Raw genomic sequence first — 72,089 nt, forward strand, 5'->3', positions numbered from 1 at the left:
TCCGCTTGTTCTTGTTCCAAGATATCACTTGTTCTTCAACTTGATGAATGTGATGATCCGTGACACTCATCATCATTCTCACCTATGAACGTGTGACTGACAACCACCTCCGTTCTACCTTAGATTGGGTGGATATCTCTTGGATTCTTTAACCGGAATCTTCGTGGTATAAGCTAGAACTGATGGCGGCATTCAAGAGAATCCGGAAGGTCTAAACCTTGTCTGTGGTATTCTGAGTAGGATTCAATGATTGAATGACTGTGACGAGCTTCAAACTCCTGAGGGCGGGGCGTTAGTGACAGACGCAAAAGAATCACTGGATTCTATTCCGGCCTGATTGAGAACTGACAGATGGATAGCCGTGCCGTGACAGGGTGCGTTGAACATTTCCACTGAGAGGATGGGAGGTAGCCACTAACAACGGTGAAACCCTTGCATACAGCTTGCCATGGAAAGGAGTAAGAAGGATTGGATGAAGACAGTAGGAAAGCAGAGAGACAGAAGGGACAAAGCATCTCCATTCGCTTATCTGAAGCTTTCACCAATGATATACATAAGTATCTCTATCTTTATCTTTATGTTTTATTCATCATCTATACCCATTTGAGTCTGCCTGACTAAGATTTACAAGGTGACCATAGCTTGCTTCATACCAACAATCTCCGTGGGATCGACCCTTACTCGCGTAAGGTTTATTACTTGGACGACCCAGTGCACTTGCTGGTTAGTTGTGCGAAGTTGTAGTGATCACAATTTCGTGCACCAGGGAGGAATTTGATTTTGATTAAGCTTTTAGAACTGTGGTGAAGCCATAAACTATTAGAACTGTTCTATCTTTATCAATCTCCAGAGGATGAAAAATTAGACAGTTTGGCTTTGATAATGCATTTCTCAATTAAGAATTGCATCAAAAAGTCTATATGTCACAACCACAAGAATTTCTTCACAATGATTCTAATTTGGTTTGCTCTCTCAAAAAGGCAATTTATGGTCTTAATCAATCCTCAAGGTGTAAACCCCGCAAAATTAATAAATAATTAGTCAATAAATTAATTATTATTCAAAGGAATTAAGAAAATTAATTTTAATAATTTAGAAAAATAGAAATATTAAAAATATGAATTTTGACACTAATTTTAAAGATTTTGTCCCAAAACTGGACCAATGGGCCGAATCGATTGGACCGGGCCTAAATCGGCCCAAAGCCCAACCCATAAAACACATATACGAAGCTGATGAGCGGATAATTTATATGCTTTTTGGCATTGTTTTTAGGTAGTTTTTAGTAAGTTCAAGCTACTTTTAGGGATGTTTTCATTAGTTTTTATGTTAAATTCACATTTCTGGACTTTACTATGAGTTTGTGTGTTTTTCTGTAATTTTAGGTAAATTCTGGCTGAAATTGAGGGACTTGAGCAAAACTCTGAAAAAGGCTGACAAAAGGACTGCTGATGCTGTTAGAATCTGACCTCCCTGCACTCAAAATGGATTTTCTGGAGCTACAGAACTCCAAATGGCACGCTCTCAACGGCGTTGGAAAGTAGACATCCAGAGCTTTCTAGCAATATATAATAGTCCATACTTTATTCGGGAATTGACGACGTAAAGTGGCGCTCAACGCCAAGTACATGCTGCTGTCTGGAGTCAAACGCCAGAAACACGTCACAACCCGGAGTTGAACGCCAGAAACACGCTATAACTCAGCGTTCAACTCCAAGAAAAGCCTCAGCTCGTGGATAGATCAAGCTCAGCCCAAGCATACACCAAGTGGGCCCCGGAAGTGGATTTATGCATCAATTACTTACTCATGTAAACCCTAGTAGCTAGTCTAGTATAAATAGGATAATTTACTATTGTATTAGACATCTTTTGATCACTTTAGATCAGAGACATATCTTGGGATGATTAGTTCTCAGATCATGGGGGCTGGCCATTCGGCCATGCCTGAACCTTTCACTTATGTATTTTCAACGGTAGAGTTTCTACACACCATAGATTAAGGGTGTGGAGCTCTGCTGTACCTCAAGTTTCAATACAATTACTATTATTTTCTATTTAATTCTCTTTTATTCCTATTCTAAGATATTCGTTGCACTTCAACTTGATGAATGTGATGATCCGTGACACTCATCATCATTCTCACCTATGAACGCGCGTGACTGACAACCACTTCCGTTCTACCTTAGGCCGGGCGCATATCTCTTAGATTCCCCAACAGAATCTTCGTGGTATAAGCTAGATAGATGGCGGCATTCATGGGAATCCGGAAAGTCTAACCTTGTCTGTGGTATTCCGAGTAGGATTCTGGGAATCCGGAAAGTCTAACCTTGTCTATGGTATTTCGAGTAGGATTCCGGGATTGAATGACTGTGACGAGCTTTAAACTCCTGAAGGCTGGGCGTTAGTGACAGACGCAAAAGAATCAAGGGATTCTATTCCAACCTGATTGAGAACCGACAGATGATTAGCCGTGCTGTGACAGAGCATAGGACCATTTTCACTGAGAGGATGGGATGTAGCCATTGACAACGGTGATGCCCTACATACAGCTTGCCATGGAAAGGAGTAAGAAGAAATTGGATGAATGTAATAAGAAAGTAGAGATTCAAGAGGAGCACAGCATCTCCATATGCCTATCTGAAATTCCCACTATTGATTCACATAAGTATTTCTATCCTATTTTATTTTCTATTTATTATTAATTTTCAAACTCATCATAAACCAATTTAATCCGCCTAACTGAGATTTACAAGGTGACCATAGCTTGCTTCATACAACAATCTCCGTGGGATCGACCCTTACTCACGTAAGGTATTACTTGGACGACCCAGTGCACTTGCTGGTTAGTTGAACGGAGTTGTGAGATTCTCTAACAGTGCCTGTAACTCTTTTGGTCCAACAACAACACTAAGCTATTGGTGCCATTACCAGGGATTATTAAGATCCCAATTCATCATACCATGATCTCTTTGGGGTATTCTTGATAGAGCCAATATTTAAATTTCATACAAGTACAAAGAGACCAACTTTGAGGATCACAATTTCGTCCACCAAGTTTTTGGCGCCGTTGCCGGGGATTGTTCGAGTTTGGACAACTAACGGTTCATCTTGTTGCTCAGATTAGGTAATTTTCTTTTCAAAAATTTTTCAAAAAATCTTTTTCAAAATTTTTCTTTGCTTTTTCGTTTTTCCAAACTTTATTTTCGAAAAAATTAATAAAAAATCCAAAAAAAATCATAAAATCATAAAAATAAAAAATATTTTGTGTTTCTTGTTTGAGTCTTGAGTCAATTTTTAAGTTTGGTGTCAATTGCATGTTTTTAAAATTTTTTCTTGCATTTTTCGAAAATTCATGCATTCATGGTGTTCTTCATGATCTTCAAGTTGTTCTTGACAAGTCCTCTTGTTTGATCTTGATGTTTTCTTGTTTTGTGTTGTTTGTTATTTTTCATGTGCATTTTTCGTTTGTTAGAGTCCATGCATTAAAGATTTCTAAGTTTGGTGTCTTGCATGTTTTCTTTGCATAAAAAATTTTTCAAAAATATGTTCTTGATGTTCATTATTATCTTCAAAGTGTTCTTGGTGTTCATCTTGACATTCATAGTGTTCTTGCTTGTATCATGTGTTTTGATCCAAAATTTTTATGTTTGGGTCATGTTTGTGTTTTTCTCTCTCATAATTAAAAATTTAAAAATCAAAAAATATCATTTCCTTATTTTCCTCCAAAATTTCGAAACTTTGGGTTGACTTGGTCAAAAAATTTTAAAATTAGTTGTTTCTTACAAGTCAAGTCAAATTTTCAATTTTAAAAATCTTATCTTTTCAAAACCTTTTTCAAAAATTATATCCTTTTCATTTTTTTTCTATTTTTCAAAAATTTCAAAAATCTTTTTCAAAATATTTTCAAAATGTTTTTCTTATCTTTATATCATATTTTCGAAAATTCACTAACAATTAATGTGATTGATTCAAAAATTTGAAGTTTGTTACTTTCTTGTTAAGAAAGGTTCAATTTTTAAGTTCTAGAATCTTATCTTTTAGTTTCTTGTTAGTAATTAATTTTAATTTAAAAATTAAATCTTTTTCAAACATATCTTATCATATCTTTTATATCTTATCTTTTTCAAAAATTTGATTTCAAAATATCTTATCTAACTTCTTATCTCCTTATCTTTTCAAATTTGATTTTAATATCTTTTTCAACTAATTAACTTTTTGTTTGTTTCTTATCTTTTTCAAAACCACCTAACTACTTTTCCCTCTCTAATTTTCGAAAATATCTCATCCCTTTTTCAAAAATTCTTTTTAATTAATTAATTATTTTAAATTTTAATTTTAATTCTATCTTATCTTTAATTTTCGAAAATCACTAACTCCTTTTCAAACTTATTTTCGAATTTCTCCCTCTCTCATCTCTTTTTATTTATTTCATTATTTACTAACACTTCTCTTCATCTCTTATCACCTCCCCTATCCTCACTCTTTATACAGACTATTCATTCTTCTTCACTCTTCCCCCCTTTCTTCTTTTACTAACATAAAGGAGTCTCTATACTGTGACATTGAGGATTCCTCTTCTTTTCTTGTTTTCTTCTCTTTCATATGAGCAGGAACAAGGACAAGAGCACTCTTGTTGAAGCTGATTCTGAACCTGAAAGGACTTTGAAGAGGAAACTAAGAGAAGTTAAACTACAACAATCCAGAAGTAACCTTTCAGAAATTTTCGAACAAGAGAAGGAGGTGGCAGCCGAACCCAATAATGATAATGCAAGGAGGATGCTTGGTGATTTTACCAAACCCACGTCCAAATTTGATGGAAGAAGCATCTCCATTCCTGCCATTGGAGCCAATAACTTTGAGCTTAAGCCTCAACTAGTTGCTTTAATGCAACAGAACTACAAGTTTTATGGACTTCCATCTGAAGATCCTTACCAGTTTTTAACTGAGTTCTTGCAGATCTGTGAGACTGTTAAGACGAATGGAGTAGATCCTGAAGTCTACAGGCTCATGCTTTTCCCTTTTGCTGTAAGAGACAGAACTAGAATATGGTTGGACTCACAACCTAAGGATAGCCTGGACTCTTGGGAGAAGCTGGTCACGGCCTTCTTGGATAAATTCTTTCCTCCTCAAAAGCTGAGCAAGCTGAGAGTGGATGTTCAAACCTTCAAGCAAAAAGATGGTGAATCCCTCTATGAAGCTTGGGAAAGATACAAGCAGCTGACCAAAAGGTGTCCATCTGACATGTTTTCAGAATGGACCATATTAGATATATTCTATTATGGTCTATCTGAATTTTTGAAAATGTCATTGGACCATTCTGCAGGTGGATCCATTCACCTAAAGAAAACGCCTGCAGAAGCTCAAAAACTAATTGACATGGTTGCAAATAACCAATTCATGTACACTTCTGAGAGGAATTCCGTGAACAATGGGACACCTCAGAGGAAGGGAGTTCTTGAAATTGATGCTCTGAATGCCATATTGGCTCAGAACAAAGTGTTGACTCAGCAAGTCAACATGATCTCTCAAAGTCTGAATGGATGGCAAAATGCATCCAACAGTACTAAAGAGGCAGCTTCTGAAAAAGCTTATGATCCTGAAAACCCTGCAATAGCAGAGGTAAATTACATGGGTGAACCTTATGGAAACACCTATAATTCATCATGGAGAAATCATCCCAATTTCTCATGGAAGGATCAACAAAAGCCTCAACAAGGCTTTAACAATGGTGGACGCAATAGGCTGAACAATAGCAAGCCTTTTCCATCATCTTCTCAGCAACAGACAGAGAATTCTGAACAAAACACTTCTAATTTAGCCAATCTAGTTTCTGATCTGTCAAAGGCCACTTTCAGTTTCATGAGTGAAACAAGATCCTCCATCAGAAATTTGGAGACACAAGTGGGCCAGCTGAGTAAGAAAGTCATTGAAACTCCTCCCAGTATTCTCCCAAGCAATACAGAAGAGAATCCAAAAGGAGAGTGCAAGGCCATTGATGTAATCAATGTGGCCGAATGCACAAGGGAGGAGGAGGACGAAAATCCTAGTGAGGAAGACCTCCTGGGACGTCTCTCAAGCAAGAAGGAGTTTCCTATTAAGGATCCAAAGGAATCTGAGGCTCATATAGAGACCATAGAGATTCCATTAAATCTCCTTCTGCCATTCATGAGCTCTGAAGACTATTCTTCCTCTGAAGAGGATGAAGATGTGACTGGAGAGCAAGTTGCTCAATATTTAGGAGCTATCATGAAGCTGAATGCCAAGTTGTTTGGTAATGAGACTTGGGAAAGTGAACCTCCCTTGCTCATTAGTGAACTAGATACATGGATTCAGCAAATTTTACCTCAAAAGAGACAAGATCCTGGCAAGTTCTTAATACCCTGTACCATAGGCACCATGACCTTTGAAAAAGCTCTATGTGATCTGGGGTCAGGGATAAATCTTATGCCACTCTCTGTAATGGAGAAGCTGGAGATCATTGAGGTACAACCTGCCTTGTTCTCATTACAATTGGCAGACAAGTCATTTAGACAAGCTTATGGAGTAGTAGAGGACGTGTTAGTAAAGGTTGAAGGCCTTTACATCCCTGCTGATTTCATAATCTTAGACACTAGGAAGGAAGAGGATGAGTGTATCATCCTTGGAAGACCTTTCTTAGCCACAGCAGGAGCTGTGATAGATGTCAACAGAGGTGAATTAGTCCTTCAATTGAATGGGGACTACCTTGTGTTTAAGGCACATGGCCATCCCTCTGTGACAAAAGAGAGTGAGCACAAAGAGCTTCTCTCAGTTCAAAGTCAAGAAGAGCTCCCACAGTCAAACTCTAAGTTTGGTGTTGGGAGGCCACAACCAAACACTAAGTTTGGTGTTAAGACCCCATATCCAAACTCTAAGTTTGGTGTTGGGACTATACAATATTGACCTGATCACCTTGTGGCTCCATGAGAGCCCACTGTCAAGCTATTGACATTAAAGAAGCGCTTGTTGGGAGGCAACCCAATTTTATTTATCTAATTTTTATTTTATTTTATTTTATTATTATTTTGTGTTTTATTAGGTACATGATCATGTGGAGTCACGAAAAAAATATAAAAATTAAAAACAGAATCAAAAACAGCAGAAGAAAAATCACACCCTGGAGGGAGGACACACTGGCGTTCAACGCCAGTAAGGAGCATCTGGCTGGCGTTCAACGCCAGAACAGAGCATGAATCTGGCGCTGAACGCCAAAAACAAGCAACATCCTGGCGTTTGAACGCCAGGAATGTGCCTTGAGGAAAGCTGGCGCTGAACGCCAGTAACAAGCATGGAACTGGCGTTCAACGCCAGAAACATGCTACACATAGGCGTTGAACGCCCAGAGTGTGCATCATCTCGGCGTTTAAATGCCAGAATGGTGTGCAAAGGCATTTTACATGCCTAATTGGTGCAGGGATGTAAATCCTTGACACCTCAGGATCTGTGGACCTCACAGGATCCCCACCTACCTCGCCTTCTCTCTCTCTCCATTCATGGTCATCCCTTCTGTTTTCCATTCACCACTCACATCCATCCACTCTTTCCCATACACCCCACCTACCTTCAAAATTCAACATCTCTTTCCCACCCAATCCCACCCATATAGCCGAATACACACATCCCTCCATCTCCTCCATATCTTCTTCTTATTCTTCCTCTTTTCTTTCTTCTCTTGCTCGAGGGCGAGCAATTTTCTAAGTTTGGTGTGGTAAAAGCATAGCTTTTTGTTTTTCCATAACCATTGATGGCACCTAAGGCCAGAGAAACCTCAAAAAAAAAGGAGAGAGAAAAGGAAAGACAAAAGCTTCCACCTCTGAGTCATGGGAGATGGAAAGACTCATCTAAAGGGTTTATAGCTCAGTGGTAGAATATTTGACTGCAAATCAAGAGATCCCTAAGATACCTCAGGGGATAAATTGCCCTCCACACAATTATTGGGAGCAACTAAGGATAGGAGCACCAAAATTACTAGGGATCATCCAACAGAAGCAAGGAAGAGACATAAAGGAGCTCAAAGAGCACCATTGGTTCTTCAAGAAGGCGCCACCCTCACTAAGGTGGACTCATTCCTTGTTCTTATTTTTCTGTTTTTTGTTTTTATTTATGTTATATGTTCATCTATGTTTTGTGTCTCTACTTCATGATCATTAGTGTTTAGTAACTATGTCTTAAAGCTATGAATAAATTCTATAAATCCTTCACCTTTCTTAAATGAAAAATGTTTTTAAATCAAAAGAACAAGAAGTACATGAATTTCGAATTTATCCTTGAATTTAGTTTAATTATATTGATGTGGTGACAATACTTTTTGTTTTCTGAATGAATGCTTGAACAGTGCATATTTTTTATCTTGTTGTTTATGAATGTTAAAACTGTTGGCTCTTGAAAGAATGATGAACAAAGAGAAATGTTATTGATGATCTGAAAAATCATAAAATTGATTCTTGAAGCAAGAAAAAGCAGTGAAAAAGCAAAAGCTTGCGGAAAAAAAAAAGTGGCAAAAAAAATATAGAAAGAAAAAGAAAAAAAGCAAGCAAAAAAAGCCAATAGCCCTTAAAAACAAAAGGCAAGGGTAAAAAGGATCCAAGGCTTTGAGCATCAATGGATAGGAGGGCCCAAGGAAATAAAATCCAAGCCTAAGCGGCTAAATCAAGCTGTCCCTAACCATGTGCTTGTGGCATGCAGGTCCAAGTGAAAAGCTTGAGACTGAGTGGTTAAAGTCGTGATCCAAAGCAAAAAGAGTGTGCTTAAGAGCTCTAGACACCTCTAACTGGGGACTTTAGCAAAGCTAAGTCACAATCTGAAAAGGGTCACCCAGTTATGTGTCTGGCATTTATGTATCCGGTGGTAATACTGGAAAACAAAGTGCTTAGGGCCACGGCCAAGACTCATAAGTAGCTGTGTTCAAGAATCAACATGCTTAACTAGGAAAGTCAATAACACTATCCAAAATTCTAAGTTCCTAGATAAGCCAATCATTCTAAACTTCAAAGGAAAAAGTGAGATGCCAAAACTGTTCAGAAGCAAAAAGCTACAAGTCCCGCTCATCTAATTATAATTAATATTCATTGATATTTTGGAATTTATAGTATATTCTCTTCTTTTTATCCTAATTGATTTTCAGTTGCTTGGGGACAAGCAACAATTTAAGTTTGGTGTTGTGATGAGCGGATAATTTATACGCTTTTTGGCATTGTTTTTAGGTAGTTTTTAGTAAGTTCAAGCTACTTTTAGGGATGTTTTCATTAGTTTTTATGTTAAATTCACATTTCTGGACTTTACTATGAGTTTGTGCATTTTTCTATAATTTCAGGTAAATTCTAGCTGAAATTGAGGGACTTGAGCAAAACTCTGAAAAAGGCTGACAAAAGGACTGCTGATGCTGTTGGAATCTGACCTCCCTGCACTCAAAATGGATTTTCTGGAGCTAAAAAACTCCAAATGGTGCTCTCTCAACGGCGTTGGAAATTAGACATCCAGAGCTTTCCAGCAATATATAATAGTCCATACTTTATTTGGGAATTGACGACGTAAAGTGGCGCTCAACGCCAAGTACATGCTGCTGTCTGGAGTCAAACGCCAGAAACACATCACAACCCGGAGTTGAATGCCAGAAACACGCTATAACTCGGCGTTCAACTCCAAGAAAAGCCTCAGCTCGTGGATAGATCAAGCTCAGCCCAAGCATACACCAAGTGGGCCCCGGAAGTGGATTTATGCATCAATTACTTACTCATGTAAACCCTAGTAGCTAGTCTAGTATAAATAGGATAATTTACTATTGTATTAGACATCTTTTGATCACTTTAGATCAGAGACATATCTTGGGATGATTAGTTCTCAGATCATGGGGGCTGGCCATTCGGCCATGCCTGAACCTTTCACTTATGTATTTTCAACGGTGGAGTTTCTACACACCATAGATTAAGGGTGTAGAGCTCTGCTGTACCTCAAGTTTCAATACAATTACTATTATTTTCTATTCAATTCTCTTTTATTCCTATTTTAAGATATTCGTTGCACTTCAACTTGATGAATGTGATGATCCGTAACACTCATCATCATTCTCACCTATGAACGCGCGTGACTGACAACCACTTCCGTTCTACCTTAGGCCGGGCGCATATCTCTTAGATTCCCCAACAGAATCTTCGTGGTATAAGCTAGATAGATGGCAGCATTCATGGGAATCCGGAAAGTCTAACCTTGTCTGTGGTATTCCGAGTAGGATTCCGGGAATCCGAAAAGTCTAACCTTGTCTGTGGTATTCCGAGTAGGATTTTGGGATTGAATGACTGTGACGAGCTTCAAACTCCTGAAGGCTGGGTGTTAGTGACAGACGCAAAAGAATCAAGGGATTCTATTCCAACCTGATTGAGAACCGACAGATGATTAGCCGTGCTGTGATAGAGCATAGGACCATTTTCACTGAGAGGATGGGATGTAGCCATTGACAACGGTGATGCCCTACATACAGCTTGCCATGGAAAGGAGTAAGAAGAAATTGGATGAATGTAATAAGAAAGTAGATATTCAAGAGGAGCACAGCATCTCCAAACGCCTATCTGAAATTCCCACTATTGATTCACATAAGTATTTCAATCCTATTTTATTTTCTGTTTATTATTAATTTTCAAACTCATCATAAACCAATTTAATCCGTCTAACTGAGATTTACAAGGTGACCATAGCTTGCTTCATACCAACAATCTCTGTGGGATCGACCCTTACTCACGTAAGGTATTACTTGGACGACCCAGTGCACTTGCTGGTTAGTTGAACGGAGTTGTGAGATTCTCTAACAGTGCCTGTAACTCTTTTGGTCCAACAACAACACTAAGCTGTTGGTGCCATTACCAGGGATTATTAAGATCCCAATTCATCATACCATGATCTCTTTGCGGTATTCTTAATAGAGCCAATATTTAAATTTCATATAAGTACAAAGAGACCAACTTTGAGGATCACAATTTCGTCCACCAGAAGCCTTCTCCTTCATTTTATCCAGGAGATGTGCTTAAGAGCACGAGAAGAAAGGAGAGTTACGTTAAAACGTAAATCTAACGTCTCCGAAAAATTTAATCATCCGTAATTTTCGATCCGGAGCTCCGATTGACGAGCTGTCAGCGACCACATGTTCGTTTTGAAATTCTCTTCAATTTTATCCGAACAAAGTGGTAAGAAATTTTCATTTCTTACCCAGTTCTCCCTCTCCTCAATTTTAAAATTTTTGGGTTTGGGTATTGAGGAATTGAATAATTTTGATGGTTTAGGTGAACTCTAGCAGTAGATAATCATTGAATTTTGTCCAATTGATTCGTGGGTAAGGTAAGAAACTATTAAACCTTGCAAAATTTTGAATTAGTAAACTCTATAATAATTAAAGTGATATTATGTAAAATAGATCGTGTTCTGGTTGATTTAAAGTTCAATTGGGCGATTTGGAATGAAATTCGAGTTATTAGGTTTAAGGAATTGCCGTTTGGAGGCTTGGAGCTTGTGAAAAAGAGAGGTTTTTTAGGTATTCTGAGCTTAGAGAGAAATTGGCTAAGGTATGATTTTGGTTACTCGTAGTTAATGTTTAATGTCACGTGAAAACTTAGGCTAGAAGACCTTAAGATAGGAATGAACTGAATGAATTATTGATGGATTGTGAAAATGATATATGATGTGTGATTTGATTTTGTGAACGATTTTGTTATTGGATTTGGTTGATTTTTAGGAAAGATTTAATATTAGAAATTAGTTTGATTTTGAAATAATTCGATATTGGAAATGATTTGAATGACTGAGAGATATTTGATTTGGTGGTTGGGACCCTTGAAGGGTGGCAGAAGTTTGAGTTTTAGAGGAGATTCTGCTGAAATTTTATAAAAAATAGAATGTTCATTTGAAGTGATTATTTATAAAGAATTACCTTTAAGTATTATATGTTTTAATTTTGATTTATTTAGAAAAGAATAAATTATGTTTTGAGTTTAAATTATTGATGAACAGAGTGGAAGGTGTGATAATGAGGAATGATGATGGTAATGATGATGAATTTAAGTCTCAATGAGATATGAACTGATATGAATTGATGAATGATGATGACATTGAGATTGATGAATTAAAATTCTATTTGGCTTGAATAATTGAGACATTGTTGACCTTCTGTACGTAAGTTGTGACCAGGCACTTTAACTCCCCGGGTTCCCCCATGGGCATGAATATATATATATTTATATGAATTTGAGCTTGGAGTTTTGTCTCTCCCCATGAATGAGCTTGAAATTTTTCCTATGGATATTATTGAGCTTGGGGAAGCGTATACAGAGGGACTGTCCAATGGTTAGTTACCAGGACATGTCGGGTACAACTGACAGATGAGCTCATTAGCCATAGAACAGGCATGCATCATATGCATCTGTATATTTTGCTTGAGTGTGCATTATTTTGGTTTGCCTAACTGTTTAATTCTGCTTATCTGTTACTTGTTCTACTTACTGTAATTGCTCTTTTATCTGTGTTTTCTTTGCCTAAATTGTATGTGTATATTTTTTGAGAGACCCCTCTTGGCGAAGGTGTGGGGGGGCGTTCCACTGGTGATTCGAAGAATTGGAAGTGACATAAAGTGAAGTGTTAAGTTAAGGTTAGATTTAGAACTTGAATATCTTAGATAACTTACATAATTTCTGGTTTAGTTGAATCTTTAGGCTGAAATCTGAGTGTCGGAGTTCTAGGATTGCCTTTGGATTTCTCGGGACCTTTTATATTAACTATGCGGGCACCTTTACCATACTGAGAACCTCCGGTTCTCATTTCATATATATTTTGTTATTTTTCAGATGCAGGTCGAGAGGTACCTCGTTGAGTATCTGGAGACCCTCCTTACAAACAAAGAACTATCTTTTGGACTGTCATCTTTTGTTTTAGGCCATGTATATATGTTTATAGAATCTCCGCATGTATATTTTGTGTTTTGTCCCTCCTAGAGGTTGACTTGGAGATACAGGTGTTTATTTTGTAGTTTGAGTTTTATTTTGGATTGTATATACATATATAATTATAAACTCTGGCCGGCCTTAGCTTCGCAGGTCGAGTCTAGAGCTTAATATCTGTGTTTTGAAACTCTGATATGTATATATGTTTTTAGATTTCTTTTTATCTTACCTATCCTTTTTATGAATATCCATGCGAGTGTGACACGATTTTTTTGTTTATTATTTTTGTTTAGTTAATTCTTCAAGGCTCCTAGATATGATTTCTTTCAACTATATTTATGTACGTATCTTTTCTTTTAGAGGTCATAATACCTTGCCACCTCTACTTTACGACTTAAGCATAAGGCTCTGTGTGGTAGGATGTTACACAAAGGCTTAGTACCTAACTCTATCTCATACATTGCAAAAATTTGGTTTTTATAGCATTAAATCTGACCTTTCTATTTTCATGCATTATACTTCTTACTCTACTACATTTTTATTAGCTTATGTGGATGATATATTGCTGACTGGAGAAAATCCTATTGAATTACAAAAATTTAATTACAAAAATTACATTCAATTTTTTCATTAAAGGATCTTGGAAAGTTTAACTACTTTCTTGTCTTAGAAGCCAATTACATTGAAGATAATTAGATCTTATTAACTCAGAAGAAATATGTTACAGATTTACTTATTAGAACTAAGATTTTGGAATCTAATCCTATTCCTACTCCCATGGTCTCATCCTCAAAATCAAGTTTCAATGATTCTGTTCTCTATAAGGATCCTAAATCATATAGATTTATTGCTGGAGCATTACAATATTTGACATTAACCAGCTTTGACCTCACATATTCTATTAATAAAGTGTGTCAATACATGCATCAACCAACTATCAATTATTGGAAGGCAATCAAGCGTATTCTAAGATATGTGAAAGTTACCATGGATCAGGGGCCTGTTTTTAATAAGTGTACTAACTTTGGACTCTTGGCTTTTGCAGTGCTGATTAAGGAGCTGACATTGATGATCGAAAATTTATGACAGATTATTGTATCTATCTTGGTACAAATTTGATAGCTTGGAAGTGTAACAAACAAAATGTAATAAGCAGATCTAGCACAGAGGTTGAGTTTAGAGCTCTTGCAGCAGCCTAATCTGAGCTCATATAGTTCCAGAATCTATTGTTTAAATTGAAGACTCCAATCTCAATTTCTCCAATTATATTTTGTGACAATCAAAGGTCTTGTCTCCGTGCTAAAAGTTTCATTCTTCATAGAAAATCTAAACATTTTAAATTGGATTTACACTTTGTTAGAGACCAAATCACTGAGCACAAACTGGTTGTCACTAATATTCCTTCCCAATATCAAATTGTATACATATTTACGAAATATCTACCTATTAACTTGTTTAATAGATCCAAGTTCAAACTTCGAGTAGTGTCCAAGCATCCCTTTCAGTTTGAGGGGTGCTGTAAAGGGTAATAACAGAAATTAGTTAGAAATTTGTTAGTGTATTTAAGTGTTAGACTAGAAATTAAAAGTACAAGTATATATATAAACAAATATTATAATATTTCGTACTCTCACACAGATATTATGATGTTCCTTACTCACATTCATAATTAATAATATTCACTTTTTTTATATCACAATATTCTCTCTATTTTTTGTTAGTTCAAGATTGTTATTCTAAGTTCTTTCTTTGCTTCTCAAAATCTCAAGATCATCACTAATTTTCATTGACCACAAATCTTAACGAAGAAACAATCTAGTTTGTGAATCCAAAATATTGGTGTAGTTGGAATTAAAGTTGTTAGAAGAAGAAACCAAAAAAAAAAGTTTTTTTGAGAAGAAAGGGTGAGAGAGAGGCGAAGAAAATGGAGTGAGAGAGGAGAAAGAAGAAGATGGGTGGTCGTGGCATTGAGAGAGTGGAAAGAAGAATAAGATTAGGTTTTATTTTGTTTAATTAATAAAGACATTTAAATAATTTTATTTGTTTCAGGCAACCTCTTAAATGAGTATAGAGAAATTATGTCATTTGAGATATAATTCATTAGCATTTGTTTCAATCTTTATGTTTATCTTAAACCAAATAAAATATTAAAATATAACTCAGTCATATATACTTTACACTAAATACAATACAAAAATTTAATTCAATTTTTTTCTTTATCTCTCAATCACATTCTCTTCTAAAAGTAGCCTTACATTTTATTTTGGACTACAAAACTCAATAATCTTGTTTCTTTGAAGAGTCATAATCAATGGTGCTAAAACAAGTAAAATTATAATTGGGCTCTGCTACAATTGAAAGCCCACATAGCAAATACCCGAATTGTTGAACAGTTGCACACTATACTATTGTCGCTTCGACATTCACTTATTCCTCTTCATAGTCTTCTCTCTCCTCCTCTCTTCCCGTCTGTCACCGCACGAACAGTACAGTCGCTTTCTCTCTCCGACCCTGCGAGACCGAGCGATCCAATTCCTCCGCACCACCATGTTCTGCCGAGCATCTACCCTCCTCCGCCACCCACTGATGGGCGCTACATCCCGCCGATTCTCGACGGATCTGCCGGCGGCGGCCGTAGAAGATTCGAGCTTCGTGGAGGCATGGAAGAAAGTGAGCCCAAACGTGGATCCACCAAAGACTCCATTGGCTTACATGAAGCCTCGCCCAGCCACTCCTTCTTCCCTTCCTTCCAAGCTCACTGTCAACTTCGTCCTCCCTTACGCTTCCGAACTCTCCGCTAAAGAGGTCAGTTATACGTTCTTTGTTCCTCTTTTCGCCTGCATTTCTTCTTCTGTGCATTGATTTTCTGTTAGGGTTTTTCTTTGTATCTGTTTACGTGTTGCACCAGTTAATATATTATAGAATTATAGAATTCCCCCGGCGCGCCCAGCAAAAACAAGAAGTTTTTAATCTCAATTGTAATCATCTGTATTCCGCTTCTGATTATAGGTCAGGGAAAGATACATAAGGAATTAATGATGAGTGATGCTGTTGTAATTTTCGCAAGTTTTCGCGTAATATGTTTTATTTTTTCAAATGGTCCAACACATGTTGTTAGTGAACTTTTGCTTTAATTGGATTAGGTTCTGCATATTCTTCTATGACTGCTTAATGATCCGCTGAAGTTCTCTTTTGCATGGTCATTTTGTGTAGTGTAGCTTTCCTTATTCTCCTTCTCTTTATATTTTTCATTTTTTATGTCTTAATGAATTTCTTATCCTATTTGAAAAAGTTGATTTACAATCAAATGCTCGATTTTTTTTTTTGGGGGGTCTGGCTTTTCCTTTTATAAGGTTTAATTATTCTTATGTTAAATTTAGTCTGCTTGTTTCAGTTAATTGTGTATTGAAATGGAATGTGGTTGTTTTCTAGTGTATTCAGGGCATTTGTTTCTTTCTGCCTGGGATTTAGTCCGACTCTTTGGAGCCTAATAAGCTTTATTGGTCATTTCCATAACATATGTTGTTTTACTTAACCTTTCAAAACTTAAGGGTAGATTTTGTCGCGTTGCCATTGGACCAGCTATACCATATTGTATGGAATGGAATGTTGGACAGCAAAGGGGAACATGAACATAAGTTCAGCGTCACCAAAATGAGGATGTTTCAATAGATAAGCGGTTGTACGTGTATGGACAGAATAAGAAATGGGGATTGCGAGAGAAAGTTGCACACATTGTTGAAAAGATGGTATACTCTCTTAGTGGTTTGTTGGACATGTGGGGAAAAGGCCAGTAGAACGTTGAAGGGTGGGTCAGGTGAAAAATAGACAAGTGGTTAGAGACGGAGGAACATCTTAAAAGACATTGCATGAAGTGATAAAATGAGATGTCTATAATATATTATATGGTGCAATGTCATTGTTTGATCTATTAGTCGATCTCACCTGGTGGAATAAGGCTTTGTTGTTGTTTGGCAGTTATTAACAAATAACCTACAATTTTGTTGAATCTTCATATAGCTTGAATAGTGTCAAAATGAGCAATGGGCCAGTGTTTATGATTGGAAGCAATATGTGATGTCTATATTCATGTAGCGTACCCCATGAGGTGGGAAAACCCATTAGCCTTGGTTGCTGTCATTCACCTTCGTCTTTCTAGAATTTTCAGGGGCTCCTGCTCATGTGCTTTTCTTGAAACCTCATGTAAGACCTAGGCACTAGGCATATAATATAATAGTTTAAAGGATGCAACTATAGATGCTTTTGCTAAGTACAATGTTGGTATTTGGTAACTGGTATCGAGTATGATGTGTTGCTGTCTTATTGCCCACTTTGATAAAGAAAGGCAGCATCATTGCGTAATCAAGCCAGAGATATTTCAAGGATTTCCTATAGCTTCCTAACTCCTTTTTTATCTCTTTTTATTTTTCTGATAAAATATTTGAAATAGAGGAATCTAGAAAAGGTGTCTTAACAGAATTTTATAGTGCTTAACATCAGAACATGGACAGCTTTCCAATAATAAACTAATAATCATTCAACATTTCAAACAATTAACCATGCCATCTTTGTCCTTTAAATTTTTCACTATCACAAAATGATTGATATTATATTTTACTGCTTTTTCTTCTCATCAACCTCTTCTAGAGATCAAGTCATGAAAGTCCTCCCATGCCAAAATCATGATTTAGTTGCCCAACTTCCATCCTTTGCAAATGTAGTTATTTTGTTCATCTACAATATTATTAATTATATCGTGACTGGTTGCCAACCATCTACATTATTGTTGAAAATCATGCATATCTGACTTTGCTCTCGTGATTTGAACAATTATTAGTAAATCATTTTTTGCTTAGTTATCATAAGTTGTCAAAAGAGTGGCTGGTTTTATAAAAATGTAACTAGTAGAACATTCTATAAAAGCCCTGACTTAAGGCATTTATTAACATCCCTTTCAATCAAGCAGTTATTTGATGTTTTATTCTTGTCACCTCAATTTTGTGGTTGTCCTTGTAAAACTGTAATCCTTTTTAGATAAAGTGACAATCTTTGTTAATGTAGTTATTTTATAGATGTTCAGGAGTCAGTAACTCAGACCAATGCAACTAAACATGCTAGTAGTTATGCATTTTGGCTCAGGTAAATTGAAAATGACCTATCTAAATTAAATTATAGCCGTAACCTAGCATTTTCGTCTGGTTGGTGTTGTTTGCTGTTGCTGTTAAGAAAGCCAGCCATGCTTAAATTAATTTGCTAATATTGGAGAATGAAATACCATTTACTAGTTTCTCTTGACACTGGTAAACTATCTATATTTTTCTTTGATTTCAGGCTATGCAGTGTCAATATTTTAGAAAAACAAAGTATTGTAATAGACAGAAAAATTAGTATTTGTAATTTTAAGTTGCTAGCATTTATTTTCTCTCCAAGTGCATGTATTGAACGACTTTATGCTCTTAAAGGGATGCTAGGGACATATCTTGAAGAGAAACAAGATGAGATAAGAGAACTAGTAAAAATACAAATAGCAAGAGAAATATACTGAATCTTACCCTATCTTACTCACCACGCATTGTCCTCTTGCTTCTATTTATTTGAATTCACTTGGTAATAAACTAATGTTACATCTATTGGACAGAATATCTTCATAAATGTTTGAAAATATATTATAGTCTTACTACCACGTCATGACACGGTAGTGATGTTATTAGAAGTGGGTAACTTCCAACATTTGTTGCAATTTACTTATCTAGATTGACACCTTGGACTCTCTCATTTTTATTCTTGTTCTTTAAGCTCACTAGCCATCAATTCCATCATAGTTGGGGCTGAAGATGTCTATAAAAAACTCAATAAATAAAATCCTTGATTCTTCTTCCTTTGAAAATGTCATATTTAATCTTAACCTGTTAATTAAGAGCGGAATCCATGCGTAGGTTGACATGGTCATAGTACCTGCAACAACCGGGCAAATGGGTGTTCTCCCTGGACACGTTGCAACAATTGCAGAGTTGAAACCTGGTGTCCTATCCGTTCACGAAGGCAATGATGTGACCAAGTACTTTGTCAGCAGTGGCTTTGCCTTCATCCATGCGAATTCTGTTGCTGATATAATAGCTGTTGAAGCTGTACCAGTAGATCGAATTGATGCAAACTTAGTCCAGAAGGGACTTCAAGATTTCACTCAGAAGCTGAATTCGGCCACAACTGATTTGGAGAAAGCTGAAGCTCAGATTGGAGTTGATGTCCATAGTGCTCTCAACTCGGCTCTTACAGGCTGAGTACTGCAGTATTTTTGTTTTATTTATTTTTTTAATTTGTTTATTCCCCACCCACATCTGGCCTGGTGGCAGGTCATTGAGTTATCTATTCGCTAAACAACATTTTGATGTTGTGTTTCACTATGGAAAGTGAATTGATAAAATAAAAGTTTCAAGAGCTGCCATCTAGCCAGAGAAAGTTAACCAAGGCCTTAAAATTAATCCTTTATTATTGTTGGCAGCATGAGTTGACACGACACTGTAAGCAAAATCTTTGCTGTATGGTGAATACTGAATAGTTTTGCATGCTTCATTTTGCTTGTGCAGATGCATAAAATGTCAACGAATGCATCGAATTCCTTTGATTTTATGTTCAGATAATGTAAAGAAGTGAGATAATTTGCACCTGGATGAGATCCAAACTTGTTGGCTGCGAATGTTGGCATATTTCTAAATTATGTGTATTTATCTACCCCTACGGTCCAACCCCAAAAAGAACAAAGCATAGTTTCTTGTATTTGTGAAGAAGAGTTAAATAGAGTACGCCATTACGGTTTACCTCTAGGAACTAGGATGGTTTCATATGCCGACGGCCATAATAAAATAAAATAATCAATCTTGTTATATTGGTCTATTGGATAACAAATTTTTTTAAAAATGCCAAATATACTCGTACAATAATTACTCGAGGGCTTTTTTTGGTATTCATATATGATGGGAAATGAAACAGATAAAAAAGACGAGAACCATGGATCACAATAAATGGAAAATTGGAGTAATTCTAATCATCTGGAAAATAGGAAAATTGGTTGCATTAAGTCATTAAGTAAAGTTGGATAATAATAGCCGATTTTACTGATTTGTTGACAATTTAACAAAACCGATTTTTTCAAATTCTTGTTATGATATTTCATTATTTCTTTGAGTTCAATTATGTAACCAATGTTTTTTCACTTAATGTCAGTTAATTTTTTTTTGAAATGATCTTTTATTCTAAATTTTAAATCTTAAATTTAAAATCTAAATTCTAAGTCATAAATCTATGAAATAAAAGCGTCAAAATTAATTTATGTTAATGTTCAATAATTTTTTAATAGAATGTTCATATTATCTCAAAAATAATAATATCAAAAGCTATTTTGTCATTTTGTTTGTTAAGGATGGCATTGTTGTTCGTATAAATAGACAAAAATCTCATTGTAACTGCATCTGAATCCTACATTTTCTAACAATTGGGCCCTGCCAGAACCAAAAGCCCACAATATCAAATAATGATTAGCCCTTTTTGAACAGAAAGCCCATATTATGACCCAAATAGATGCACGCTATACACCATTGTCGCTTCGACATTCACTTGTTCATCTTCTCTCTCTTCCTCTCTTCCCGTCTGTCACCGCACGAACAGTACAGTCGCTTTCTCTCTCCGACCCTGCGAGACCGAGCGATCCAATTCCTCCGCACCACCATGTTCCGCCGAGCAACTACCCTCCTCCGCCGCCCACTGATGGGCGCTACATCCCGCCGATTCTCGACGGATCTGCCGGCGGCGGCCGTAGAAGATTCGAGCTTCGTGGAGGCATGGAAGAAAGTCAGCCCAAACGTGGATCCACCAAAGACTCCATTGGCTTACATGAAGCCTCGCCCAGCCACTCCTTCTTCCCTTCCTTCCAAGCTCACTGTCAACTTCGTCCTCCCTTACGCTTCCGAACTCTCCGCTAAAGAGGTCACTGATACCTTCTTTCTTCCTCTTTTCACATGCGTTTCCTTTTGTGTGCATTGATTTTCTGTTAGGGTTCCTTTTGTCTTTGTTTATACGACTATTTTGTTTCTCGTGGCACTTTGCAGATGATGCACCAATTAATATGGAATAGGGTTATAGATTATATATTCCCCTCCCTCCAATTCCTCTCATTTCAATTGCAATCATCTGTGTTCCGCTCGAACCGGATTATAGGTCAGGAAAGATACCTAAGGAATTATTGATGACTGATGCTGTTGTAATTTTCCCCAATTTTCACGTAATATTTATCGTTCAAATCGTCCAACCAATGTTGTAAGTGAACTTTTGCTTTAGTTAGATTAGGTTCTGAATATTCTTCTATGACTGCCTAATGATCCGCTAAATTCTTCTTTAGATGGTCATTTTCTGTTCTTCTGTCTTGGTGATTTCTTCTCCTGTTTGAAAGAGTTCATTTACATTTATTGTTCTTGTTTTCAATTAGTTGTGTATTGAAATGGAATGTGGTTTTTTCCTTCACTATATTTTTTTCCTCTGCCTGGCGGATTTAATCTGTATCATAGCTGAATTGGTTATTTCCGGAAGATAAATTGTTTTATCTACGTGTTTGGCAGTCATCAACAAAAAACCTACGATTTTGTTGAATCATCATATACATGGTTCGACGATTTGATTGAGTTAAGGCCATATTGTTTCCCATAAGCTTGAGTAGTTTCAAAATGAGCAATGGACCATTGTTTATGATAGGAAGCAATGACGTGATGTCTTTATATTCATGTAGTGTGCCCCATGAAGTGGGAAAATACTGTAGCCTTGGTTTCTGTCATTCACCTTCTAGGATCTTCATGGATCCCGTTTCGCATGCTTTTCTTGAAACTTTTCATTTAACATCTGACCTAGGCACTAGGCATATAACATGGTTTCAAGGTTGCAAGCAAGTATAGATGTTTTTTGCTATGTACAGCATTGTTATTTGTTAAATTTGGACCTGGTAACTGCCATAGAGCATGATGTGTTGCTGTTTTATTGCCCACTTTGATTTTAAAAACAAAAAGCTGCATCATTGCGCAATCAAGCCAGAGATATTTCTAGCATTCCAAATAGCTTCCCATCTCCCTTTTTATCCCCTTTTTTTCCTGATAAAACGTTAGAAATAGAGGAATGTAGCAAAAACATCAGAAAATGGATAGCTTTCCATTAATAAACTAATAATCATTCCATATTTCAAACGGTTAGCCTGCCATCTTTGATTTTTCCATCATCTCGAAATTGTTGATTTTATAATTTATTGCTTTTTCTTCTTATCAGCTTCTTTTAGGGATTGAGTCGTGAAAGTTGTACCGTGTAGAAATCATGATTCAGTTGCCTAATATCCATTCTTTGCAAATGTAATTGTTTTGTATATCTATAATATTATTAATTATTTCGTGACTGATTTCGAACCATCTAAATTATTGTTGAAAATCTTGCTTATCTGACTCTCCACTCATGATTTGAACAATTATTATTACACTCTTTTTTTTGTTGTTGGATAAATTGTGAAAAGAGTGGCTGATTGGCTATTTTATAAAAAATGTAACTAGTAAAACATTATACAAAACCCCTTCCTTCAAGCAGTTGTTTGATGTTGTATTTTGTTAACTCAATTTTGTGGTTGTCCCTGTTGTAAACTTTTAATCCTCAATTTAGTTATTTTAAAGATGTTCTGGAGTCTGTAACTCAGCCTGATGCAACTAAACATGTGAGTAGTTGATGCATTGTAATGGAAGCTTGACATTTTTGTCTGGTTTGTGTTGTTTGCTGTTGCTGTTAAGACAGCGGGTCTTGCTTAAATTATTTGCTAGTATTTGGAAATGAAATATCGTATACTAGTTTCTTTTGACACTGGTAAACTCTATGTTTTGGTTTGATTAGGTGACTACAAAAGTGTACTTGCAGTAGTGTTGATATTTTGGAAAAATAAAATACTGTCATAAACAGAAGCATTAGTATTGGTAATTTTAAGTTGCTAGCATTTATTTATTTGCTCTCCAAGCGCATGTATTGAAGAACTTTATGCACTTGGAGGGAATGCTAGGCACAGATCTTGAAGAGAAACAAGATGGGATAAGAGAACCATACTTTTCAAAAGACAAATAACAAGAGCAATATACTGTACCTTGGCCTATTTTACTTCCCAGTGCCCACACATTATCTCTTGCTTTTTCTTATTGAATTCACTTGGTATTAAACTAGTCTTCCATCTATTGTACTTAATATTTCTACAAATGTGTGAAAATATATTACGGTCTTACCCCCACATCATGAAATAGTATTGATGGTTATTAGAAGCGGGTAACTTGCAACATTTGTTGCAATATTTGTTGCAATTTAGTTGTCTAGATTGACACCATGGATTCTCTCATTTTTATTGCTAGCCATCAGTTCCATCATTTTTGGGGATGCAGATTTCTAGGGGGAAAGAATAATAATAAATAAAATTCTTGATTCTTCCTCCTTGGAAATGTCGTAATTTTATCTTAACTAGTCAATTAAGAGTGGAATCCATGTGTAGGTTGACATGGTAATAGTACCTGCAACAACTGGGCAAATGGGTGTTCTCCCTGGACACGTTGCAACGATTGCAGAGTTGAAACCTGGTGTCCTATCCGTTCATGAAGGCAATGATGTGACCAAGTACTTTGTCAGCAGTGGCTTTGCCTTCATCCATGCAAATTCGGTTGCTGATATAATAGCTGTTGAAGCTGTACCAGTAGATCGAATTGATGCAAACTTAGTCCAGAAGGGACTTCAAGAGTTCACTCAGAAGCTGAACTCTGCGACAACTGATTTGGAGAAAGCTGAAGCTCAGATTGGAGTTGATGTGCATAGCGCTCTCAACTCAGCTCTTACAGGCTAAGTATTGTAGTTGATGTTACCTTTTATGAGTTTATTTGCACCCTCTAGCATGGCCTCGTGTCATCGATTTGTGTCTTTGTATTCAAAGTGACTGCAGATCATTTTGACCTTGTATTTCTCGGAAGAAAGTGATTTGATAAAATAATTTTTCCAAAAGCTACCATCTAGCTAAGGATTGAGCAAGACCCTTGAAACTTGAAAGAAAGCTTAATAATTGTTGTTGATATAAGGGCAACATGAGCCGGTTCCACAGACCACAGGGTGTGCCTTTGCTGGTTATTTTATAGCTTGATGCGTGTCTGCTGATAGAGATCATATACTAATCAGGTTTTCTTTTTCGGACATTAAAGTACTAATTGATTGTGTTAATTCCTTTATTTTTTTCAATACCCATCGTATAAATGGTCTCTGTAAACATGATACATGATAGAATCCAATGGCATCGTTTGATCCATGTAGCTGATCTCACCTAGTGGGATAAAGTTTTGTTGTTGTTGTATAAGGTGTGTTGATACTGGTTACACTTATAACCATTACTTGTTAGATTACGGAATTAGATATTATCAGCCTGAACTTTTAGGGGTCCAAATTAGGGTCCCTCATATTTAAGGCCGAGGGCCAAGGGTATTATTAGTGGTATGGGTCCAACGTTAATAGCGGTAGGTTTGGAGTGGATGATTTTCTATTGACAATCTGATCTAATTTCCGGGAGCTTCGAATTAGATATTCAGTGCAAAAATATAGATACAATTTATACAACCTTTCAATATGTAATATGAAAAAGAAGATTGGAAAATCATCGCAATATGAGTTCATCATCACATGCTAGTGGATATGGAAATGGAGGAATCAATATGTCTTCTCCCACCCATTTACAAGACCAATGAATGCCACGAATATCATAAGGACTTTGACCAGTAGATACAAGCTCATCGAAAACACCATTTGACAATGGACAGCAAACTACAACCCAGAGGCCGGATTTCATGGAAAACCCCTCCCCAAAGATCGGTGAAATTGAATACAGATGGGTCAGTAAGAAAGATGAAGGTTAGTGCAGGCTATGGAGGAATTTTAAGAACATGGGCAGGAGAATGGATAGGGGGTTTTGTAGCAATGCTGGGAATTTGTGAAGTAACTTGGGCATAGCTGTGGGGAGTTTTACCTGTCACCAAATGGCATGGGACTTGGAAACGAGGAGGCTCATTGTTGAGATGGACTCCATTGAGGCATAATGAAGGAATCAGCAGGGGCCAAATAAAACACAATACATAACCCCAACTTGAGGAATATTAATGAGATGAAGAATAGACCTTGGGAGGTGAAATTCCACCATGTTTTCGGGGAAGGAAACAAATGTGCACCCTGGCTAGTAAAGGAAAGCTTCAACCACCATAATGGGTTTAAATTCTTACACTCCACCCTTAGAACTAGAATCCTTGATTATATGCCCCCCTTTAGATAATTGACTTGCCATTTCTCTTTTTAACCATAGGTCCCCTTCAGATAATTCTTACACTGCCATTTCTCTTTCTTACGATTTCAAAGTTACAGTGCATGCAAAAGAAAAAAGTATAATAAAGAAGCTCAAGCTTTTCAAATTGTTCAAAGCATTCCTCAGTATCAAGATCAATTGGCAGTGAAGTGCATCAAAACAAATTTTGTGCAAAACTCAATGCTTCAACAATTTTTGGTCTCACTTTACGAGTGTGGCCGATATGAGATTCCCTTCCCCACCTTCCCTTCCCTCTTTTCTGTCCCCTCTTCCCTTCTCTGAACTGAACCAACGTGAATTGAATCCCTTTTTCCTTATTCAACATTTTGTTTTTTTTTAAATTAGGAGTATTTTTGGAATAAAAATTTAAAATTTGGTAAAAATAACGATTTTAAAATAAACTGACCTTTGGAACTATTTTGTAGCGAAAAAAAGTCGGTGATGAAATAAATTTTCCACCTCTATATTAGGGTTTAGGGACCAAAATCGTACTTCACCCTTAAAATTACTAAAAAATGCTAGTCCTAAAGTTTCTGCTCCAAAAATCAGCACATAAAGGCTGTAAATAGCCTTACTCCATTCCTAGCTTCCCTCCGTTTAAAAATCAGAGTCCCGCACATTGCTTTCAAGTTTTTTGGTAGATCCTTTTCCATTTTCGGTTATTACGGTCCTTAATCCTTATTATGTTAAATGTAGGTACATATGTAAGATATTTTTATGTTTGAATAAGTTGAAATAAGTTATCTAGTTAGTGAATTTCAGTTAAATTAATATCTTTACCATTGTTAGTAAATACTAGGAGTCCAAATCAAGTTGGGTTGGTCTAGTGGTTAGTTTACTAGTCTGCTTAAGCAAGTGTCGGGGGTTCGAATTGCTTACTAATGATATCGTATATAATTTTTTTTGTGTAAACACAGGTGCAGTCGACTTCACGTGAAGTTGATAACTGATAGTCGTTAGATTATTTGACTGATTTGACTAAATTTTCTACTAACCGCTCTCAACTATCAACTTCACACATGAGTTTTTACCAAAATTTTTATGTCATATATAAAATATTTTGTGTGAAAATTATACATGTAACGTTTTAATAGGCAAATGAATTTGGCATGCGGCACGTTAATGAATTCATGTAACTATGTCCGAGAAATGTAACAAAGTTTCAGCCACTATCTATGTGAAGTATCTTTATACTTCCTATACGTTCTTATTTAACATTACGAAAAATTAAGAGATTAAAAAAAAAAAACAAAAAAGCAAAAGTAATAAAACAAGAAGAATGGCCAAAATTTCTTGTTTGTTCACTCTTTTCTCTGTTACCCAACTCTTTCATTACAAATCAGAATCTCCATCGAGATCGATCGTTCCTCTCTTGTGAAATTTTAATTCTGCAAGAGTTGGAATCTTAACAATATTTAGTTTTGATTAGGCCACAGCAACTGTGCCTGTTCTTAAAGTGTTGTCGGATGTAGAATTCTGGTTAGTGGTCTCAGATTTTCTAACACCCCTTTTTGAAGAAGAAAGCTTCAACGTTTTCTCTTTTGCTTCATCAATCTCTATCTGTTCCTGCCTGCACTCTTTGCTACAGAACGGAGTGTTCCCTCTGCAAAAATTCAAAAATCAAAATCATAAGAAATCTTAACCAAAAAACACTTCAAATATAATTCATTAACAACACCATGTCTAATCAAGAAGAAATAGGAAAAAGAATTCTATTCTAAAAGTACTCAATCAAAGAATTACTGTAAAGATCTAAAATCTTTAGCTTCAAAATTGAGCTAACCTATACATAAAGATGTCTCTGTTTTGGCCAAGAGGTTTTTTGCATAGAAAACAAGCTTGAAGGAAATATGGCTGCTCATAGTGATGTTCACATCCAGCATAATAGAAGATGTTAGATCTTGGAGAAGAAGAAGAAGAAGATGGTGATGATAAGGGAGAAGCCATAGATATGTGGAGAAGACTCAAAAGAAAAGAGTTTGGAAAAAGCAGGGAAGGAAAAGAAAGAAAAAATGGGAATTATATAATGATTGTTTAGAAGAGAGGAGTTGGACTTGATTGTGATATGAGGTGGTGTGGACCACAAAACACACTCACACACACATGTTCTTCATCAATCATTAGGTTTTAATATTAATTTTATTTTTTTAATATAGGAAAGGGTTAACCACCAATTATACCCCCGGATTTTGCAAACGCTGACAATAATGCCCTTCACTTTCATTATCGACAAAAACATCGTTGGATAATTTAAAAATGTGCACGAAATGCCCGTCCGGAAAGTCATGCTTTCTCCGATGATGGAAGTGTGTGATGTGGCAAACGGAGAAGCTTGTGTGGCAAATGCAGAGGCTTGTGTGGCAAACGGAAAGCTTAGCTGGATCCTTTCCCAAATTTCATAATTCAATAACCCTAATCCCCAATTGCAAAATGAGAAGTGATGCATCTGAAGAGCCGTGTAACCATGGATGCAGCAGGTATGAAGCGAAGGTCTGCGTCAATGGTAGAAGGCGGCAACGATAGGTGCGAAGAGTCTGGTATGAAGAAGTACGACGGTATGTGTCGCTGTTCTCTTGCTGTTATTGCTCTGAGATCGAAGACGAATGCTAACCCAGGGAGGTGGTTCTTTCGGTGCCCACTATGGAAGGTAAGCATGACTGGGTTTTGTCCTCCAATGGGTCTTTGTTATTATTCCTGTTTTAATATGTGTTTCGCATGTTATGATTGATCTGTTCTTCATGGGTTTTCAATTTTTGTTATTGACAGAATAAAAACCAGGATTGCAAATATTTTCAATGGATTGATGAGTTGGAAGAGCAAGACATGGTTGAAGAGGAGGAATGTTCTTGGAACAACAAACCCATGCTATCTTCAGGTGGAAAACTCAAACAGAAGAGCACTAGGAAGCTTTCCGAATCAGTGCAGTATGAGGACATTGACCCCATGGTGCTACCTGTTCTTACAAAAGAATTGAAGGAGAAATTGAGGAGGATTGAAATTCTTCTAACCATGTTGTGCATTGGGGTTGCAATTGGTGTCTTCATCGATTTCTTTGCTCTGTTTAAGAACTGAGTTGGAGTAATGTTAAATAGTGGATGAAGAGTAAATGTGAATAATTAGTGTGTATTTTGATAACTGTGAATGTGCCAAATTTGGTTGAAATAGGGAATAACAACTCTTGTATTTTGTTTTCATGGAACCTGATTTGTATTAACAGTGTACCAAATTATTGGACTATAAATTTGATGAGAACCTGTATGTGTTGTTTTTTGCAAAGTGCAGTAAAACCAAATAGAGTACTTGCAGCACAAACTTGGTAATTAACATTTATATGTACTAGTAAATTTGATCACATTGACCATAACAGGTTACATAACATTTATAGCAATCCCCAAAAAGTAAATAAACATTTCTTGTAATTCAAGCATAACCTGTGATCAAGTGACAATCACACTGAAAACAACCTAAACAAGACAACAGAGTTCAATAACTCTGAGAACAAAAGGCACTAAACAGAGTCAAACACAAGGCTAGTTCAATAACTCTGAAAACAACTTAAACAAGTCAGCCAAAAAGCTAATTAACACTCAAAATAAAGGTTTCCTAAATCAGTTTTACAATGTCAACAGACCACATAACAAGACATTCATCATGGCTTCTTCTTTGGTTTTTGAGAAGGCTTTGAAGGTGCAGATGTGGGCATAAACTCCATGAATCTCTTTGTGGTACCCTTGCTTGCTGCATTCATTGTTTGGTGAGAAACCAATGAGGGAGCACTAGAGCTAGAATTTGGCACAGGCACTTGGGCTGAAGTATTGGGCTTCACAGGAATATTGGGCCTTCCAGCCACATTGGGCCTGACTTGTGGTGGTCTACAAGGTACATTGGGCTTCACTGAGCTAGCCCTTGGAGTTGGAGCAGCAGCCACACTAGGCCTGACCTGTGGTGGCCTAATTGGATCATGTGCTTGTGTAGTAGTGCATGGTGGCCTCATGATGGGGATCTTTGCCCTAGCACTAGATGCACCCCTCTTCTGGAGTCTTGGAGCAGCAGCTACAGCACCAGCAGCCTTTGGTGGAGCTGACTTGTTGATAGCAGTGGTTGAACCAGATGCTGCTGCAGGATTTGATTCCAACCCTTGGGCTTGCTACAAAATCAGAACACAAATTCCAGAAGTCTGTGTATGTTGCAGAAAAACCAATTACAAATGTTTAACTATGAAGCTAACCTCACTATCAGTTTGAGATTGGGGTGCCCCTGTGTAACTTGTTGTTCATCGGCTGCCTCAAGAGTCTCTTCATAGTACATTTCTTGCTCTCTGTCTGATAAATCAGCAACATCTTCTTGTTCATTTGCTGCTCCAGATGCAGTTTCGGCTGCTTGACTAGTTTGTCCCCTAAGAAAATTTTTCTTCTCTTCACATTTTTGCCTCCCTTTGTATCAAATTAGGAGTAATTCTAAGCTTGTTAACTAATTCTCCAGCCACCCATTTACAGGTTACTGATCTAGATTTGTTACTCCTTGGACATGTGTGCTCATCAACTAGCGTCTTGATTTGAAAACTTGGTGGGAAATTTCTCCTTGAACAGTACACCTCCCACGGACAGTCTTGATTATAACAAATAACTCTGCATCTTAAAGGCTCCACCTTTAAAAAGAACACTTCCCTCCCCATTTGGATATTAAACTTCTTAACAGCATCCTTGAACTCTTGCATCGTTGCAAACTCCATGCCCAGCTCGAGTCTTACTTGGCCAAAGCGTGCTTCAGGATTGTGTTGTGGAAATACCGGAACCCCGTTTTCATCATCTGATTCAGGTAAACTGTGAAGATCCTCAGACTCATACTGGAACTCATTTTCCCCACCCTTATCAACTCCATCAGCATTACCTTCATGTACAGGCACAATCACTGTTGGGGCCTCATTGTCCCTGGGAGGAATAATTCTCTGACCTGATGGTTGTGGCCTTGAGTGTCTCTTCCTTCTCCCTGATTGTCTTAAATTACCGTCTCCCTCCTCATTATGATTCTCTTCTACAATAACATAAAATAAAATAATTCATTGTTAATAAAATCACAGTTTAGTATTTTTATGAAACCTAAATTGCATAATTTTCTACTGCAGGTAAGTATCATAATTATCTAAATGAAATTACCTTCTACTGCAGGTTCAACATGTGAATTCACTTGTTCATTTGATACATTATGCGCAGATTCCGCTTCTTCTCTAGCTTCTTCAAGTGGTGGTTCCCCTACTACTTTGGTGGTTCTCGATGGTGGTGGCCTTGCATGTTTCTTTCTAATTCTCTTTCTACCATATCTACCGACATGCTCGGTGGTTGAGTCACCAACTGCTGCCTCTTGGCTCTCCCAATTTTGCTCCTCAGTGGTTTCATGTGCAGCAGTGGTCTTAACACTACTGTTAGCTTCATCATGCATCTTAGAATCAACATTACCCTTGTCTTGACCCACTTCTGCATTACAATTATACTGATCTTCCATCACCTCATCTTCTCCCTGTCTTTCTTCATCACGATACACATCCTCATCGTCTACCTCTACAACTTCTACCTCATCATTAGATACCTCGACTTCATCTACATATTCAGGATTTTCTTGAACAGGATGCTCAAAATACAAGTGAACCCTCTTACCATTTTTCACAGCGGCATCACACATACTAACAACATCAGCATCCCTCTTAAGCGGCCTTAAACCATTTGATAAGTCAAAACCAGGCTCCAACCAATGAACGTCCTTAAACCCTGTGTAACCTAAATCGAGAAACAACCCCTCTACCAGAAATAAATTACAAGTATCCACACATACCCTGTCAATGTTGCTAACAGTACCCCCAGAATATTGCATTCCACCCTTCTCATTGCTTTCTAACCTACCCATGTGGTGCATCACAAATGTTATGAGTACTGACATCTGAAATTTCAAACAGAAAAATACACATTTTAATACTAGTACAGCACCAATCAACTACTACAATTTTTCATCCAAAACAGAAAAAAAAAACCTGACTAAACCCTAAACCAATGCAATGCAGCAAGCAACGCATGCATCAAGTGACAAAATTTTAAAGCCCGAAAGTTCAAATTATTACATACTTACTTGTCATTTTTTTCCCATCAAAGACCATATAGCCACAGCAACATGAACGAAAACAAGGTTGCTAATGGCAAAGAGGCAAAGATATTATGCGTACCTTGTCAGATGAACAACCACCAACATGCAACAATGTCCCTCCAAACCAGCGTTGCAGCGTCGATAGACTGCCGATCGTCTTCGACGGTGACTTGAAGAGGAGAATATGGAGAGTCTACTATGACTCCAGTGTCAAACTCTTTTACTCTTTCTCACCCTCTTTCACAGTTAAACTCTTTTAACTTCTTAATAAATTAGTTGAAATTAGGTTATTAATTAGAAATTAGGGTTATTGAATTAGGAAATTTGGGAAAGGATCCAGCTAAGCTTTTCGTTTGCCACACAAGCTTCTCCGTTTGCCACATCACACATTTCCGTCATCGGAGAAAGCCTGACTTGCCGGACGGGCATTTCGTGCACGTTTTTAAATTATCCAACAATGTTTTTGTCGATAATGAAAGTGAAGGGCATTATTGTCAGTGTTTGCAAAATCCGGAGGTATGATTGGTGGTTAACCCTATAGGAAAACTCATTACCAGAAGTAAGTGGACTATAAATTCAAAAATATTATTTAAATTAATTATTATATATTTTATGTTCTAATATATATTTTATATGAGTGACTAAATTTTAGTATACATATTAAGTATAGCTAGTGTAAATTCAGTTTTACCACAAATTGAACTTAAAAAGTAAACAAAAAAATTCTAATATATTATACACCTAATTTAATTTTGACTCCATAATAATAATATATAGTCATAGCTCAATACCACTTCTGAAAACCCGCTTATTTTAAAATATTATTGAGTTTTATAAAATGTTAAGCTATTTCTTTTATTATAATTTGTTTTCTGTTTATTTTAAAAGAGTTAATATTTAATTTGATCTCTAAAATTACACGCGAATTTTAATTTAGTCTCTAAAATTTTAATTATCTTTTTTTAGTTCTCAAATTTTATAAACGTGACTCACATTAGTCCTGTGACAATTTTAGGCACAAAAACGTTAATAAAATATTGACATGGACAACTAAATAGCATGCTGAAACTTGTAAAACAATGTCATTATGGTTTTCACGTTTAAATAGTCTAAAAACAATGCTGAATCACTTGTTTTAGGAAAAAAATTTCAATAAATATCACTTATGAATTTTTTTAGATTATTAGAGTGCCAAAACAAAAACGACGTCGTTTTATAAAGTTTAACGTGATATTTGGCTGTCTACATCAGTATTTTTTTAACGTCTATGCGTCGGAATTAGTCTAAGGACTAACGTGAATTATATTTGCAAAGTTTAAGAAATAAATAGAGATAATTAAAATTTTAGAGACTAAATTAAAATTTATGTGAAAATTAAAAAACTAAATTAAATATTATCTCATTTTAAATTTTAAAAACAAGTAGTGAGAACAGAGATAATGAATTGAAACTACCTTTTAACGCTTATAATTTATGTTTATATTAAAATATAATATTCCTAAAACATTCCATTATTTTAGTGATGAATTATTCTACAAGAAAAATATGGAATTACATTATATGTTGGATCCTAATGCAGTTTAAATAAAGTAGAAAGTGTAATACTTCATATAACCTAATTAGTAAGTTGTCTTTTAAATTTCAACCATTCATATAAAACATAGAATAAAAATTTAAAATTTATTTAACTAATAAAGAGTGCAATATATTTTTTATTTAGTAAAAAATATTTAAAGATAAATTAAATAGATCTACAAGTAAATAGCATATAATTTTATAATTTTTAGACAAACATATCTTCTAAAGTGAGAAAAAATACAAAATGATAAAATAAGAGATTAATTACTATTAAATTTATAATTTTTATCATATATAAACTCTATTATTTTAATTGAATAATGATTAAACTCTTACTCTCTCTTTTTTTTACTTTAATGGCATTCTAATCCTCATTTTAAAAGATTTTAATCTAATTTTTAGTGTTTATGAAATTTTTTTTGTTTAAATATTTACTTTATCAGTTTATCTAGACTCAATATTTCTAATTATTTTCTTAATTATGGCACTCAATTAATTTTGAACATTTATTTTTTATCGAAAAGAATAGTTTCTTAGTAAATTATAATTAACTATAATTAAAGGCGGATTAACCGGGGTCTAAAATAGACATAGTCTCCCAAAACTTTTTAAAAAAATTAATAAATAGTAATAATTAATAATATTAAGTATTTTTTATATATAATGTTAGAAAAAAATATATAAGTTGCAGAATTTTGTAAATTAAAGTAACTAAAACCTGCAATATGTATTGAATATTTGGGCTATTATTTATTGACTCTTGTTAACAAATAGCCTATTATTCTAATACATCTCCCAAACTTTTCTCTTCAAATCATCAGAGGCTCAGAGCATAAACGTCAGCACACTTTTCTCTCTTTTAGTGGTTTTCATTATAGATTTGTGTAGATTTTTTATCTTTTCATTCCAATTTTCTTTCCATACCAAAACTGATAAGATATATGAAAAAAACTATTAAAGATTTAAAGTGGACAACCAAATATTAACTATTAAATACACAACAAAGACTTAGAGGTATATTTCAATTTTTTTTAAGTTAATAACAATGTCAAGTATTATTTACATTATTTATTTAAAATAATTAATTTATTTTTTTTATAATGAATAGTGCTCAAAAGTTGAAGTGAGAGCAAAACTTAATAGAGAGTTATCTTTGGGTGAGACTTAGAACAAAAAATAATAAGGTAAATCAATAACTTTATTTTTGGTTATTATACATTTGTGTTTCTAAAATTATTTGTTATTACTTAATAGGTTTAATATATACAATTATTTTATTTATTTATTTATTTATTTGCTAGATAGTTCAAGTTAAGTTAAAAATGTCAAAGATAAAAATAATTTACTCATTTTTCAAGAAAAAAGAAAGAATATATGATGAACAAAATTCAGGTTTAGATTCTTTGAGTAATGTTCAAAATATTATTGAACAACCTAAGATACAACCTGTGACACAATTTGTTGAGTAAGATATTCAACCACCTGCTTCTAAAATAATAAGGACTGAAATAGATCAAGTTAATATTGATACATTGATGCGTGATCTCGAAAAGCGTCTGCAAATTTGGAATTATTCTATCAATCAACAAGATGAAATTCGTAGAGCATATATAAAGTTTGGACCATATCAATTATTATGGATGAGTACCTTCTTTCTGGTCTTAAAAGTCATCCTCGTCATTTCAAAACTCATTGGTTTAAGAGTTTTTCTTGGTTAGAATATTCGCTAGAGGTGGATGCTTCATTTTGTCTACTATGTTATTTATTTTCTAGAAAATCAAATCCATTCACATCAAGAGAATTTCGCAATTGAACAAAAAAAAGTGAATAATCGAAAGGATTATGCATTTTTATCTCATGTGAGTAAATCTCTTAATTCTCCTCATAATATTGCTGTTAAATCTTGTAAAGATTTGCTTAAGCAATTATGTTATATTGACAAAGTATTGGCTAAGCAAAGCTCACAATAAATTTTAAGCAATAGATTGCGTCTTAAAACTTTTATTGATACTATCAGATTGTTAACGTTTTAAACTTGTGCTTTTAGGGGACATGACAAGAGTCATGAGTCTCATAATCGAAAATTTTTTTTTGAAATGTTAAATTATTAGCTTCTTACAATAAAGAAGTGGATGCAGTTGTTTTGGAGAATACTCCTCAAAATACAATATACACATCACCTTCTATTAAAAAAAAAAATTCTACATGTTTTTGCTAAAAAGGTGCAAAATAAAATTCGCAATGAGATTGGTAATGCAAAGTTTTGTTTGATTGTTGATGAAGTTAGAGATGAATCTAAAAGAGAACAAATGGCACTTGTTGTTAGATTTGTTGATAAGCATGAATTTGTCAAAGAAAGACTAATAGATGTTGTTCATGTCAGAGATACTACTTCTGTTATTCTTAAACAAGAGTTTTGTTATGCATTATCTCATCACAATCTCAACATTCAAAATGTTCGAGGTCAAGAGTATGACGGGACTAGTAATATGCGTAGAGAGTGAAAAGGGTTACAAGCTTTAATTATTCAAGAATATCCTTATGCATGTTATGTTCATTGCTTTGCTCATCAATTACAGCTAGTTTTTGTTGCTACGGCTAAAGAAGTTGTTGATGTTCATGCTTTTTCCCAAAATTTGAGTAATATTATCAATGTTGTGTGTTCTTCTTGTAAACACAATGATGAATTACGATCTGCTTATGCAACTGAAATTTTTCATTTAGTTGCAACTAATCAAATTGAAATAGGAAGGGGAGCTAATCAAATTGGCACATTAAAAAGATCAGGAGATACCAGGTGGAACTCTCACTTCAATTTAATTTGTAGCCTTTTACGCATGTTTGGAACAACAACTTCAATTATGGAAGATTTGGCTACTAATGGATCTATATATTCTCAAAGTGATGATACTACTTATGCTCTTAAATCTTTATTATCATTTAATTTAGTTTTCATTTTGCATATGATGAAAGAAATCATGGGAATCACTGATAAACTTTGTCAAGTATTGCAACAAAAATCTCAAGACATTTTGAATGCTATGTATCTGGTTTCTAGGACAAAATTATTGATTCAACAGTTAAGAGATGGTAGTTGGGAAGCACTTTTGAAAAAAGTTAGTTCTTTCTGCAATAATCATGCTATTTAGATACCTGATATGGGTGCTTGTTTTAGTGACATAATTCGGTCTCGTTGTAAAAGGATGTTGTCACTGTTAAACACCATTACCGTGTTGATGTTTTTACTAGCGTGATAGATTTTCAACTAAAAGAGCTAAATAGTAGATTTAGTGAGCAAACAACTGAGCTCCTCATATTGAGTACATCTTTGGATCCTAAAGATGCTTTTAAGTTATTCAGTGTTTGCAACACGTGCAATCTTGAAAAGAATTTCAATTTTTTAGATTTTTCTAAACAAGAGATGGTTCAATTGGATTATGAGTTACAACATTATGTATTTGATGTGGTTAAAGTCTCATATTTTTAGAATTTGTCTACTATTGCTAAATTGTGTCAAAAATTGACAGAGATAGTGTTAGAATATAATTAGGATCAATTAGTATTATTTAATATATCTGAATATTTATTATAGAATATTACGTCTTTATTATTACGATTACGTCTTTATTATAGAACGCAAATGGAACTGCCACGAGAGAACGCAGACGCAACTGCCGAAAGAGAGCAAAAAAAACTATATGATTTCTTCATGAGAATAGGTAAGCAGCAGATGACAATGGTGTTTGATCATTCGACTCGAAAAAATACAAGAAAGAGAAAATAGGCTAGTCGGTGAGGTGAAAAAAGTATCAAAGAAATGACAAAAGGTAAAGAAAAATGGCATAGACAAAAAGTGCAAAAACTACGGTGATTTCACCGCAAGGAAAATAACCTATCCTCTTCAAGAAGGATACAGACCATGTTAGAAATAGGAGACTAAATTAAAAAAAGATTTGTGTATTATTGAGTATATTCAAGTTGTCTACTCAAGTTGTCTATAATGATACAATATAAAAGAGTATTTATAAGAATTAAGAAAATCGTAATAATAAAGACGTAATCTCCTATAATAAATATTCAGATATACTAAAATAATACTAATTGATCCTAATTGATCCTAATTATATTCTAACAGATAGAAAAATCAAATATATATCCTTTAATTGATAGATTAATTCGTCTTGTTTTAACTCTTTCTATGACAACAGCAACAACTGAACGGACTTTTTCAATTATGAAGATTATTAAAACAAGGCTTCGAAACAAGATTTAAGATGAATTTTTAGCATATTATATGATTGTATATATTGAAAACGAGATTACTTCAAAATTCACTTCAGAGATGATAATTGATGATTTTAGATCCATAAAACATCGTCGAACAAATTTAAAAATACCAACATCTTAAAATATGTAATTGAATATTAATTTTTATATAATATAATTATTTTTATATATATATATGCTATAAATCATATTTTATTAATCTTTTGTTATATTATATTTTAATTTATTTTATATTTAATTGACCCTCTTCTTATAAAATTTCTGGTTCCGCCACTTACTAGAATTTATATATTTTCCAAACCGGAACAATTTTTTTCTGAAGCATAGTAAACATAAATTTTCTTAGCCACAGATACGTATTTATTTATTTTCTCTTTGAACTAAACTTAATATAACAAAAAAAACTTGGCAGAGAAATAAGGGTCAAAGCACTTAAACTAATAAACCTTAAGTCACTATAAATTGTTACGGTAATGCTAAAAAAATTAATAAATTAATTTTTTTTTATTAAACTCACAATCTTTCAGGTGAATATAAAAAGATTATGCCATTTAAATTATAACTCATTAACAAATTAAAATTATTTTATTTAACTTAATATTCATAAATATATCTATAATATTTATAATTATATATTTATTATATTATTTAATATTATTAAATTATTCTAGTAATAAATAAAAATATTAAATAAAATAATTTTAGATTATGTTTCTTATTTTCTAAACATTTTTGAATTGTTATTTATCTTCTTCAAATTGCTTAAATTTTAACTCTTATTGATGACTCACTAATTATCATAAATTAAGTAAAATGATTTAGTAATTTGAACAAATAATCAATAATTTAGTCATTTGATAGAGAAAAATATATAATACAAATTTAATTTCAATAATCTAATTAGTCTGATCTCCCAAAATAATACAATTATTCTCTTTTGGTAATTATTTTAATTATTAAAACTGTATTTAAAAAAAAGATTGAAATTAAAAGATAGGGATTATGAGACAAAAATAAGAAGACTAAGACTAAATTAAGTTTTTATATTATGTTTGGTATAAAATATATAAAACTGAATTATGTCTTAGTGTTTTATTGAATTTAAGATAAATACAAAAATAAAATAAAAATATTTACTAAAATACATTTAATTATTAAAAAATATTAAAATTTTAGTTTTTATTCTAAAAAATTTTAATCTTTTATATTTTGATTTTTTGGTAAAAAATCTAAAATATTAATTTTAATCTCTAACTACCAAATATTTGAAAATAAACATTATTTAAGACTTTTGTTTAGAAATACAATTTTAAAATATATATGAAATAAATAATTTAATGAGAGCTTGATTGGCAGGGACCACCCAAGTGTGATGTTGTTCTTTGTATACCAAAATAGCCCCACCTGAGGTGATCGATGGACCCCGTATTAAATGCAAATAATGAAATAAATAATAAAGCATTTAAAAAGTGTAAGAGAATCAAAATAGAAAGTGTTGACTCTTTCAATATATTTAATGTACCGTAAATAAAATGAATGGGTTAACTATTAATTTGCATCAAAATTTGATTTTTAAAAATTATTTTTTAAAATATATATTTAATATTTAATTTTTTGTTATATTTTTTAATTTTTTAAAAATTTATTGATCGTTAATATTTTTTAGAATTTATTTTATCATTGAGACAAATTTTTTGGATACTATTTTGATAATTTATTTAAAATAAATTAATATTTAATATAATTTCATATGCATTCTGAAAATTATATGTACACTAATTTAATTTTTTTTAAATTGACCTTTAATATTGGTCGTAAAAAATAAGATTTAGTTAATATATATTTTTAAAATCTAATTTTAAGTTGTCAATGAGTTCAAACTTAAATAGCATAATCTCTCCATACTCATTTAAAAAGTCACGGGTTCGAGTTTCTTTGTTTTTGGTAAAAACAAAAAAAATACAATTTTAAGTTATCAATTAAAAAATTATAAAAAATACAAATAGAATTTTTAATTCATTTCTTGTGTATTTATTAAAATAAAAAATAAAAAAATCTTTGTTAGTAATAATCTTAATATATGTCTAAAAGTACATGATAGCTAAATTCTGAAAAATATATACTAATTATAAGTTATATTGATATTTTGTCAATGAAATAATAATATGCGACATGAATTATTTTATAATACGTTAATATAATATATTTTTGTATTTTTTATAAAATAATTTAAAATATTAATTTTTTGTGGACTATACTATAATTAGCACATCTATTATTTTTAAAGACTATTTTAATTTTTGACCTCAAGCTTTTTTATTCCCTCTTTGAATTTTTTATTTATATTATGTTAACTTTTTTTAAAACATTTAGCTAAATACACGTGTCAAGGTTATTATAAGTAAAATGATTAAAATTTTTTATTTTAATATATCGGAAACAAAATAATTCGTTAATCTTTTTTTTTAAGTATCTCCTTTTTAAGTATCTCCTTTTGATTTGTACAAAAAAAGACAAATAAAAACAAAAAAATGACTCTGTCCTTTTCTCTCTCTCTTTCTGAAGAGAGAATTTTTTTAATTTATTAAAAAAAATATACAAGCCTTTTTCGTAATCTAAAACGATGGACGGATATATATATATATATATATATATATATTGAAAATGTAAACTTTGTATGTTATCTATAAAAAAAAATTATTTATTAATAATCTTAATTAACATGTAAAAAAAACAACATTCTTCGTTGCTATGTGCTCTTAGAACATATATTACTTATATTTTGAAAAAAAAGTTACTTAAAACACTTGTTTACAAATTGTATAAAATAAAAGCCACTCGAAAGTGATGGGGTTGTTGAAACTTGAGTACATTGGGACCAGTTCATCTGTTCATGCACCATGCACTTTTGTAAGAAAGAATATTAATCGCTATAGTCCAAAATATATATTTAATTAAGAGGAATATTATAATTTATATCGATTATTTTTATGTATATTTTTTATTTTTAATATTAAGAATAATTAATAAATAGTGAGAGGAATAAACTTAAAAGGTATATATATATAAAAGATGAGTTAACAGTAGAAAAATAATAAGTCACTTTTAAAATGTTTTATCTTCTATTAAGCCTATGTCCTATGAGTCCATTAGCTTGGTTGACATGTCTACTCTATGATTGGACAGGTAAGCAAAAGTTTGATTGAATATTAAGTTAAATTTTGATACATTCATAATTGAAAATATATATAGTTATTTTTATATATAGTTATGTAATAATATATTATTAAATATTTATATAAAATTATTTTTATATTAAATGTGCATCAAATTAAATCTACGGATAATTATGACTTTATTAAATTTTTAGTTTCTATAAAGTACTTAATTTTTAATTTTAATTCCTATGATTAAAACTTTTTTTTAATAAAAGTAAAAATAATTTATTTTAGTCATTGTCATTAACTAGACCTGTATGTTAAGTATTAACATATAGAAGGATACATGACGATATAATGTATCTTAACTTGTCATATCATTTTAACATATTGCATCATCATTTAACTGACCATATCATCACTTAATGGAATAAATTAACTATGTTACTAAAATAAATAATTTTTAAATTTTACTAGATGGAAATAAAAAATATAGAGCGAGATCATAATAAAAAAAATAGGTATATGGAAGTTGCTAACCCACATGATGATGAGTAGGTTAGTAATTTAAACATTTTAATTTGATCATAAATATCTCGCTTTTTTCCTACATTAAAGTATAATTTTAAATTTATAATTTTATATGACGCACATTAATTACTTTGCGTCTTGCTTGTCTTCCAGTCTATTAAATAATGATATTGCTTTATGACTATAAATATCATTATTTAATTTTTTAAATGAAATATTATGGATAAATAATTTTTTTGTTTCTTACTGTATTTCTTAACCTGACAGATCAAAAATTAATCTATGGCAGATTTGAACTCCATTTAAAGGTTTGAATGCACAAGGCCGATGCTAAATAAAATATTATAGATAAATAAATTTAACATTACTTAACTGTTAATATCTTTGAAGGAAATGGATGCGCTCTAGATGCATGGCCTCCGATGCTTGAATCTTTACGAAAGCGAGGAATATAGTCACGCCGATATATATTATAAGTTATATTAAATTATGCTTTTGCAAATTTATTTAACTAATTTTGTTTTAAGCAGTTTGACCAATGATTTATTAGTTAAACCATCACTCCCATTGCCTATTACTCTACCGAATTGATTGTGGGGTTAATTTTGATAATCACCAAAAAAAAAAAAACAAAAACAAAAAGACAAAGTTCGAAAAAGCGTAAGTTTCAGGTCCCAAAAAAAAAAAAAAGAAAAAGTGTAAGTTTTATTTATTTATTTATCAAGAGGTTGGTATTCAGAGTTCCTATCTCACCTGATGACGTGGAATCCAGTTTGAAAAGGAAAATCTCGTGAAGGATCTTAGATTCCTGACTAGTGACTAGCTTTGTCTCACTGTTTTCAACTGTTACATGCAATTCATGTGTGTTTTCGATGTATACAAGTATGTGTTTTGTAATGTGCTTCTGTAATTGACTATCAATATGGCTATAATTTTTTTTTGAGTAAAATGATAATTAAATTTTTTAAAATTTTGTTCTTGAATTAATTAATTATTAAAAAGTATTAATTAAGTTTTTTTATTATAGTAAAAAGTATTTTTTTTATTAATAGATAATACAAAATGAAATAAAATTATCTATATATTTTATTATTTATAATAGTGCATCTCATATTACTGTTACATGAATATGAAATTGATGTAGTTTTGTACAGTAAAATATTTATTATTTTTTGAATTTTTATATAATATTTATCAATTATTTTGTATTTACCACAAATCTTGCCAAAATTGATGAAGTTTTGCTCAAAAAAATTTATCTACGTGACGATCTTTTATAAATAGACACTTTATAATAGTTAATGGTACATAAACATCACCGTTAAATTTAACATGATGAACTGATAGAAAGACATAACATGTGCTATTGTAGAAGACTAAATCAAAGACTAATTAATCCGAAATCAAAATATTTAATTTATTTGTCACTTTATTCTTATTTTTTTAGCCCATCTCAAGGTGTCTTTGTTCCAAATAGATAGAGTGCAAATAACATAATTATCACTCAAGAAAGCTATTCACATTATGAGATCAAAGAAAGGTTCTATCGGCTATATGGCGGTCAAGATTGATCTTAAGAAGGCATATGATCGTCAGAACTATCAGTTTCTCTATGATACTCTCACTGAAGTTAGTCTTTTAGTTAATTTAATTAGTCTTCTTAATCATTGTTATTCTTCTGCTGAAATGCAAGTCTTCTAGAATGAAATTCGTTCTACTCCCTTTTACCCGTCTAGATATATTCGACAAAGTGATCTTTTATCTCCGTATTTATTTATTCTGTATATTGAGCGTTTATTCCAAATTATATCGACTGTTGTGAATAGTAATCTTTGGGACCCGATCTGTTTAAACCAAAGAGGTCTTAAACTGTCACATCTATGTTTTGTAGATGATATTGTTTTGTTTGGCAAGGCTTCCATGGATCAAGTGGAGATTACGAGGGATATTCTGGATCTCTTTTCCTGTAGCTTTGGCTAGAAAATGAGCTTTGAAAAATCTTGCATTTTTTCAGACAATTCATCTTTTAATAGAAAAGTTGAATTAATTAATGCCTTGGACATAAAACTTACCACAAATTTGGATAAGTATTTAGGAGTTCTTTTGCTTCATGGCCGGACTAAGGAAGAAGATTTTCAATTTATTCTGAATAGAATGGCTGGCTGACTTAGCTCCTGGAAGGCTCGAAATCTTTCTCTTATAGGGAGGGTTACTTTAACTCAATTCACAGTAGCTACCATTTCTTCTTATTTAATGCAAACTATGAAGATTTCGAGGGTTACTATTTATAGAAATTTTATATGAGGAGGACGTTTTGGTGGTAAGAAGCCCCATCTCCTTAGTTAGGAGAAAATTTGTCTACCAAAAACGTAGGAAGGACTGGTTTAAGATTGGCCAGAACTCTAAATAATGCTCACATGATGAAACTAGCTTGAAAGATGATTCACCATTCAGATATTCTATGGGTACATGTTCTATGGAGCAAATATAGATACAATAATAATCAGATTTTGATCATTAATAAGCCTCAATCTTGTTCTAATATATGGAAAGGTATCTGCCAGATTTGGACAACTTTTGAAAAAATCTCATTTAGAGGTTGGGTACTGAAAATCAGGTGAACATATGGACTGACCAAGGGGTACTTGGTGTGCAGAGACTAGCTAATCTTGTCCCCAAATTTTTTATCAAAAATTGAATGAAGGACAAAGTGGTGAAATATGTGCCCGGCTCAAGCTGAAATTTAAATCTCCTTAATAATTTTTTAGATGGAGATTGAGTTTCTATCTTAGCTGCAATTAAATCATCGAAGAATAGTATGAGAGAGGATCAAGTTGTTTGGTTACACTCAGCTAATGGCTCTTTTACAATTAAGTCAGCTTGTTCGGTTTATCTGGAGGCTGTGGATAACTTTGCAAATACGTTTTTCACGAAGGTCTGAAAATTGCAAGCACCACAGTGACTTCGTGCATTTTGTTGGCTGGTAGCAAACAATGCTCTTTTCACAAATGAATTTCATTTTCGAAGAAGAATGACACCTGACGATCTTTACTGTATCTATGGTATCTATCCTGAATTTGTGCTCCATGTCTTCCGAAATTGGAAAGTTGCGCACGAAACGTAGAAGAGTATAGATAATTCATTGAGTATGGATACTTTTTTTTAGTAAGTTGCGTTACCCATAGCTCCTAAAAAATCTATCGGTTCAATTCCACCACCAAGGTGTCCCATAGCCCCTTATCTTTCTTTACACAGTGAATACCCTCTGATTTCGGCAAAACAAGTTCATCTTTCAGGCTGATCTCTCTATGCAGGAAGATTCCATTCGTTAGACTACTCTCCATTTAGCTAAAGACAATCATTTTGCACTATTTGAGCTTTCTTGAACCAGGAGTAGAGTTAGTTTCTTTATTGAGAAACAAATCAAATGAATGTCTCCTGTCTCGCCATTCTTCAAATTAAATACTGATAGTTCAGTCACAAAAGAAGGAATTGCGGCTTGCAGTAGTATAATAAGGGATCATGATGATAAGTTTTTGGCATGCTTCAGTGCTAATTTGGATACTTGCTCTATTACTCAAGCTGAATTATGAAAAATTCTTCTTGGATTAGATTTGGCTATCAATCTTAGAGTTCTTAATCTAAGTATTGAGGTGGATTCAAAGATTGCTGCGAAACTCTATTTGGGGAATATACTGCTGATTTCCATTATGCTAAATCTCTTGTTGCTGTGATTCATTCAAGATGTCACAGTTTTATAGCTTGAAAAATTCATCATGAATTTAGGAAAGCAAATGATTGTGCTGATCGACTGGCAGCACAGGGCCATAATCTATAATTAAGATGTCACTTTTTCTTTAGTTTACCTTATGCTATTTCTTCTTATTTTATGGCAGACACCATTGGTACTTCTTTCTCTAGAGTTGTTTCTATGTAGTTTTCTTGGGCATTAGCCCCGTTTCTTATAAAAAAATACAAAATAGTTATATATATATATATATATATATATATATATATATATATATATATATGAATTTAATTTTGATGCATTGATAGTATAAAGTAGTTTTACTTGTATATTTAATTACATAATGCCACATTAATAAAAATAACTACATTCCATAATGATGCGTGAATAGTCATCTAAAAAAAACGGATGTAATTGCACGATTGTGTAAAACATTTTACACTGTTAATACATCAAAATTAAACTCTACATATATATACAACCAATTTTATTTAATAAAAATGGGTAAAAGATGTTGATAAAACAAATCTATTGCAATATTATATGAAAGTCCCAAACCAAATAAGGTTATGTCTATGTCTTTGTGCATAACCCTATATAAATCGAATTCACTGAATTCGAATTAAGCATTATAGTGGTAAATCGAATCCATATGATTCGATGTATATGGTGTACTAGAACTCTATATAAATTGAATTCAATGAATTCAAATTATGCGTTATGGTACTAAATCGAATCCATGTGATTCAAATTAGTAGGGAACAATGCTAAATCGAAAGAAATTAATTCGATTTATACTTACATAGTAAATCGAATGAACCAAAGTCAAATTATACTCAATGGTGCCTGGTACTAAATCGAACCCAACAAGCTCGATTAGTATGTGGTTATCTATATGTATAAATTGAGCTGAATTAATTTGATTTACTAGGATATTAATGTATATAAATAGGAGCTGAATGTGAATTTCTCATCATAGTGGGACTCACAACGACAAGCGATATAGTTTTCTAGTTTTGGTGCACTACAGAGGGTCGATTAAAAAAATGTGATCTGGAATAAAATTTACTGATAAGGATTTGCTGAGTGTTTTCCTCAAACCTTTTACGAGTTTCAGCGAGTTTCAGAATACTACAATCTAAAAACTGGGGCTACATGGCATAAAATAGATGGAGAAGTTATTCTATAGAATTTCGATTTCTGTGTTGCGTGATGGTGTGGAATTACCATTTGTTTGTCATAGACAATGACGAATATTCGCAAGCTCTGTTTCATTGCCGTCGCCAGTTTTCCAAGGTGAAGACCCCTAGGATATTGGCCAAGTTTATAGATGTGGTCTGTAAGTCAGCAGGTTTGAACCGGAATCCTCAATCTTCAGCAATGCCAGCCACATCCAGTTCGAGACCTCTTGGTGTATCATCATCTGTGCCTATGATTGCACCTGAAGCAGTTTTGGTTGCATCTCCTTAATTCGCATCTGATCTAAACCGCAATCGTGACGGAGAAATAGGTGACAATCGACCCTTTGGTGAGCTTACTATATGGCTGGTACTCTTGTGATGGTCTCGGTTTTCAGGGAGGGTGGAGCACTGGATGGTGTCGATGATGTACTATGGGATAATGATGATGATGATGTGGAGTCCACCACGATTGTTGATGAAAGTGATGATGACATCACGAAGAGTATTCCAGCCAAGGGTGATGGAGTATCTAGTTCAGAAACTCAGCAGTACCCCCCTCACTTTTCAACTTTGAACTTGGATTCCATAACACAGTAGAGCCTACCCGGAGTACCTTCTAGATTTGGGGCCAGAAATCAACAGGATACAGGAGCTCCTGCTGAGTTTCAAGTTAGGCAGCAGTTTTAAGATAAAGAGGAGGCTATGTTAAGCGTGAAGCCTTATAGCATCTGCCTTGGAATTGAGTACAAAGTGTTAGAATCGATCATCGTAAGTACCATGAGAAGTGTAAGAATTTTGGCAACAGTTGCACATGGTTGATTCGTATCAGTCTTTGCCAGTGCAGGAGTATTTGGGAGGTAAAATGGTACAATAGACCTCATACTTGTCTGTCCACCTCGATATCTAGTGATCATAGGATGCTTGATTATCATGTATATCGACTTTCATACTGCCTATGATTATAGCTGATACTGCCGTGTCGATCAAGATATTACAGAATGTGACAAAGGCACATTTCAGTTTTAGAGTGACTTACATGAGGGTTTGGTTGGCTAAGCAGAAAGCCGTTGCACATATTTATGAAGATTGGGATGAGTCATATAATGAGTTACCACGGTGGGTACTAGATGTGTAGATCACAATGCCAGGTAGTGTTGCAGTGCTAAGAACGAGTCCTGTGCAAGTTGGTAGGCAAGTCGATGAGTCATCAGCTTATTTTCATCGGCTATTTTGGACATTTTCACCATATATCGAGGCCTTCTGGCATTATAAGCCGTTGGTTAGTGTTGACAGGACCCACTTGTATGGCAAATACGGGGGGGTACACTGCTCATTGCGATTACTTAGGACGGCAACTCCAATATCATTCTTGTTGCATTCGCACTTGTGGAGGGTGAGAATGCAAAACCGTGATCACTCTTTCTTTCTCGCCTTCGACAGCACGTGATGCCTCAGCCAGGAATTCTAGTCATATCTAATAGGCACAACGAGATTAATACTGCACTGGAGGATGGCGGTTGGCTTCCACCTATTGCATACCAGACATTTTGTATCAACACGTGGTGGCAAATTTCACCCTGACTTTTAAGGGAAATGATGCACAGAATTTTTCAGTGAATGCTGCCTACGCTAAGACTGAGGTCGAGTTTGACTACTGGTTTGACATTCTCCGGTCTGAAGAACTTGTAATATGTGACTGGACTAACAGAATTGAGTATGCACAGTAGACTCAGCATCGAAATGAAGGTCGGAGATTCAGGCATATGACTACCAACATCTCCGAGTGTGTAAACTCGATACTAAAGGGTATCAAGAATCTTTCAGTTTATTTGTTGGTGAAGTCCACCTATGAGAGATTGGTTGAGCTATTTGTCCGCAAGGGAAAAGAGGCAGAGGCACAGTTAGGACCCAAACAGTAGTTTGGTCAGTATCTGATGAAGGCAATAGAGGCTAATATGAATGCCTCAAGGTGTTTTACGGTGACTTTGTATGACAGGGATAATTCTGAGTTCATTGTGGCTGAAAGGATGTCGAATGGTAGCTTCTCACTTGGATCTTACTAAGCGTCCCTAAGGGACCAGACCTGTGATTGCGGATATTTCCAAACACTTTATTATCCATGTTTCCATGCCTCAGCATGTTGTGCATACTCACGTTTGAGTTGGGCCACCTATATCCATGAGGTGTATCAGATGAGAGGTGTTCGATGTCTATTGGATGAGCTTCATGCCTCCAATCCCTGAGGGATTTTGGCCACCGTATGATGGTCCGACAGTCATACCCAATCCAAGTAAGAGACATGCGTCTGAAAAAGTGTTCCAAGACTACTAGGATCCGAACTGCAATGGACGAGGCTGACCCAAACAGACCTAAGAGATGTGACCTATGCAGATAGTCTGGCCACACAAGTAGGAAATGTCCACAAGGAGGAGTCAACATGAGTTCCACTTCTGCTGGTAATGTGTAGGGTTGTGTTTATTTAGTGTAAGGCTTGATCGGGTGTGTCTACCTTTAGTTTTCTTTAATGGTTTGTCCAATGTAATGTGTATTGTGTTTTGCATTCTCACCTAACAGTTAGTTGAATAACATGATTTGGTTTTTGGGTATTTTGCTTATTATTCACTCGTGTTATGATACAACGGCTTAATACATCATGAAATGGTAATATAACATGTGCTTCTAATCAGATGTAACATACATGCGCTTGCTAAATACAGTAGGTGATAAGCAGGATATAACTAACATGTAGATAAATATGCATACATATGCAAAAGCGAACATAAAAACATAATAAGAATCTGACACAGTAGGAGGCTCATTCAAATCCACATCTAGGTGTGCTTGGGGTCCACCTACCTCAGATCTGCGTCATGCTAAATCATCCTCTTGCATGATCACGCTAATCTCCTCACAGAAGCGTGACCCTCCAAACTCAGCGTCAAGGCCTTCACTGCTAAGCAAGTCCAATAGCATCTCACCTGGACTAATGTATGCCTGGCTCTCGTACACTGCCTCATCGCTGCTAGGAACCCCGACAAAATAATCACTAGACCCCAGACCAGCCTGTGCACCCAAACCGTAACAATTTCTACCAATATCTCCTGCACCACCGAAACCGCCCACACCTCCCCCTAAACCTCTGCCCATCCCTCCATCATATCTATCATCAACGCCTCCGCCACCCCCTCTAAACCCACCACTACTCATACCACCCAACGACTCCACCGTCATATCCTCCGCCACCTACTCCACCACCATCACCAACTCCAACATCATCTCCACCATCGTGTCCTTCTCTATCAACTCCATCACGACCACCGTTAACATCATCATCTCTAGGATCATCTCCACCATTATCCTCACCATCACCACTGTCGTGACCATCATCATCATCATCATCTCTGCCTCTTCCTCCACGTGGAGCTCTACCTCGACTACCACCCTTCCAACCCCATCGGCTAGGACCCCTACCTCCTCTATGGCCTCGACCCTTGCCCTCTAATACACCAATCGCATCGTCGAGCCACCTCCACTCATGTTGACTCAAACATGTCCCAACACAACGTCTCTGCTCAACACGATGTCTGTATGGGACATTAGGCACCTGGTCCATATCAGGAACCTGCCTTGGACCTCTCTACATCAACTCGGTTGGTATCGTAATTGCCCTAGGATGACCAAAGAAGAGCTCAAGCCACAAGAATCTTCTGTCATGCTCATGTCACCAATTCAAGTATGCATGTGAAGGTCCTGGGTTTGGAACAACGTCAAAACGTAACACATGTTGTCCCCTGTTGGTCCAATAAATGTGCCAACTCTATAACGTAGTGGGAAATCATCGATCTCCATTTCTGTCATTCTTTGACATCGAAAATCGATATCGAGGGCGACACAGGGTTGGTGTTGTACTCCACTAAGTTACGGTAGCACCCGATCCACCTGATGCCACTCTATGACAGCAAAATAGATCAATGTTGTCACAATTCTCCATAATGTCATATGTCGTGGCTCTAGTATCTTGGGGTGCACCACTTGAACAACATCAGACAAGTTATATGGCATCCACGTGAACTGTGAACAGAAATAGTTATCGTTAGTCATCATAAATAATAAAAATTGCCAAGATAACATGAACGATGAATATATTCAAACCCTAAATACTCATATCTTCAGCTTGCAGTACATCTATCCTAAGCTTCTAATGCGCAACTCGAGGCCCCTTCTCACTCAATATTGGCTGATAACCCGACCATTTGTGACCTAAGACATTTTATCAACAACAGAAATAAACCGAAAACAAACATAGCATAATCCAAAAGCAAGTACCTCGACGCTAACAGCCAATGAAAGACATCAAATCCCTCATATCAAAAACCAGAGAACTGCCAGAAGATCCATGATTGAAAGAGCTGCAATGGACCAGCTAACTTTATCACGTTCTTGTTGGTCACATGGCACATGCACCGGTATAAGTCTATAACCATGACAAAACAGCAGATCCCCAGCTATATCGACCCATGTCCTCTAACCTGGCTACGTAGGGTAGCCAATGAATGTGAAGACATGTGCTAGACCTATCACTAAATAACTAAGTCGATAAGAGCATCATGATATACGCCTGGGTATACCTCCTAATCGTAGCATCGTCTGCGCCTTGAGGAAGCTCACTGAATGTCTCCTGCATCTAAGTGCACTTTACCGTGAATTTGTCGATGCAGTTTGCAAGAGGTAAAACACCTAATAGCTCCTCGAACCATGCCCATGCTGGGCGGCCACCATCGATGTATCTCTCAAAGTTCGTGAGGCATCCGCGGACGTACTGATCATAGATCGGGAGACCTAACTGGTATCCTACATCATGCAGCGTAATCGTGCACTCTCCGAACGGCATGTGAAAGTATGCGTCTTCGGACTCCATCTCTCTACGAATGCAACTCACTAATGGCTCATCCAACCTAAACCAGGTCTTGTTCAGCCTTGTAAGATGGTATAAACTGGTCATCTGCAAGTAGGGCACGATCCTATCATCTAGGGACATGCTGTGTTGCCTTCTCATGCTGGTGATATAGCGTTGGGGTTGCACAATGATAGAAAATTGTTTATAAGAATCATAACAAAACAGTGTTCAATTAAAAAATTGAAACATTGCTAAATAATGCTTGACCTAACTTATAAAAACTTGTTTATAAGAACCACAAAAAAATTATTTATAAGAACCATAACAAAACGGTAAATAATGCATGACATAATTGATAAAAAAAAACCTAAACCCAAACATATAATCTTACACGTTCAAACAAAAGATAAAATGCTAAAACTAAATGGGTCTAACATGGGAGTACTCTAATAAAAATTTAATTTTAACATAAAACATATCGCAATACGAAATCACTATCATGACTAGAACTGTTGAGTTAAAGTGAATCCTAACCCTAAACTACTTCTCGCTAAATATAAAACAAATAAATTAAAAAATATAACAGAGCCTACATTCACTACTCTAATTAATATTCTTAAGTACCATTTCAAATTTTTAAAATCTAACCAACTACTAAATCACTACTTCTAATCGCCGTTTATATTGAAAAAGTTAATTTTCTAATTCCTAATAGCTACTAGAGGAAGCATGTTAACATTACTAACCTGTGTTGAAAAAAATGTTTTCATTTACTAACCTCTTTATGAATGACACCAGCAATATGTGCGACTCCATCCAACCGATATAGATATCGTTTGGATTGTCCTTTATGTGTTCAGATTTAAATATTAGGGAGTTATTGGCAAAGTTTTCATTCAAGTTCATTTTTGGTGGGGTAGAAAAGTGATTTGTAATTTGAACCAATTGAATTTGAATTATATATATAGGCCTGATATTAGTAAATCGAACATATGCTCTTCAATGGTTGTAAATCGAAGCTATTGCATTCGATTTAGTAGGTATGTAAATCAAAATCACTTATTTCTATTTACTATGGGTGCAATTCGAAATCCATGAATTCGATTTATCATGTGCCTGTCAAACTAAGATTTAAACCTTACTAAATCGAAATTATCGACATCGATTTTACCTTAAACCTACTAAATTGAATTATATTGCTTCGAATTATATTGACAAATCCTAAATTGAATATAATAAATTCGATTTACATATAAACTGGCAAAATAGATTTGCATCTAATATTTTATGTTTTGGAATTTTCACATAATATTGATATGTGTTTAATTTCTTACGTGTTTTACCCTAAAAAGATCATACTAATATAACAATATTATTGTTAAAAAGAAAAAAAATGAAAAGATAAATAAATATAGAAAAAGCATTGAAAATTAACACTTTTCAATTAATAAAGTAATTAACAATTGACCATTAGAAAAAATCTAAAACTAAAGGTAAAAATATAAAAAGTTTAAAAGTGCAAAATTAATTTAAAAAAATTAAAAATTAAAATTTAAAATTTAGAATATAAAATTTAAGATAAAGTAATGGAATGATGGCCGATAATGTTAATAAGTAGTTGATATTCATAGGTGAAATAATGGTATTAGAAGAAAGGGAAAGAAAAAAAATAAAAGAATAATTTTAAAAAAATATATAACTTTTTATCGTTATTTTATTAAATTTTTTATTAATTTAATATTTGTTGATTGAATTATTAGTTCAATGGTATTAGATTATTAGTTTGATACTATGAAGTATGAATATTTTGTTGAATTATCATGTTTACATGTTGGAATTTAGGGACGGTTTTAAGTATATTGGTGTGGGGGTAAGCGCCCCCACTACAATTTAAATTTTTTTGAATAGTATATGATAATAATATTATTTGTTTTTATTAGATTATTAAATTTGACTCCACAATAATTTTTTACTTAACTTTTGGTACTTAATCGTTAATTTAAAAATTTTATATTAGATATTCGTTAAAATGATCAATTCTCAAATTTAAACGAAATTTGTGTTCTTTTTTAAAAATCAACTCAAAAGAATATTATTTATCTTCTTTTCAAATTAGCTTTAATTTTTATGTAGCAACTATATTAATTGAAAGAACTTTTTTAACTATGAATATCAATAAGAGTCGGAATCTAATTGTGTTGGGAAGTGAATTTTTAAATAATTGTTTAGTAATATATATGGAAAGAGAGAAAGTTTGATGGTAGTGTTAAGAGAAAAATTAATTTATTTTTTAAAAATATAAAACTTAAAAAAATAGAATTTTAAATTATATATTATTATTTAAATTACTATTTTAGTGTTTTAATTTGTATATTAGATATTTTAAAGGCTAATCATATTTTACAATAACAAAAATATAATCATTACAATAATCATGCTATATGTACATAAAAATAATTATCTGCATAAAATATATATTAAAATATAAAATATACATTAAAAATAACTTAAACTATACATGTATTTATACACAATATATAATAGCTAATAGATAATTTAATATTTAATTTTTTATATACACATATTATTTTTATTATAAAAATTATTATCATGTTATATCAATTTTGTCCCCACTATCAAAATTTGTTGGATCCGTCACCGTATTTTAATAAAAAATAAAAATATTTTTTTAATGTATTTAAACACACTGAAATATTATTACATATTAATATATTTAATTTTTGAGATAAATTTAATGATAATATATATTATTATTTATTAAAAATATTTTATATAATTAAAATAATATTAAAATATTATTATAATTTACTTAAAAAATATTTTATATTTTATATATATATATATTTTTTCATATCTTATAAAAATGATATATTTATATATTTTATATTATATTATGTCCCATGTCTTTATCAGTTCTATAATGATAGGTTCAGTAGCATTTTTAATAAAGAAATGATTGCACTTTACAGTGTTCTTGAAGATCCCAAAAAGTTAAAAATTGCAACGTAGGAGCTGACAGTGCAAAGGACCCACAATGAAGAAGAAGCCGACAAAAACAATCAACATTGGGACCAACCCCACTCATGGTCTTGTTGGCTCTAATATTTAGAGTTCCTTTCACTCTTTCAAGGGTTTATTACACTTTATAATGTAACTTTACGCGGCAATAGGATAGCGATACATGCCAGCCTATGTTAGGTGAAGCCACTTGCATTTAACTCAAAAAACAAGCACTTTTTGTTGGGATTTTTTTTTAAATAAAATAAAAAAAATATTTTTTAAATACTATTTTTAAACTTTATTTCTTTAAATACAATTTTTTTTATTTAGAGCAAGTTTGTTCGTACTCCTTGACGAACTCTATAATTCGTCTTATTTCCAGCCAATTTTTTTAAATATTTTAAACTCCACGTATTTAATCTATTTTAATTGATTATCATCATTTTTAAATAGTATATAGATCTATAAATAGTATATAAAAGTACACAAAAATACACAAACAACAAACATAGTTTGTTCAAAAAAATTTAATTATAAATTAAAAAAATAAATCATATTTAACAATGACAACTATTATCATCATCACTAAAAATATACAAAAATATCGAAATAAACTATATTTAACAAAAAGATTTTTAATTATAAGCCATATTTTATTTTATAATAAATTTAAAACTGTATTAACTCTCTAACCCCATTTAACCCAGGTAAATTCTGTTGCTTCTCTTTGCCACGTTTCAAACATCTTAACTTTCTTTTGTCCCTTTTCTTTCTCCTCTAAATAGTAAATACACAAGTAATCCTTTCTTCATCTATTTTTCTGCTAAATCATGAAACCTCTAATAGAAAAAATCACAATTTGGTCTTATCTGTTATCATCGTTGGACACATTAGCTTTCCTTTAAACAGAAATATATCCTCTCATTTTTTTTAATTATTTAATAAAGTATAATTCTTCACTTTATATTCTTTAAATAAAATTAAAAAAATATGTAAAAGAAGATATTAAAAAATAAAAAATGATATTTAACCAAACAATTAAAAAAAATTAAGATGATCCACTCTCCATTAAACTGATCCATTGCTTTGAGGGCCAAAGGTATCTAATGACAATATAGATAATAGAGACCTTGTATTTCACAATCATGTTATTTTTCTTCTTGTACTGGAACTCAAGTGTGAGTTGCTCTCAAAATACTTTGTAACGACAAAATATTTTGTTTTTTTCTTTAAAGAGGTGAATAATCAATATGTTTTTTTATTTTTTACTGTATATACCAACTTGACAGGTAAAGACTAATTCATTGCGAATCAAAACTTATTCATTTATGTTGAATCTCATGAAATACTGATGCTTGATTATGAAATGAGTTTGATATTAGTATTATTATGATTTGGGAAGGATGTTGTGAAGGTGATTCAGTTGTAATTATGAAGGTATTCTATGAGTTAATGGTGCAACTTAGGGCATTGAAGCTTAGAATGGTTGTATTAGTTGTGAAGAAATACTAGAGAACCATTAGAATTTATTATTTTTGGACATTAGTTATACATTAATATTTAAATATATAGGCTAAAATATGTTATTAAATTACTAACCTTAAAAAAATTGAATTGATAACTACAATTAATAATAAAAAATAATAACTTCTGATGACTCTAAACATTTCTTAATTGTGTATGGCAATTTGAGGGTGTTGATTGAGATTATACCTTTTTTGGGAGTTTGGTATATGAAGTATTGCAAAAAGTTCAGAGAAACTTGGACTCCACTATTAACATTTACCTTTACCTAATGCTTCACTTTATAAGTGTGCCCTTATGTTCAACCTTTTTTGGTCATCAATAATACCTACCACTGCGATTTGATGTACCATAATCATCAAATATGAATAACAATTATTTACGCATAATTTCTCAATGCTAATAAAATTGAGTATAAATGTGATAAAATGATTGAAAAATTGGGGGCGTAAAATGGAAAGTATAACCTTCCTTTCGGCTTTCAGCCCCAAAATTGATTCTCATAGTGAAGCTCTTACATATAACCTTTTACATAGGGTGATGTAATAATGCTCCTCGTTGAGAATGTAATAAAATCAATTGAACCTTTTACAGTTGCATGAAGATCGAAGGAAACATATTAAAAGAAAGAATCTCATAAAATTCTATCCACCCATCTACCAGAAAATAAAATTATATTCAAATCTAGAAACCCCAAAGCACCAGGCTAATAATTTTCCTTCTGTACCTGAAAAAGGCTACAATGAGCATCACTGTCCTCTAAATAAATCTCTCTAGCTTTATTGAAGTTGTAGGTTTTGGTGGACGGAAAGTCTCCAATTGCAAGTTAGAGCCAACACAGATATCACGTAAAATTGCGTCCCCCTTCTCGAATTTTATTACCTCTAAGGTACTTCCAAGAACATCAGCTGCAAGTCCAGTTTCTAAGAGGCTGCCTGGTTCCTCCCCTCCATCACGTAATAACCGCTCAATCTCATTCAAAGAGAAAACAGACTCTATTATAACTTTCGCAAAAAGACGTCCAAGAAACTCTGGTGCTTTGGGAGCATCATTAACAGCATCCTCCAATGTACTGAGAACAGACTCAAACCTAACAAAACAACAAAAGAAAACAAGGTTATTTACGATAAAAGAATTCTCTCTTTTAGTAATCATATTCTTTAATAAATCTCACCCTTGGATAAGCTGTGCTTGACTCAAGATACCATCATGTGATTTCACAAGGTGAACTAGCAATTCGGCCAAAAGGTCTCGTTCTTTGTCTTTTCTCTCAAATGAGTCTGTGACCCAGAGACAAACCATGGAAGGATGGAAGCATGGAGAGTTTAATTCTTTGACACATAGAGCAACTTCCTTCTCATCTCTAGCACTAAATTGCATAATTTTTTGTTAGAATGGTTGATGTCATCAAGCTTGTGGATCTTGCCCAGGATGAACATTGGAAATAGGAAGCAGTAATATAAGAGCAATATCATAACATCCTGCCAACTATATCAATTTATATTCAAATGTATAGGCACATGTGTGTCTAAATAATTTTAAAACAAAAAGAAATACAGCATAACATAATCTATTCATATTTAAAGTTGACTGTAAAAAACTTCAAATTCTAAATACATAATATACCTAGTTTTGTAAGCATTGTGAAAAAAAAAATGATGGTTTCAATAAATAAAAGTCCAGAACTTTGTAATGCCAAATATTAAACTATTGGTCTCAATTGCCAAGGAAAAAAAAGTAAGTGGCCACAGGCAGTAAGAAGATACAAACACCACAAAGTGAAAGCATTACCTGTAGTATTCTTTGATTGCTGCCATGGACATGTCTCGGAGTTGTTCTTCTGACCGAACCTTTTCTGAAGAAGAAACCTGAGAAACTATTGACCCTTGCAATTGATCAGATGGTGAAGTTGCAACAAGGTTGTCAAGTCCCCGATATGAAGTACTCAAATCTTTTTTGTCTAAGCCTATATTATGCTCTAGAGCACTTGATTGATCATAAGCAGCTGGACCTGAAAACCTGTCCGTAAGGTATGGTGCACACTCTGATAAATCCCCATAACCGTTAAGAACACCAGTTGCTTTGGAAGAGTCTACTGAGGTAGGAATTGCATTAGGCATCGATGAACTTACAATTGCAGTTGATCCTCTAATGGACATTCCCCTAGCCAAACTGCCCTGGGGTCCCAAGGTAATAGAATCATCCCCCAAGGCTCTTGGAGACAAGGTCCTAGCCTCAAAAGATTGCCTCTCTTCAGAACAAGCATCCTGAGAACCAAGCCCACGAACTTGACCAGGTAACCCATGCGGTACTCCAATTTGAGCAGTTGTAGATGACACCAGAGATCCTCTTGGACGAAAGTCCACAGGGTTTCTTCTTGATGTTTGGTTGTTGCTTGGACCACGACCTAACCTACCAGCTTGGGCCTGCCTCTCTTGCACTGCATCTCTATGCACTTCCTCAATCTTCTTTGGACCTTCAATTTTTCTCCTTTGTTGCCATTTATTTTCCCTCAAATCAATTGCATCCTTCAACATGAACCTCACCCTAGATGATAAATTCATGTTGTCTGACAATAGTTTCATCCTTTCGAAGTATGCATCCATATGTTTTTTGGCTTTGGGATGATCAATCATGTCCCCAATAGTACTCATTAGCTTACACAAAGCTTCAATATCTTCTTCATCAGGATCCTGATATTGACCAAGTAACTTCTTGATGCACTCATGCATTATCCTCTCTGTCAACATTCTCTTCTTATATAGCTCACCAATTAATCTAATATTACCTAGCATGCGTCTTCTTGCCTTGACTCTTCTATCTTCCCTTTCTTCATCAGATTGCTTAACTTCACCTTCATCAGCCTTATTTGCTTCTTCTTGCTCTCTTTCACCTCTCTCAAATTCCTCTTGACACTTGTTTAATAATAATCTTTTGAAAGTTATCTTTTCATTGTCCTCACTGAAATCAGGCAACTCAGAAGCCAAATGTAAACAGAAGTTGGCATACATTTCACAAAAGGTAGGCTCCATCAAAGCCTTCTCAAAAATTTGTGAGATGACACCAGTAAGGGTGATAGCATTGTCAATATTAACCACTTTTACCTGTTCAAAGAGCCTCTCAAAATTCTGAGGAGTTAATTTGTTCAAGATAGCTTTCAGCTGCCTCTGTTTTGCCTCTTCTATATCCGAAACTTTACCCACTTCATACTTCCTCTCAGCCTTGTGCATCGTCTGTAAAGGAGTTTGAGGAGTACGAGAATGAATTAACCCCTTGTGCTGGAAGCTAACAGAACGCTGCCACCTTTCTCCATTACTGTTTCTTTGCATTCCACTTGGAATTCCCATGGATTGCGTTGGTCCATAAAGGACCCCTGCTCCAGCATATTGAATAGGTGTCTCTCCACGGAAGTTCCTTAAAGCACCAAAATTGTTTCCTGGACCAGATCGAAAACCTACATTACCTCCACCAACATCCAAACCACGTCTTCCAGAATGAAAAGTATTAGAAGATTTACTCCACCTCTCTTCCTCATTTACACCAGTTCCACAATAATCCATCCAAGGCATTCCACTAGGCCTATCTACAATAGTAAAACTCATTAAAGCCTCAGCTATGTCAACTGTGATCTGAAAACCTTCAGGAAGATCAGTGCACTGCTCTGCAAATTTCAAAAGAAAATCTCGAGAGTACCTCTTGGCTACACCTCTGTTAACATCACTAATCAGTTGAAATTTGTCATCAACTTCCAGTTTTGATGTACACATGTCAGCAGCATCCTCCCAATCATCAGGCTCAACTTTACTCTCTTGACATTTCTCACTCACTTTAAGATCTAGGTGAGCAGCATCTGTAGATACCTGCTTCAAACTTTCAGATGAAGAAGCATTGTTTGTGCTTTCTGAACTGAAAACAGTTTCTTTCTTTTCCTTTGGTCCCTTGTATGCGTTATAAAGATCAGAAGTTGACCCAGCAGCATTAGCTTTTCGAAGAATCTCTCTTCTTTTCTTATTACCTTTAGATGTAGCTTTTACTTTATTTGGTTCTGAAATTGGTTTATCGTTGGCACTAGATGTCAAAAAAGACAGAGAGTCATTGCAAAAAGTATCTGAACTATTCTTGACATGATTTGAGGTTGTCTCCAGAATATCAACTGACTGCATATCTAGTGTACAATAATTTCCACAAAGAACACGGTTAGTAACTACACAATCATTTCGACTTAAAATGATATCTCTATAATCCAATGTAAATAAATGTAGAGATGCTTAAATTTCCACTCGGCCTATCAAATTTTGCTACAACACTAGCAGATTCATCATGTCCTTGTATGAATCTTTAAGATTAACACCTCATCACTTACATTTACAGAATTTTGTTCAATTTGTTTTCTAACACCTCATTAGTTACAGCATTTTGTTCAATTTGTTTAGACTTGCCCATCACAATTAAAATTTTCCTGGTAACTACAAAAGTGGTTCATCATTTTTGTTACCAAGTTTCAAACAATTATGCTTTAAACCTTTTTCTTCTGGTGATTCATTATGCTTGTCATCCTTATGATGACTACTAGAAACTCCAATGCTATTGTTCACTTCAACACTAGGGATGGTTGATATTGTGTCATACATTTCTGGAAGATCTTCAGTGGCAATTGCTATAGAATGAATTGTTTTAGTTCTATATGGTTTGGAAACTCCAATATCAGACATACCATTATCAATAGCTTGATAAGCAACATTATCCATTGATGGAGATTGAATAGAAACCTGCGGGGGAAAAAAGTACATAAAATATAATATGCTCAAGTAAATCAAGACTAATGAAGAATACTTAAAATGAATAATAAAGTACTAAACTGCCTGATGACGTGATTGGGCGCTCTTCTCTAGTTTCTTTGGATTTTCCTTCAAAGAATTTGACCTAGTTAGAGTTTCCTTCCTTCTAGACACAAGTGAGGCATGATCTTCAGTCATTACTGATGAAGGTTGTGACAAGGGAGTGGCTGCAAGCTTCTCAATAGATACGAAAACAGATCCAGGTGATTGTTTTTGTTGCACAAAAGAGTTACCAAATAATTTTGATTGCTGTGAAGAAATTTCTGGACTAGTTTCAGATACATTTTGTAATGCAGGGGAGCCCGAATCACATGATGCTACCGAAATATTGGGTTCTCGGTTTTGAACGCCAGAATTACCAGAATTGGACAATGATGTGTCTACAACATCAGATGCATCACATGGTCTAATTGTCACAGGAGCAGCTCCAGTTAATGACATTAAATTAGGAATATCATGAAAATTTTCTAAAATTGGGGGTTCAACACTACCAAGAATAGAAGCACCTGTTTTATTAGCAAACAGAGAGCTATGTTGCATTGAATTCAAGAAACCAACATGTTGCGAACCATGATTCAATGGATAATTGAATCTTTGTGGTTGCAAATTAGCAGTATTTTGGCTACTTGTTAGTGGGAGAGGATTGGGAGGATGGTAATAGAGAGAATTAGTACTATAAGAGTTGGGGGAATAATAATTCATTGGATAAGCTGCAAAAGATTGACCAGGTTGGGATTGGGAAGGGATATTAGGATGTGACCTGGAATTAGATGACCCATCTGAATATGCATTTGCTCTTTTATCAAGTCTCAACTCTTCATGAGTCTCGGGGTGAGTGATCTTCACATGAGTTGTTTTTCGAAGACCAGGTTGATATTTTTGTCCATGTTGTTGGGGATATTGTTGAATCATACTAATACCCACATTGCCTAATTGATGTGACAACTGATGCCCCATTTGAGGAGTAAAAGTCATGTTTTGACCTTGATTCATGATCCCCTGAGGTTGCATTGGACGAGGTTGAAGACTTGGAATAAAAATTGGCTGTTGCACTTGTGTAGTATTTCCAATTGGCAAAGCCATTTGTATAGGCATCTGGAGAGATGTTGTAGGCAACCCCTGAGATTGAATATGTGGATTAGAACTACCAAACTGTAAAGATGCTCGTGACAGGTGATATGGTGTTGAGTTTGAAATCCCAGTTATAGGAATAATAGAAGGATTCTGCATTTGGTTTGCTGAGGTTGCAGTTGGCACGCGAAGATCCTTTTTTGCCTTAGTTTGTATATTAGTTTCCCCATCAATAGACTGCTCAATGACACTTGCATCTTTTCTTGGTGATAGTTGTTGTTTTGGAATAAGAGATGTTGGCACTGAAGCCTGAAAGTGAAGACAATTTGTTGGCACAAAATAAATAATTTTCATTGCTATGAACACATAATTCAAGGCGTGTTATGTCAACATCAACAAGTTACATAATCATAAGTGCACTCCAACCTAAGATTCTATACCAAATCAATTCTTGCTCGGCATCTGAAATAAGATCTAGAATTCAATGAGAAGTTGTGGGTAGTGGTACCAAATGAATATAGTAACATAGAAGTAAAGGAGAAATTAAAAAGAATATATGTTCACACCTGATCCTGCTTCTGCTCATCTATATTAGGACGAGCTGAGCTTATACTAGTAGGGCCCTGAATATCAGAACAAATTACTTAATGGCCATAAAGTTCTAAAAATATATGCAGTATACCAGACACAACGTACACAATTTATATGTGCAAAACTTACTGTCATTCCATTCATAATGCTAGGATTAATAGATCCAAATTGGAAAGGGAATGACTTTGATGCATCTCCTATAAAAAATACATTTGATATTCAGAATACTTCAGTCTCAAGACTGACAATTAATAGCTACTAAGGAAAATATTTTAGCATCAAGAACTTTTACAAACCCAAGATACAAGTCATAAAATGTTGACTTAATTCCACATAATTTCAAGCAAAAAACAGATTAGTCTAGCATACCCTTAGTAGGAGTTTCAGGAGTAATTGGATCAGAAGTTGCAGGGGGCAGTTGAGAACTTGGAACTTTTGGAATAGTTACAGTACTCCCTTGTACAGCAGATGATTCACATGGCTTGGTAGTAGCTGGAGCATCAGATGCTCCTATCATACAACATAAATGAATGAGTTACTTAAACTAATAATTCACCGAACACCAAATAACATATAATTCTAAAATAGTTACTTTAGAAAATCAAACCTAGTCCCTTTAGTTATACTCCTTGTGGATACCTTAACAATTGAGCTACAATTTGTTTTCGGTAATTGTTATATAAGAAATAATCAATAAAGATGGAGATACTTTCCACAGAAAAATTTTCTTAAACAGCAAACTAGAGACTTAAAAAACAAAGAGAATAAACATAATTCTTTTAAAAAGGAAGTAAATAAAATTCTCCTCAAGCTTACCATGCAATTGAGGTTGCACATGGGCACCATTCTGTATGTTTCGAGCAGCAGAACCACTGTTAGACTCTATTACATTCAGTGGGGTGGGGTTTACTCTAGATTGTCCAACTTGTGCATCGCTAGACTTCTTGTTAAACCTAGAACAAGCAACAAGCAACAGACAAAATCGATTAAAACACGCCCACGCACACACCCACACACACACATCTCACACAAAACAAATTACACACTCATCTCACCCAAAACTCAATCTCCACACATCCAATATCCATTGAAAAACATAATCGTAGTAAAATAACAAAATCAGTTACAAACTTGCAAGCCCTAACATACCTCTGGTTAGAGGAGAGTGATGGAGATGAGGGAATCGATGGCGTTGGCTTAATGCCGCCACCGCCGTAGGCAAATGAGGAACCTTGCTGCTGATTGAAACTGGTGGATCGCTCAGATTTTCGGTACACTGCTGTGCTTCTATTGGTCTTTGATTGATTGAAGGACATATATCCAAACCCTTTGATTCCTCAAATACAGTTTTCAAAAATGGGGGGATAATTGGAAAATAAAAAGAGAAAATTTCCCTCTTTCAATTTTTCCTGCAACCAACAAGATCCAAGTTATCATCATAATTGGAGCACGCTAAAATTTATCAAATTGTGCGTATTTGATCTAATTGTTGTTGGAACATTTAGAAAATTATTCAAAAAATACATACCGAGAAAAATTAGATATCTACAATTTCGATTTTTTTTTTTTTATAGCCAAATGTTAGTTTACTCTCAGAATTGCATACACTAAGATGACAATAAAAATTTAATTAAAATGAATACCAAAGAAATAACATGATAAGAATCATATGAAATAGATAAAACTAAAATAAAAGGAGGACATAGTGAAGCACCTGAAGTGGAGGAGTGTGTCAAAATTAGGGGTTTATTGGGTAGTGATGGCAGTGGGAGATAAACACAGATAGATAGAAGGGGATGAGAGAGAGACAAAAAGAGAAGAGGGAGAAGAGGGGGGGGGGGGGGGGGAGAGAGAGAGAGAGAGAGAGAGAGACCAAATACAAAATGTTCAACTATGAACCAAACTCACCCGCAACAAACTCATGAGTGAAAGGGGGGGTCAAAAGAAGGTAGGTTTTTCAGGAGATCACTACTCGAATGGGCCATGATTTTTGTAACACCTATTCATACTCTTCTCTTTATCCCTCGAGATATTCTTGGGAGTTCTAACAGCAAATAAACTTTAATCTATTTATAATAAAACACATAAGATATGAGTCATATGTGTTTCTAAAATAACAACCATGGTTAATAGTTAATTTAATATTTAAATATCAAATTAAGATATGGGAAAATAAATCTAGAAATATTATTGATTTCTCCTTAAGTTTCACATCCTTAGTGTCTCTTCACTGTGTCTGACACTAATCTCAATTCTCACAGCTGGTGCAACCCCATGCCTCAACTCCAAACATTTTTTTCTTGTCATTGCTGTCGCTTAAAGATTCAATTGCAAACTTCTGTTCAAGTCTCTTTTTAATTTTAAGCTTTTGAACAAATTATTTTTGAAGTTTTGATTTGTCTTGTTATTAGTGTTTTTGTTACGGGAAAGAACATTACCAATTTCAATGAAATTAAGGTAAACGATGCTGATTCAGAGCTATTTCTTACCGTAAAAAATATGAGCTCTTGTAGTGTCAAGTTTTGTATTCATAGAATGTGTTTTATGTCTAAAATAATATTTCACATCAAACCTACCAAATAAAAAATACAGTTTAAAGTTAGAAGCAGTGGCAGAATTAGATTCGAGGGAAGAGTCCAATCAAGAAGGAAATAAAATAGTATAAGCTTCCGAAAATATTGCCATAAAATCTCTATTTTTACTTGGTTTAATTCAAATTTACAATGAGTTAGTTAATCATGGTAGCTTTTTCCAAAACATAAGTGATCCAAAAAACATGTGTCTCCTTACAATTGAAAAAGAGAAAAAGTCTTCCTTTGTTCATGAACATCAAGTTTTTCTCTTGTTTCTCTCACTTTTTCTTCCTTTACTTTTGCCTCTATTGTAATCTAATTTTAATGGTTAAATAAATTTGTATCCATGTAAAATGGTAACTTTTTGCTTTATTTATTAAAAGAGTAAAGTATGATTTTTGTCCCCCGTTTGGAGTAAGTCTCAAAGTTGTCCCTAACGTTCAAATCGTCCTATTTAAGTTCCTAATGTTCCAAAATTGACTCAATGTTGTCTTGCCGTTAGGGAACTGTTAACAAATTAATGGCGGGACAAAATTGAGACGATTTTGAAACGTTAGGGATTTAAATAGGACAAAAACGTTGAAGACAAAAACTATACATAGAAATAAATTTTAATTTTATCCTTCAATAATATCAATTTTCTACGTTACATAGTTATTCAATTATTTTTTAATTACATCTAAATAAATTATACTTAATCACATTGCTTTTGTTCTAAATAAATTTATTTTTTTATAATTTCTCTTAAAAATTTTTACTCATCATAAAATGTTTATAGAATGACTAGTACATAAACTTGTGGGGAAAAGTGATATATATCCAATAAAGTAATGTGATTCTAGTCATTCTACAAATATTTCATGATGAGTACAAATCTTTAAGAGTAAAATTATAAAAAAATAAATTTATTTAAAATCAAAATAATGTGCTTAAGTGTAATTTATTTAGATGTGATTAAAAAATAATTGAATAACTATGTACGGTAAAAGATTGATATTAGTGAAGGATAAAATTAAAATTTATTTCTATATATCGTTTTTGTCCCCAATGTTTTCGTCCTATTTAAGTCCCTAACGTTTCAAAATCGTCTCAATTTTATCCCGCCGTTAATTCCGTTAACAGATCCCTAACGGCAGGACAACATTGAGTCAATTTTGAAATGTTAGGGACTTAAATAGGACGATTTAAACGTTAGGGACAACTTTGGGACTTACTCCAAACGTTGGAGACAAAAACGATACTTTACTCAATTGATTAAATATGTGATTATTTCATAAGTTAAGATTGTATATAGTAGTAGTAGTAGTAGAACTATCATGCAATTGCCTTAACATAAACAAAATAATGATATAATCAAAACTAACATTTTGAATTCTTTTATAAAAAACATAAGAAAACAAACTGCAAGACCTAAAAAAAAAATTTTAAAAAATCATATCTTATGTAACAATTTTTTACACTGTTAATTAATAAAAGTGTAAAACAATATCAAATTACTATAAATAAACATTGAGTATAATAGTTAAAGTATAATTTTTATGGGTTGAGTGTAAAATAATTTTATACTATCAATCAATTAAAATTTGGAATACTGAGAAATCATAATGTGGATAATAATGGTAGTGGATAGTTAATTTTGAATGATTTGACACTTTTTTCAAAATTACAATAGGTAGATAGTGTAATGTTACACTATGAGTGTAAAACTAAATCCAAATTTAGAGCTTAGTTTTTGTATACATCATTGTTGTGTAATAAAGTTTTACATGTACGTTAAAAATTTCAATTAAATACTATTATGTAGAAAAGAAAAATGCTTATCATACTCACTATCTAACAAAATCATACCTATGTAGTTGATAACTCTTTGGTTATCCCACCAAATCGTTCAAGTTGTAAAAGATGAGTAAAGCATTGTTCCCATGACAACTAATTTATCAGAACTGGTCACTACTTTCAATATCTATTTAGAAGAAATCAACTATTTTCAAATTGAAGGTATCTCAAATTAATAATAGTAAAGTAAGAAAGAAAATGCTATGTTTAATACAACTAGCAAAAGCACGCTAAAGATTCGGATTAATTCAATTCAATATAATAACCGAGTAATTTTCTAGGAGCTTGATTTGCAATTGATAAGCTAAAGAAACAGATTATAGTTGTTAATCCCTACTTCCTTAGGTGGCTAACTCTCCTCTTCTTATATCAACATATTAATCCTTTAAGTATGTGTCTATAACAAGGACAAACTCCTCTCCTTAGAGCTAGTGCATACATCAAATTCCCAATTCATGCATAAACCCTAAGTCAATTCAGAAGGAGATCGAACTCACGAAGTTGCAATGAAACAAGCGATAAACCTTTAAAGTATCAATCTTATCATCAAATTCTCAAAAAGCTGAGACATAAATTATCCATATTGAACCAAGCCCCTATCTATAGTGAGAAAATCTAGTTACTCACAACATCTATCTTTCTCTTGTTCTTTTTTATTTTATTTTGCATCACCGTCTAGGCGGTGGATTTATGTCGCAACAAACAGTGACCTTTCGGCTGGAAAATATTGAGTAACCTAAGCAATGAGTGATTGAGTAGCTAGCTCTAAGTGCATTATGATGGCATATTGCAATAATGTTTTTCCTGACTAGTGCTTGAGTGATAACTTTTGATTGCTTGAACATGAAGACTCTACATACTAAAAACTCAAAAAATATAAAAACTAGGAAAATGAGCTCTCTTCCTATATAGGCCACAACATCATCAGGTAAAATTCTATTACCTGACTCTTTTAGCATGGGTATAATTACAACCTATTACTTAGGACTACTCAAAATTACCTCTATCCAACAGATGGTGGATTGGTGGTGTATCTAATTACCCCACATCATGGGTATAATTACTCCTCGCCAAAAGGGCTCTTGGGAATCAACTGTATCTAACATTTTCGAAACAATTCTATTCTCTACCTAAGTAGCAAGACAATTTTATTCTCGTCAAGAGCTAACTAAGTTCGCCTTAGCGTGACTTAGTCATGCTAGTTCTTTTCAATTAACATAGCACAAACTCTCATTCATTATCCTTTATTGTATCTTATTAATCTCATTTGTGAATGATATATTCAACATCATAATCAAGCATAAGAACTTTACGAAGTGATAAAACATAAAAAGGCATTCCATAACATCTATCATATCAGAATCCAATGTATTTTTAGTGTCATCTCTCTTTTACCTTCCTTACTGAATAAGAACTTTGCAAGCTCTCTAGCTAGTCTCTCACTCATTTAGATCATCAATAACTCATTATTCATTTTCCTTTATCAAACAAAAGCGCACCTAATTAGACTTTTGAATCTAGTTTTACTTGTTAACTTCTAATTCTTCTTTCTCTTTCTCTTTCTCTTAAGTCTCTATATCTCTAACATAGAAAGCATCACAAGCAAAATATGAAATCTCTTGCCATGTGTTCTAATAAACATCGCCCCTTGCATAACATAATATTGCATCAAACTCATAATAGGCATAAGGCCTTCTCTAAAGAAAACCATCTTTTGCCCTGAACTAGGATCACACATGTGTCACAAGTACACCTTTATGCAAAGGTCTAACTTCTTACCATTTTAGAACATAATATTCGTGACAACGTTTCATCACCCATATTTAACTTATCTTAATTCCTGAATCATTTACATTAACTTGTATCAACTCTTATAATCTCAACATCAACAATTAATACTCAAGACTCAAGTTAAACAATGACATCCTAAGCCCAAGACATATTCATTAACAATCTATAACATTACAATGTCTAAAACACTTTAATCCACCATATCCTATAATAACTCTTAATCCTCAATAAGCATTCATAACATCAAATGCCTAAAGACACCTTTAAGCCTTAAATCACTTCCCCTTTTACATCCTCTAACATGATTTAAATTATAATCCTTATGCTCCATAATCATTCTAGTATTTTAGGGAATCTAGTACTCGTTCTAAGGTCATTTAATACATAAAAACTAAATTCTGCAGCAAAAGAATACATTTTGTAATAAGGACAATCAATTTTGTCATTGATTTGCATTTTGCCATTCTGGTGAATCGATTATCTAAGCTAGAGGATCAATTATCCATTCTCTAAGTTACAGAAGAAAACACGAATTTCTAGATAGCAGAGAATAAAATCGATTCTCTAAGCTGCAGAACCCAATTTTTTTCGCATTCAATTCTACAAAACTCCACCAACACAATCTACCTCTCCAACCAAACTCGTAAGTAAAAATCTTCCAAAATCCATATAGTATAATCACATTCAAGCATATATCAAGCTTTCCATGTCTCACACAAAACCCTAGGAAGCATAAATCACTAACAACAACATCAATCATGCACTTTGAAACACAAAAACCTAACCTTGGTGTGCTTAGCGTAGGGGCGATTGCTACCATAGTGTTGCTGGCAGTTAAAGCCAACAAAACAGAGGAAGGTGGACGGATTAGTGGTGATGATGGCGATGTGGGTTTGCTCGGTGGTTGTGGTAGCCATGAAACTTGACTCCTTGAAGTTCCTCCTTCAAGCTTCCAAGATATACAAGGTTCCTTCCTCCCTTTCACTTCTTCCTCTTCAGTTCTACTCCTCCTTTGCTTTCTTCTTTTTCTTCTTCTCATCTGCTTCCCTCGTCTATTTTTCTTCTCTCTCTCTCTGTTGTAAAAACCGAATCAGATCATCTGGTTCGACCGGGTTAGCCAAGAACCGATCCTTTATCCGGTTGATTTTGATGAAAAATCGTACTAGTCAATAGGGATGGCAGCAGTACCCGTACCCGCGGGTACCCGCCCCGCCCCTACCCGGTCGGGGCGGGTTTGAACCCGACCCGGAGCGGGGCGGGTCTAAAATCGTGGCGGGTTGATAAGCGGGGCGGGGCGGGGTCGGGTTCAGGCTAAACCCGCCCCTACCCGCCCCGGAGTGTATATATATATATATATATATATATATATATATATATATATATATAAATATAATTTTTAGTGATTACTGATTAGCTTTTCAGCCTTCAGTTCTCAGATTTAGGGTTAGCAACCCTTAACCCTTTCTTCCTCAGCTCTTCTCTTCTCCTCTCCAAGACCATAGCGTCGCCGCCTTGGTTCAGATCAACCAGTGCTTGCCTTGGTTCATTTGGGGGTGATGATTACATGGTGTATCTTAAAAGAAGAAAAATGACAAGGAGTTCATATGTGAATGTTGAGCTTGATCATTATCTTGAGGAGGAAATTCATCCTCCAAATGATCCTAACTTTAATGTTTTGAAATGGTGGAAGAATAATCAGATGAAATTTAAGGTTCTTGCAAAAATAGCTAAGGATATATACGCTATTCCGGTGTCTACTGTTGCCTCTGAATCTGCTTTTAGTACAAGTGGTCGTGTGATTTCTCCTCATCGTGCAAAGCTCAAACAAGACATAATTGAAGCTTTGATGTGTGGCCAAAGTTGGTTGTGGGCACCTTTGGGAAGTAAAGGTGATATATTGATTAATCTTCATTTATGTTAGTTTTTTTCATAGTACCAATTAATTTGTTAATTGTTATCTCTTTTAATTTTCAGGTTTAAATCTTGATTTGCAAACTTTTAATGATGATGAAGATGTTGAAAGTGATCAAGAATAAGGATTGAAGATCATTTTATATCTAATATTGTAATTTCTTTGTTATGGTGTTAAATTTGTAGTGATCTAACAATATCTTTTTTTTAATTTCAAGTTATTTTAGCTAATGGACATTGTATGAATTTTATGTTTGTATTTTAATTTATCTATAAATTTTAAATTTTTGTCTTAATTTATGTATGAATAGGTATATTTAATTTTTACAGGGGCGGGTCGGGGTGGGGCGGGTACCCGCAGGGACGGGTGCGGGTTCTGCTGTTTACTACCCGCGGGTAGTTATGGGGCGGGTAGTATATGCCTGTCAGGACGGCGGGGCGGGGTCGGGTAGGGTAAAAACCCGCCCCTACCCGCCCCACTGCCACCCCTACTAGTCAAATTGACGATTAACCAGTAAATTGAAGAACCGATCGGCAGTGTACCGGTCTGCTGCAATGCTCCTAAACAACATCGTTTAACCATTTTACCCACTCTCACCCAAGTCACATACATTGAAGAATTAAAATCAGGAGTATTTATCCAAATTGGTCCCTAAAAGGAATTTTGAAGTGGACGCTTTGGTCCCCAACAAAATTTAATTACATAATTAGTCCCCAACTTTTATAAATGTCCATCACTTTAGTCCTTCTGTTAGTTTTCTCCGTAAAACCTTAACGGTAGAATCCAACGTGTCACGTTAAACTGTTGAGTCAGCCGTTAAACACCATGTGAGATGAAAGACAAAATGGTCCTTGGAAAGACAACTACAAAAGTGTTCTTGTATGATGCCCTAAATCCTAAAACAACGGCGTGAAGGTCATCATCATCTTCGTGTGCTACTCTGAAAACGTGTAACCGTGGCAAGTGGAGGGAATTCGGTAAGCTCTTATCGTCGACGAGTTATTAGAGGTAGCGAAGATGGTAGTGCTAGCAGTGCTTCAGGTGGTCCCAAATTTGGAATTGCAAGAGGGGAGAATCCAAGATGCCACTGCGAAATTTATGCCATTGTTGTGGAGTCTGGAACAGATAAGAACCCAAGAAGATCTTTCTTTGGATGTCCTTATTATAGGATAAGAAAAATTGGGTATGGTATCTTCTTTATGCATTGCAAAATTCATGGGTTAACTTTGATTTTGTGCATTTTCCCCTTCAATGTAGGAGAATCTTTCACACTGTGAATTTTTTATATGGTTTGACAGTTTTTTTCCATGAAATGCAAGGTAGCCAGCATAATGTTGTACTGAAAGAGATGGTAAAGAAGTTGAAAAATTTGGTAGATGAATTAGAGAAGAAGACTAAAAATGTAAGTAAAAGGACGGAGTGGAGTAGTCAATGCAAAAGTATGTTCTTTTTCATGCTTGGTTTTTTTGTTTGTATTTTTGTAGGAAAGATATAGCTAGGTAGGAAAAGAAGGGAATTAGGTGCTTATAATGTATGAATATATTGTAATTGAATAATTGATCAAAGTGTAATTACCAATATTATAGTCAGTCAGAATTGTCTAATGAAATTTCTTTTGCCCAATATTAGAATCATATGCATTCACAAAAATAATATTCCAAAAACTTGATTTAATACAAATCACAGCACTCGTAATTATCAAAATAGTCTAATAACCATAATTTCATATAATTGAAATCAAGCATCAAAGTTCTGAATATTCCAACCAAAAACTTACTCGTAGCTAGTTTATATATGTTGCTAGCATCAAAGATACATTCCAAAAGCATATCTTAAAGTTGCATAGATGCACTACATAACCATAATCTATTACAAAAGAGTCTTAAAAAACTAAACAACATAACTACAATTAGCATGATATCACAGAGCAATATCATTTTTTCTTTGGAGGTTGAGTCCTGGTGACTGGTGTAGGCATGAACTTGAATATTCTGGCAGCAATTCCAGAGCTTGTAGCAGCAATTATTTCCGGAGAGACTCTTGGTATCTGATTCAGATGGAGTGACCTAGGCACTGGAGCAAATG

General features: G+C 34.0%; 5 protein-coding genes across 9 annotated transcripts; 3 read left to right on the top strand and 2 right to left on the bottom strand.

Moving 5' to 3' along the window:
• The first annotated feature begins 15,359 nt into the window (after nt 1–15,359).
• LOC130947503 (ATP synthase subunit delta', mitochondrial-like) lies at nt 15,360–19,656 on the top strand. The gene is made up of 2 exons (XM_057876203.1): nt 15,360–15,746; nt 18,878–19,656. The coding sequence occupies exons 1-2, from the start codon at nt 15,489–15,491 to the stop codon at nt 19,220–19,222; spliced, it is 603 nt and encodes a 200-aa protein (XP_057732186.1). The 5' UTR covers nt 15,360–15,488; the 3' UTR covers nt 19,223–19,656.
• Nucleotides 19,657–20,546: 890 nt separating this feature from the next.
• Nucleotides 20,547–24,094, top strand: LOC130950740 (ATP synthase subunit delta', mitochondrial-like). Its single transcript, XM_057879309.1, has 2 exons — nt 20,547–20,924; nt 23,494–24,094. The coding sequence occupies exons 1-2, from the start codon at nt 20,667–20,669 to the stop codon at nt 23,836–23,838; spliced, it is 603 nt and encodes a 200-aa protein (XP_057735292.1). The 5' UTR covers nt 20,547–20,666; the 3' UTR covers nt 23,839–24,094.
• A 2,421-nt stretch (nt 24,095–26,515) lies between these two features.
• Nucleotides 26,516–27,322, bottom strand: LOC130951369 (FCS-Like Zinc finger 3). The gene is made up of 2 exons (XM_057880019.1): nt 27,116–27,322; nt 26,516–26,935 (listed from the first exon to the last, which is right to left on the bottom strand). The coding sequence occupies exons 1-2, from the start codon at nt 27,277–27,279 to the stop codon at nt 26,758–26,760; spliced, it is 342 nt and encodes a 113-aa protein (XP_057736002.1). The 5' UTR covers nt 27,280–27,322; the 3' UTR covers nt 26,516–26,757.
• A 474-nt stretch (nt 27,323–27,796) lies between these two features.
• Nucleotides 27,797–28,404, top strand: LOC130949228 (uncharacterized protein At4g04775-like). Its single transcript, XM_057878007.1, has 2 exons — nt 27,797–27,979; nt 28,099–28,404. Exons 1-2 carry the CDS (start codon nt 27,797–27,799, stop codon nt 28,402–28,404), a joined length of 489 nt encoding a protein of 162 aa, XP_057733990.1.
• Nucleotides 28,405–55,555: 27,151 nt separating this feature from the next.
• Nucleotides 55,556–69,104, bottom strand: LOC130948652 (eukaryotic translation initiation factor 4G-like). 5 transcript variants are annotated; one of them, XM_057877489.1, is made up of 11 exons: nt 68,878–69,104; nt 63,042–63,301; nt 62,709–62,845; nt 62,262–62,402; nt 62,022–62,089; nt 61,868–61,924; nt 60,252–61,610; nt 60,107–60,161; nt 57,184–59,557; nt 56,567–56,761; nt 55,556–56,482 (listed from the first exon to the last, which is right to left on the bottom strand). In XM_057877489.1, exons 2-11 carry the CDS (start codon nt 63,206–63,208, stop codon nt 56,152–56,154), a joined length of 4,884 nt encoding a protein of 1,627 aa, XP_057733472.1. In that variant the 5' UTR covers nt 63,209–63,301; nt 68,878–69,104; the 3' UTR covers nt 55,556–56,151. The 5 variants fall into 5 exon arrangements, with proteins under 5 accessions (XP_057733472.1, XP_057733473.1, XP_057733475.1 ...); XM_057877490.1 differs by lacking the exon at nt 68,878–69,104 and adding an exon at nt 64,382–64,478; XM_057877492.1 differs by lacking the exon at nt 68,878–69,104 and adding an exon at nt 63,801–64,296.
• Between the last annotated feature and the right edge of the window lie 2,985 nt (nt 69,105–72,089).

The sequence above is a fragment of the Arachis stenosperma genome, chromosome 9 (genome assembly GCF_014773155.1).
Source record: "Arachis stenosperma cultivar V10309 chromosome 9, arast.V10309.gnm1.PFL2, whole genome shotgun sequence".
Taxonomy (NCBI): Eukaryota; Viridiplantae; Streptophyta; class Magnoliopsida; order Fabales; family Fabaceae; genus Arachis; species Arachis stenosperma.

What these genes read in the sequence shown, in the direction of transcription:
- LOC130947503 (XM_057876203.1), top strand. Translation starts at nt 15,489, where the DNA reads ATGTTCTGCCGAGCATCTACCCTCCTCCGCCACCCACTGATGGGCGCT. An exon ending in CCGAACTCTCCGCTAAAGAG is followed by an intron (nt 15,747 to 18,877) that starts GTCAGTTATACG and finishes ATCCATGCGTAG; the next exon opens with GTTGACATGGTCATAGTACC.
- LOC130950740 (XM_057879309.1), top strand. Translation starts at nt 20,667, where the DNA reads ATGTTCCGCCGAGCAACTACCCTCCTCCGCCGCCCACTGATGGGCGCT. An exon ending in CCGAACTCTCCGCTAAAGAG is followed by an intron (nt 20,925 to 23,493) that starts GTCACTGATACC and finishes ATCCATGTGTAG; the next exon opens with GTTGACATGGTAATAGTACC.
- LOC130951369 (XM_057880019.1), bottom strand. Translation starts at nt 27,279, where the DNA reads ATGGCTTCTCCCTTATCATCACCATCTTCTTCTTCTTCTTCTCCAAGA. An exon ending in AGAGACATCTTTATGTATAG is followed by an intron (nt 26,936 to 27,115) that starts GTTAGCTCAATT and finishes GAATTTTTGCAG; the next exon opens with AGGGAACACTCCGTTCTGTA.
- LOC130949228 (XM_057878007.1), top strand. Translation starts at nt 27,797, where the DNA reads ATGGATGCAGCAGGTATGAAGCGAAGGTCTGCGTCAATGGTAGAAGGC. An exon ending in TTCGGTGCCCACTATGGAAG is followed by an intron (nt 27,980 to 28,098) that starts GTAAGCATGACT and finishes TGTTATTGACAG; the next exon opens with AATAAAAACCAGGATTGCAA.
- LOC130948652 (XM_057877489.1), bottom strand. Translation starts at nt 63,208, where the DNA reads ATGTCCTTCAATCAATCAAAGACCAATAGAAGCACAGCAGTGTACCGA. An exon ending in TTATCAAGCTATTGATAATG is followed by an intron (nt 59,558 to 60,106) that starts GTATGTCTGATA and finishes ATTGTACACTAG; the next exon opens with ATATGCAGTCAGTTGATATT. An exon ending in CAAGCACAGCTTATCCAAGG is followed by an intron (nt 56,483 to 56,566) that starts GTGAGATTTATT and finishes TTGTTTTGTTAG; the next exon opens with GTTTGAGTCTGTTCTCAGTA.